General features: G+C 36.0%; 4 protein-coding genes across 6 annotated transcripts; all 4 read left to right on the top strand.

Annotated features, from left to right (window-relative positions):
* The first annotated feature begins 24,203 nt into the window (after positions 1-24,203).
* On the top strand, positions 24,204-49,369 carry LOC109008426 (probable acyl-activating enzyme 16, chloroplastic). Of its 3 annotated transcripts, XM_018988508.2 has the most exons (18): positions 24,204-24,657; positions 28,029-28,214; positions 29,879-29,993; positions 31,639-31,726; positions 40,030-40,241; positions 40,882-41,000; positions 41,610-41,759; positions 42,036-42,103; positions 42,773-42,878; positions 43,983-44,141; positions 45,170-45,223; positions 45,304-45,384; positions 46,055-46,192; positions 46,793-46,952; positions 47,180-47,259; positions 47,394-47,539; positions 48,816-48,873; positions 48,974-49,369. In XM_018988508.2, exons 1-18 carry the CDS (start codon positions 24,427-24,429, stop codon positions 49,064-49,066), a joined length of 2,244 nt encoding a protein of 747 aa, XP_018844053.2. In that variant the 5' UTR covers positions 24,204-24,426; the 3' UTR covers positions 49,067-49,369. The 3 variants fall into 3 exon arrangements, with proteins under 3 accessions (XP_018844053.2, XP_018844054.1, XP_035547816.1); XM_018988509.2 differs by lacking the exon at positions 24,204-24,657 and having other exon boundaries at positions 28,108-28,214; positions 31,634-31,726; XM_035691923.1 differs by lacking the exon at positions 24,204-24,657 and having other exon boundaries at positions 28,163-28,236; positions 31,634-31,726.
* Positions 49,370-57,244: 7,875 nt separating this feature from the next.
* LOC109008427 (pentatricopeptide repeat-containing protein At4g14050, mitochondrial) lies at positions 57,245-59,267 on the top strand. The gene has a single exon (XM_018988510.2). The coding sequence runs from the start codon at positions 57,323-57,325 to the stop codon at positions 59,153-59,155; it is 1,833 nt and encodes a 610-aa protein (XP_018844055.1). The 5' UTR covers positions 57,245-57,322; the 3' UTR covers positions 59,156-59,267.
* A 2,852-nt stretch (positions 59,268-62,119) lies between these two features.
* On the top strand, positions 62,120-67,788 carry LOC109008429 (selenium-binding protein 2-like). Its single transcript, XM_018988512.2, has 7 exons — positions 62,120-62,498; positions 64,005-64,200; positions 65,277-65,504; positions 65,801-66,032; positions 66,176-66,283; positions 66,415-66,687; positions 67,351-67,788. The coding sequence occupies exons 1-7, from the start codon at positions 62,342-62,344 to the stop codon at positions 67,630-67,632; spliced, it is 1,476 nt and encodes a 491-aa protein (XP_018844057.1). The 5' UTR covers positions 62,120-62,341; the 3' UTR covers positions 67,633-67,788.
* A 3,325-nt stretch (positions 67,789-71,113) lies between these two features.
* Positions 71,114-72,024, top strand: LOC109008430 (protein RALF-like 32). Its single transcript, XM_018988513.2, has one exon. It carries the CDS (start codon positions 71,381-71,383, stop codon positions 71,768-71,770), a length of 390 nt encoding a protein of 129 aa, XP_018844058.1. The 5' UTR covers positions 71,114-71,380; the 3' UTR covers positions 71,771-72,024.
* Positions 72,025-72,089: the final 65 nt, after the last annotated feature.

Raw genomic sequence — 72,089 nt, 5'->3', positions numbered from 1 at the left:
CTCAAGGTTCGCGCGACAATGGGCTCAAGCAAAGCACAAACCCTAGTGCTCGCTCTAGCTACACTCGACACACCGCTCAAGCCAATGTTGATTGGCTGTTCGCTCGAGGCACTCTCAACACGCCGCTCAAGCGAAGAACCCAACTTTTGACCTCTTGTGTATGAATTTCAGCAATTTTCAGAGAGAACAAAAAGAGGCAAAGTGTAAGAGCATATTGTGAGAGAGAAAACCCCTAGAGAGTGTGAGTATGGACTGTGTGAGTAGAGTTGTACTCTTGTAACTCACTGTGTGATTGTAATATCTTCTAGAATAATAAAACATCTACAGCTCTATGGACGAAGGCACGTTGCCGAATCACTTAAATTGTGTGTTGTGTGAATGTTGCTTTTATTTGTTTGCCATCGTTGGTTTAATTGATTCTTGCTTAGGAGGTACGCAAAAGAGACTCTAGTGAGTTCTCGAGTTTGGGATTGGCACTGAACATTAATAATCGGGGCAGGAGATGTAACAGGACAAGCTCCAAGAATAGAGGTAGGAGCAAGACTAGATTTGGACAGCATATCACTTGTTGGAGTTGTGGCAAGCGGGCTACATCAAGGGTTATTATTGGAATCAAGAAAGTGCTGAGAATGACATTGTGAACGCGATGGCTAAAGAAATACAAGATGCTCTAATTCTTGCAATGCACAGTCCGGTTGACGATTGAGTGTTGGATTCAGGGGCTTCGTTCCACATCACCTCACATTGAGAGATCATGTATAACTATGTTACTGGTGATTTTGAAAAGATGTTCATAGCTGATAGAGAGGCACTAGATGTAGTGGGAGTGAGTGATGCGCGCATCACACTTTCAAATAGGGGCTTGTGGGCTTTATAGCAAGTCAGACATGTTCTAAATCTGAAGAAAAACTTGATTTCTGTTGTCAAACAATAACGTTTTTTGGAAGAGTATGGAAGGCCACTAAGGGTGCGCTGGTCTTAGAGCGTGGTAAGAGATCCAACACTTTGTATTTGATATCAAGGTCTAGTGATGTGGAGGAAAATACAGGTTTGCAAAACGGCAAGGTGGGTTGCACAAATCAAATAGGGAAGCAAAAGTGAGTTAGTTTTGTTGCTCCTCACGCAAACTTGGGGAAGTAGGTTAATGTTGTAGGATTGGTTTGAGATCGGATACTCCTAGTGTAGTGGGAGTTGTGAGTCGCCCACTAGATGTGCTAACTAAGGGTGATGCACGTGGGAGACTGAATTCGAGCTCGACTTAAATGCGTCTTCTGCCTGGAAGACGAGAGCTTTGAACTACAAAGGTGATAGGGTTTGGCTAGAAGCAGTGGCTGGCATGAAGAGAACTAGTCTCCAAGTGGGAGAATGTTGGTTGGATGTGGAGCATGATTTATGAGTAGAAAAATAGCAAAACAGAGCGTTCGCTTGACTATCACTTAACCTTGGCTCGAGCGAAACTCAACCTGTGAGTTTGCTCGACAGTGGGGTTGAGCGAAGGCCAGATAGATTGTTCGCTAAAGGTTTGCGCAACAATGGGCTCGAGCGAAGCACAAACCCTAGTGCTCTCTCTAGCTGCGCTCGACAATTCTCTATAAATATGTAATGTTTTGACCTCTTGTGTATGAATTTCAAGAGTTTTCAGAGAGAACAAAGAGAGACAAAGTGTGAGAGCATATTGTGAGAGAGAAAAACTCTAGAGAGTGAGAGTTGAGATTGTGTGAGTAGAGTTGTACTCTTATAACTCACTGTGTGATTGTAATTTCCTCTGAAATAATAAAACCTCTATAGCTCTGTGGACACAGGCACGTTGCTAAAACACATAAATTGTGTTTAGTGTGATTGTTGCTTTTATTTGTTTGTCATCATTGGTTTCACAACAAAAGAGTCACCTAGAAGTCCTTCTCTCCCCTCAGATCTCAGATCCCCTTTATTGAGGCATTGGGAGTGATTGGTGAGGAATGTCAGCATTATGTCACTTCACCATCTCCCTTTCCGTGTTTCACTTCCCTTACTGAGCTCTATTCCTTTGCCTTATCTTGTCCCTTTATTCTATCTCCCTCTTGCTTCCTAATGATAGCTTTATGGTAGACTAGGCCAGGTATATTTACCCTCAACATTATGCTCGTGATTCTTAAGGTCTATTTGCTCAAGAAGAAAGTCTTGAGAATATTCGAGTCAAGCCGCAACAGAAATAGTCTGTAGAAAAATAAATTATGGGAAGTGGTCTCTCGTTTTTTGTTGTTTGTGGAAAGCAATGTAGATCTCTGAGCGCGGAGCTCGACAAGACTTGCGAATTTGTAGTAAGGGCCTTCAAGGATGGGCCCCTGGAAAGTTTGTTTGTACAAACGTTTACCTAATAATCTAAAGTTTAGATGGTTGCATGTGACCGTTTATCATTAGCAAAGATTGTGTATTTCCATGATCCTTTTTACTATTATTGGTAGTAGTGGATTTTTTGCCCATCGATGCAATTTTCCATTGATGTTTCTATTTCAATGTTGTTTAGGTTAGATTTTGTATATGGTAACCTACGCTAAGTGGTCAGGGAGCCCATCGACCCCAAAGTCCTAGGGGACAAGGTGGGAAACACATAAGGAAGTTGTTTCCTTTTCTGGGTGAGTGAGAAGATTAGCTTTGAGAGCTAGGTGGGAGATGGACTCGACTGAGCTAGGGTCAATGAGGGAAATACTAAAGGAAGTTGTTTCATTCTTTGGTCGTCGTTCGAGTGTAGATCTCAACTTTGAGAGCTAGGCAGGAGATGGACTCGACCGTGTTAAAGGGGGAGGTGGGAAACACTTAAGGAAGTTGTTTCCTTTGTCGAGTGAGCATGGAGCTCAGCTTTGAGAGCTAGGCAAGAGATGGACTAGATTGCGCTAAGGAATGAGGAGGTAAATGCTTAAGCAAATTTTGCCAAGCGAGCGTGAAGCTCGGCTTTGAGAGCTAGATGAGAGATGGACTCAATCGTGCTAGGGGCAAGAAGGGAAACACTTAAGGAAATTGTTTCCTCTTTTGGCCATTGTATGAGCATGGAGCTCGGCTTAGCTGAAGGAGATGCTCGACCGCATTGAGGGAAAACCAATGTGCTTGAGTGGGGTTAGACCCGATGGGAGATGTGCTCAACCGCGTTGAAGGAGGTTAACACGACTGCTCGAGTGTGGTTGAACCCGACGGGAGATGTTCTTGATCGCATTGCTTTCACGGGAGGTAGGGATCGACCAAACTGCTACGACAGGAGGCCGAGCTTGACCCCGCTGTTGTGACTAGAGATGGAGCTCAATTGCATTGCTTGACGAACTCAAATGCTCTGTCGCTTTGGAAAATATCCAAAATCCAAACTAGTTAGTGTAATCCAAGTCACAAGAGTTTGAGACTTTCAAACTTGAGCCAAGCGGCGGCATGTTTGGTAAGAATTGAATTTATGCAATGCTTGAGCGAGACAAGAGGTGTCGAGGCGAGGTTCAAAGGCTGAGAAGTCATTTTGTTATTTGATTTTGTCATCTGCAACACTCTTTGGAGTTGGGCCGCATCGGGTGAGTGTCAACTGGGAGCACTCGGCTGGTCAACGGGAGGTAGACTTGACCAATCTACTCTTGCGGGAGGCAGAGCTCGACCACTCTACTGTAGCAGGAGGTAGAGCTTGACCAGCAGGAGATGTACTCTACCGCCCTAAGAGGTCTTCACCAAAAACCAAATAGGTTAGTGTAAATAAAGTTTTAAATAGCAAGTTTGAGAAAAGCAAACTAGGGCTGAGTTAGCTGTTATATACAACTCTTACTTGATTGAGATTGTTCGTTGCTGAATGATTCTTAATTGGGTGAAGTTGTTAGTCTTTGAGCACTTTTATTATGATGCAGATTATCTATCTCTAGGTAGTTTTCTGATCATTCGCTCTCTTGAGGCTCATACAATTCCAAGCCAAGTAGCTAAAATCTATTTATTATTTGTTTCGACTATTGAACTGTATCGCCAAACGAGATTCACTATTCACATATTCTTAATTTTTGTTTTGCTGAATATGGCTAACGAGTTTTATGGTCACTTTTGAGGTGGGACAGATGGGTCCATGGGCCATGATTGTCAGTCAAGTCTGGTGGCACCTATAGTGGGCACCATGCCAGTGTGTGACTTTAGGTCGCAGGTTGGTGCGTTAATGCTCACCAACTTGGTGATCTGGTTGTGCATTGCATAGGTTAGTGTGAGAAGCAACATACTACAGTGCGCGACTGATTGTGGCAAGCAACATACTATGGGTGAGTACTTACTTTTGGCGAGCAACATGTTGTGGCCGAGCAACTAAGTGTGGCGAGATGCTGCCCGTTACATATGTCCTGGCGATGTGCTACTCGTCGTGGGTGGCTTGGTAAGGTAATGCCCGCCATGGGTGACCAGAAGACGTGATTAGTGCCTCTTGGCTAGCTCTGGTTGTACGTGCATGGCTCTGTTGAACTTGCCGGTGAATTCTGGGTCAAGGAACTTTGGTGTTGAGTAAATCTTGTGATGGTGGTAAGGAACGACAGTGAACAAAGCCTCCGTTGTTGGGGACCACCTTGTCAGAGACAAAAAATGCTAGTTGTACAAACTGTGGCTAGTGGTGGCGTTGCTAGGCCACAGACGCTTAGTTTCTAGACTTTCGGCAGATCTTGTGGTGAGCTTCAGCGACGATGGTTGGTGGTGGTGATACGTGGTGGCCACGCCAGTTCATGGACGCCTGTAGGCTCAAGGCTCGTCTGGGTGCAGGCACTATGCACGGCGTGCACAACGCACCACTATGATGAGGGACCGACAGAAGGCATCATTGTCCCTTGTATTGCTGCCCTATTGGGTGGCCGGCCTCAAACTGTGTTGTGCTATGTTGGTGGCAAGCATAGAGTCTGATCAATGTACTAAGTGCATGCTGCACAGGCACAATACACTTAACTGCATGGGCAAGAAACTTTCTTTGGGGCGTGAAATGTTGGGTGCGTGTGTTTTATACACAGTGCACTTAACCGTATGAGCAAGGAATGAATCTCTTGCCCATTTTTTGTAACAGCGTTATCCAAAGTAATAAGATAAAAATCATGACAGATGAAAAGGTGAGGAAAATCTTATCTGCTCATTTGGAGATGGCTTCTGCAGCCTCGAAATCCTCCTTCTCCCACTTCCAGTGTAGAGAATAAGTCAATCTCACAGACAGTGCCAACTGTTGAAGTATAAAAAATGGCCCAACAAGCCAAAACAAAGGAAATAGTCATCCCTGACCCATGAAATTGGGTCGCACCTCAATGATTCGATCTAAAGCCCACGATGGTAATTTGGGGTGTTAGTACTGTGCACATACATACACCCATACTAGTAAATAATAAATGAATACATGAGATATAAATAGGGAAGAAGACATACGGATTTACGTGGTTCGGCATACAATCTACATCCACGGATTGTTTGGAGGGCAAACCCACTATGATGAAAGGTATTTTACAGTCTCTCACGGCAAACCCTTTTAACCTAGAGAAGATAATATATCTGAAATTTCTCCTGAGAGGTTGAAGAAGAACTCTCAATGATCCAGCAGGAGTTGCCCATAAGTCATTCTTTCCCTTCAGATCTCAAATCCCCCTTTATTGAGGCATTAGGAGTGGTTTGTGAGGAATGTCTTAGTTGTGTCACTTCGTCATCTCCCTTTGCGTGTCTGACTTTCCTTCTTGAGCTTTGTTCCTTTACCTTTTCTTGTCCCATCTTTTTTTTTTTCCTCTTACTTTCTGATGATAGCTTTATGATGGATTGAGTCTAGTGAGTCTTGGAGCTGGTATATTTACCCGCAATAATTAATATAAGCAATTGATTATTTAATATCTCAAACTATTAAATATTTTTATGTTAAAATATAATTTTATTTTATAGAAATATTAATGATTTATGTATTGATCATAAAATATTTTATTATAAGTCCAGTTTGTAAATGATTTATATAGTTATTCTTATATAATATATGAAATTATATTAATTATGTCAAAATAAATATATGAGTCAGCTCAACCCATATATATGAAACGCCTTCAAATGGGTTAAGCGGGTTATGTTGAGGTTAACCTAATAAAATATAATTATTAAACAAGTTATGTGGATAATATCGTGTCACTTATTATTTGTATGAGTTGTATTAAGGTTTTAGAATTTGATCTGCTGTATTAGATGGTCATGTTTGGGTTGATTAAGATAGTCAAATATTTATGAATTGACATGACACATATACTCAAATTGCTACTCGTATTCCAGGCTATAAAAATAAACCAGAAAACCGGCTCAAACCGGTTGGTTTGGTTCGGGACCAGTTCCTCCATTTTAAAAACCGATCATAACTGGTCTAGTCTCAGTTTTATGTTTTCTAGGACCGGACCGGTTCGCATATTTATATATTTTTAATTAATTTTTAATATTATATATAATATTTATAAATTATAATTATATATGAAATAATGTTATATTATAATTTATAACATAAAATTTTAATCTTAAACATGAACATTTATTTGATCATATGTTTCAAATATAAAATATATATTAATTACATTTTATGGCTTAATAAATTTCAACATATTCATTTTGATAAATATATTAGTAATACTAATATAAATTAGTATATTAATTACTATATTATCACTAACATATAGTAATAGTACTATACCAATAGTATTACTATATCCTAATAATATTAGTGTATTACTAATATTTATATATAAGTATAAGAGATTAGATATTTAATATATATTAAAAAATAAAAAATTAGACCCAACCGGACCGAAATTGATAAAATCAAAAGTATTGGTTTAGGAGGATAACCGATACGGTATCGATCCTTGAAAATATAAAATCGGTGTATCTAAGTTCGGTCTCAAAATTTATCTAAAAATCAGACTAAACCGAAACAATTACTTCCTATTCCTATTGTAATCACTTATAAATTATGTGGACAGTTGGCATTGTTGGTGAGCAAAGTAGTCAAAACATACAATTACAAGGCAGTACCAAAATTGCCAATATTGCAAGCGGTATAAAACTCTCATGTTCTTTCAAATATTTTTTAAAAATAAAAAATATATATAGCACTTCACTAATTGTCATTTTCTTAACTATTAAAAAAATAAAAAATAAATTAACATCAACGATAATTTTAAGGAGAAAAACTCACAATACCAGATATCTATTTTCCAAACTCTATTCAATAAGATCATTCTTTTGCACGCCTGATTACCAGATCTTGTGGGGGCATGTTTAAAGAAACCGCCGTTATAATTAATCGTAATGTTGTCAAAAGGCATGCAATATATGAAAAATATTATTTTGTTCACTCAATTTATTTTTTTTATTTTGATATCTCATATATATATATATATATATATATTTTTATTTTTTTATTTAATAATTAAAGAAATAATTATTAGTATATTAATATTTTTTTAATATTTTTTAAAAATATTTTAAAATGATAAAAAAATATAAATAAATAAATTTAAAAAAATAAAAAAATTAATTTAAACTTGTGATGAATTAGAGTGATGCTACTCTACAGTTATTATGTTCACATTTTGTCGTGTTTATACGCCGTTATTATTAATTGTAAAGTTGTCAAAAGGTGTGCAATAGAGTTATTATGTTCACATTTTGTCGTTTTTATTCTCACTTCCCTCACCTGCAGTATTGTAGCACCGTTAGAATTTTGAGATAAGATAAGATGTTTTTGTATAAAAATTAAATAAAATATTATTTTTAATATTATTATTATTTAAAAATTTAAAAATATTAAATTATTTATTATATTTTATATAAAAAATTAAAAAAATTATAATAATGAGATGAGATGTGATAAAATTTTTTTTTTTAATTTAAACGGAGCCTAAATTGTATTTTTATGATTAACTTTTTCTGTTGTGCAATCTATTAATACAATTTCTTTGCCAAAAGGTATTATTGTAACCTCTCTTTGTGGCCATTTCTCAATCCACTGATCGTTTAGGTCTGTCTTTGTTTACTAATTACAATCGTTTTTTTCTTTATGATAATATTTAGAGCTGTTGTTAAAATATCTATTAACTTTTTAATTTTCACATATTACATCCATGGATTTTAAAAAACTTTCTTTGGTTCATTCCTAGTAAAACATATTGCAACATCTGCATGCATGTCATACTAATATGAGTTAAAATTACCATGTATCGGCTCTTTATTGGCTTAAAATAGGCATCTTTTTATGCCACATGAAAATTCTCCCTTTGAAAAATTATGGAGAAATGTATGAATGGATTAAAACTCAATGATACATTGTGCAAAAAATGAAACTGCTCGAAAGATTTTACGAATGTATGAAGATTAGGGCTAGTTTGAGAATACAAGTGTTATCAAGTATTCTCAATTTTTAGATATTTTCTTTTCAAATATCACTCAAATACAAAATATTTTTTAATTTTAAATTTAAATTTAAATTTTTAACCTTTGCAACTAATCATTACCTAATCATTATAACTTTTTTAAACTCACAAACAAAATACTAAAAATAATATAATTTTTCTTATGTAAAAATATCAAGTGTAAAGAGATAGACACATTAAATTCTACTACTTTTGTTGTCAGCTTGTGCAATTTTTATGATAGTATGGAATGCCTAATAAATGTTGTAAAATTCATTTCAAATGCCCATTTCTCTTTTATTTGAAGCTCCCAAATTTTTGTTCGAACTTGAGATATCTTGATCTATTTTATTATCTAACAAGAAAATACTATTTATACTTACAATTCCTACTTACATAACACGATATGTGTTAACTTAATATGCTGAAAATTATGAGTCTTGCATGTAAAATTATAAGTATATGTTGGGGTGGGCTCCAACGGAGTCAGAATGGCCACCTCCAACCTCTGGTCGGAGGTTAGAAAGTGCTTCGACTCCAACTCCGACTCCGATTGAAGTCGGAGCTCAGAGTTGATTTAATGTAAAAAGATATTATAAAATATTATTAAAAAAATAATGTAAAAAATTACTTTAAAAAAATCTAAAATACTGTAAAAAATAAGTAAAAAACTAAAATTTAAGTACAATGACTAAATCATGCACAACACAAAAATAAGTGATTTAATGTGTGCAATTTGTAAACGGTAAATTTAAATTTAAAACGACAAATGTGCAATAAATTTAAATTTACTGCACCAAAATATAAATAATGTCCTCCACAACAGTCCTAACAGTCTATGCATTTGAGTCGATGACTCGATAGTAATTTCAAATTTTCTTGCATGAAGTTTTATTGATCAGATGCACTATATCTTTTTTAGTCATTTAACTATAGACTTCTAAACGATCAGCCAAGTGATATATAACATAAAATATGACATATTATAAACTCACATCCACCTCTAATTATGACGAGTTTTGCATGATGGTAATCATGGTATTGAGTTTCTCACCAATAAAGGTGTCATCTCACTGTGTATTAGTCTCAATTATCAACAATTAGTTTGGGTTAATAGTTAGGTCTACAAAATCATATAAATTATAAATTAAATAATTAAAATATTAAAATTATGAAAATAATCATTTAAAATCATAAAATTATCTAATTCAAGCCTATACCTCTCGGTATCAACAGTATATACTCCAATAGGCGTTAAACTTAACCATTTTTTTGTGCAAACGAGGGCCTCGATGGTGGTCGGAGACAATGAATTTCGATAAGCATCCAAGACATGGCATTCAGTACTAAACGCCGACTCAAAGACAACCATAGTAATAGGAATGGCTAATACATCCCAAAATATTCGAGAAAAGACTGGAAACTTGCCAGGATTTATCTTCCACCAAGTTAATATATAGAATATTTCACTAGGTGCATTGACATCTTTTATAAAGCAACACTCAAGCTCAGATTTACACAGCATAATATTCCTTGATGCACAATTTTGATGATGTAAATGTAATTTATGTTTGGGTAGGATTAGATGAGGCTGTATTTAAATTAGAATTATGGATAAATGTACGTTTAAATAGGATTCTAGGAGTACATCCGATAAATATAAGTATTTGAATAGAGGTTATCTGATTAGGATAAGTGTTTAAATTGTAACTCTTATAAAAACTTGTTTATGTTATAAGATAAGAGTCTACAAGAGTCATATGTATGTATCGAGTCTAAGAGTCAATTAAAGAGATAAAGATGCAAGCTTTATTGAAGAAGTTGAATCTGATTTGAACTCGATGTAATCCAGAAGAAGTGATCCAGTCCGAGATGTACTCAAATAGTTAACAACGTATCTGACTGAGATTCTGGATAAACATGTCAGCAGAATCCATATCCAAATCAATGACAACTTTGCCTATTTATAGAAAAGTCGGCTGAGGGTTTAAAAAAAACATTTAAACAACACATATTCACAAGTATTTAGAGCTTGAAGATCTGGGTAGAAATTCAAGAGATCGTGCAAGAAAAAATTCTTGAGAGAATGATTTTCCAAAGAAGTTCAGTCCGTGTGATTGAGTGAGAGCATACTCCAAGGGTGAGTTGCCGTGTTCGAGTTCAATCACTAGAGATTCCAAGACAAAAATTGGAGAGTGTCAGAGGTTCTAACTACCTACTGCTGTAGAAGACAAGCGGGTCGCGTGTCTTGGGTAAACGTATCTAGTTACAAAGGTTTTGTAAACGGTTTACTTGTAATACTTTTAATCAATAAAATTGGCTTTCCTGAATTTGGTTGCCCCGTAAGGTTTTTCCTTTGAAGAACTATTCAAAGGGTTTCCCTTCGTAACCAAATTATTATGTTAATGTTTTTAATATTTTATATTGGTTACTAATCCGTGCTAATTACTTTTGTTTAGCATTAACGTGCATAAATTGGGGTACTTGAGTAATTTCAATTGGCATCAGAGCATGTTTCACTCAATCTGAGTGTGATCCATTCCCTTAGAAGATCATGGCGACACTATTTTCACCACTACAGTTCGATGGGGATAATTATGCTTACTAGAAGGTAAGAATGAAAGTGTTTCTAAAGTCACTTGATGAGAAAGTCTGGCTAACCGTGGAGTCAAGATGAACAAGGCCCACAACACCTCTAGAAGAGTGGAACAAAGAACAATAAAGTAGCTGTAATTCAAACAACAAAGGTCTAAATACCATCTTCATGGTAATTTCTCCTAATGAATTCAAGAGAATTTCCATGTATGAGATATCAAATGATACTTGGAATATTTTGGAAACCAAACATGATGGGACAAAAATTGTAAAAAATTTCAAATTACAATTGTTGACCTCAAAGTTTGAGGAGATAAAAATACTGGAAGATGAGACTTTTAATAAATTTTATGCTAAACTAAATGGCATTGTTAATTTTAGGTATAATATCGGTGAGAATATAGAGGATGCACGAGTTGTGAGAAAAATCATGAGGTCCTGCTTGAAAGGTTTCGACCACAGGTGACAACCATAGAAGAAGAAATTAAGGATTTAGACACAATTCAAGTAGAAGAACTGATAGGTTCTTTGCAAACTTATGAATCTACTCTTCCACAGTAAAAGAAAGGTAAGTCCATCGCACTCAAAACTGCTAAGGAAGAAAATCAGTCTGATAATGAAGATCTGTGTAATGATGACTTAGCTCTTGTGGCCAAAAAATTAAAAAAATCCATGTTTAATGAAAAGAATTCTGGTAAGATGAAAAAATGTAAGAATCTCACTAAAAAATAAATCTGAAAAGTGGAATAAAGACAAAACTGATTTTAAAGATAAAGTCCAATGTCATGAATACTTTGGTTTTGGACACATAAGAATGGAATGTCCAAATTTTAAAAGGAAGACAAAAGTTTTGAATACTACTCTGAGTGATGTTTCTAACTCTGAAAGTTCAGATACATTATCTGATAACGAGACTGCTTTTATTGCCTTCTCTGCCTCTGTTACTACTTGTAATGACACGAGCGAACAATATGCTGATGACAACATGGTTGTTTATGATACTGATTCTGATGTTGCCACAGAAGTCGCTAATCATGAATTAAGTGTACATGAAGTATATGAAGACTTATGTTAAGAGTTTGTGAAAATCCAAAAGGTAAATAAAAAGATGTACAAAAACCTAACCTCTATAAAGAATGAGAATCACAATTTGGTGGAGGGACTAAAAATGACCGAACTAGAAGTGATAAAACTGCGTGCACAAAAAGAGGTGCTAGAAAATAAGTTGGCGGCTTGCTAAGAAGTAAAAAAAAAAAGACTCCCACTCAAAAACTCAATGAACTACTGAAAGTACAAAGAGATAGTTCCGATCGCATAGGATTGTGATACAATACTTCCAAAGATTCACATCGTAAAGCATCCGCTGCCTCTACATCCAAAGATATCACTTTTGTAAAAGGAAGTAATGTAGAAAATGTCTCAAAAAAACCTGTGAACAAAGGCAAGTCAATAATGAATTCTCTAAGTAAATCCACTACTTGTCATTATTGTGGAATAAGTGGATACATGAGAACAAATTGCTTTAGACTTAGAAAAGAGAAAGAAAAAAGAAATAGAAATAAGTTTTTAAGCAAGGATACGAACCTAGAAATTAAAGTGGACAAATTGAGTAATCAAATAAACACTCTAGGTAAGAAACTTAGTGAACTATCTGAATTGTGTTTTCCCCTAAAAACATGAATAAAACGAATATCAAGACCAAGTGGGTAGTGAAAGAAAAGACCGTATGCCTAGTAGTACACATAACACTCAAAGCTATGGACAATAGAATGTGATATTTGGACAATGCTTGTTCTAGACATATGTCAGGAGATAAAGGGTTGTTTAAAAAGATTGAGTCCATCAGTAGAGAATCCGTAACTTTCAAAAATGGAAGTACAACAACAGTGGAAAGAAAGAGAAGTGTAGATATTTCTGGTTTACCTACTCTTCATAATGTTCTTTTTGTTAATGGCCTCAAGGCAAATCTATTAAGTATTAGTCAGTTTTGTGATGATTATCTTTCTGTGCAGCTCTCAAATGATGAATGCAAAGTCTACAATAGTGATGGAAAATAGATCTTGAAAGGCACCAGGACTGCTGACAACTGCTATGGAATTTCTCCTATATATACGATACATTGTCACAAAGTAGAGGTAGATGAAACTGAGTTGTGGCACTATCATCTAGGCCATATCAGCTATAGAAACATGCAAAAAATCTCTAAGCAAGAAGCTGTACGTGGACTACCTGAAAGTTTGAAAAACAAGAAGATTGTGTGCAGAGCCTGTTAAGAGGGAAAATAGACCAAGACACAACACAAGAAGATAGTTGATATTCTGACTTCAAGACCACTTGAGCTGTTACACTTGGATTTGATGGGTCCTACTCAGACTGAGAGTCTCGGTGGAAAGAAATCTATAATGGTCATCATGGATGACTACTCAAGATATACATGGATCATTCTGTTGAGAGACAAAAATGAAACCTTCGACCTTGCAAAGAAACTGTTCAGACGACTACAAATAGAGAAAAATTCCTCTATCTCTTGTATTTGTAGTGATAATGGGAAAGAATTTGAAAATACTAATTTCTCTTCTTTTTGTGATGAACATGGGATACATCAAGAGTTCTCAGCCCCAATCACCCCACAACAGAATATAATTGTGGAGAGAAAAAATAGAGTAATACAAGAGATGGCTCACACCATGCTGAGTTATAAAACGTTGGCGTTATACTTCTGGGGAGAAGCTGTCAACACTACTAGACACATTTTGAATTGTGTAGTCTTTCGTCCAGGCACCAAACTCACTCCCTATGAGTTATGGAAATGAAAGAAACACATGGTAAAATACTTTAAGGTGTTCAGGAGTACTTGCTACATTCTAAGAGACATATAAAATGCCAAGTAATTCGATAGCAAGAGTGATAAAGGAATATTTATTGGATACTCATCAAATAGCAAAGCTTACAGAGTATACAATCTATGGACTAAAACAATGATGGAATCAATCAACGTAGTTGTAGATGATAACTTTAAGGAAATGACCAAGAAGGAACTTGACAGCCTAATCAGGAAGGCTGAAGAAGACTTAACCGATCAAGAGGACACAAATCCAGTGGAACCTACTACACCAATCTCGGCTTCACCCCCTGAAAAAGTGCCCTTTACAAGGATCAGCCACAATCATCCAAAGAAGAACATCATTGGAAAATTGGATGAAGGTATGAGATTAAGAAAATGTGTTTTAAATCAAGTCTCATATATTTATTATTTGTCTCAAGTTGAACCTAAAAAGGTGGAAGAAGCCTTACAAGATGAAAGCTGGGTCAACGCCATGCACGAGGACTTGCACCAGTTCACTCGAAATCAAGTATGAGAGCTAGTTCCAGGATATAAAGATCACAACATAATTGGAACATAGTGGATATTCAGAAACAAGTCAGATGAACATGGAATCATTGTTCGAAACAATGCCAGACTAGTAGCACAAGGATATACCCAAGTTGAAGGAATTGATTTTGATGAGACCTTTGCACCAATAGCTCGTTTGGAATCTGTTCGCATACTGCTAGCAATTGCAAGCCATTTAAATTTTAAGTTTTATCAAATGTTTTATCAAATAGATGTTAAAAGTGCCTTTTTAAATGACATACTCAATGAAGATGTATATGTAGAACAACCAAAGGGATTTTTTAATCACTTGTTTCCCGACCATGTTTTCAAGTTGAAGAAAGCTTTTTATGGATTGAAGCAAGCACCTCGAGCATGGTATGAGAGACTAACGAAATACTTGATTGAAAATAACTTCGTAAGAGGTCAAGCTGATCGAACAATTTTTCTAAGAAAATCTGGTAAGCATTTACTTATAGCTCAAATTTATGTAGATGACATTGTATTTGGTTCCACCCTTGACAAATTCTCCCATGAATTTTCCAAAAAAATGAAAAATGAGTTTGAAATGAGTATGATTGGGGAATTAAATTTCTTCCTTGGGATTCAAATTAAACAAACTGAATAAGGGATTTTTATTTCACAATCTAAATATGCTAAAGATCTGGTTAAGAGTTTTGGCATGGAAGGGAAGACACATGCTCGCACTCCAATGAGCACCTCGGTCAAAATATGATAAGATTCTACAGCTAACAGCATTGATCCTACTCTGTATAGAAGCATGAAAGGAAGTCTTCTTTACATTACTGCTAGCAGACCTGACATTGCTTTTAGTGTAGGTGTTTGTGCACGATTTCAGGCTAATAGTAAAGAATCACACTTCACTGCAGTAAAAAGAATATTGAAATATCTGAGTGCTATTGTTGACTATGGCATATGGTATTCAAAAGATTCAAATCTAAGTCTGGTTGGCTATTCTGACGCTAACTAGGCTGGTAATGCTAACGATATAAAAAGCACATGTGCTTGTTTTTATGTCGATAGCAATCTGGTAGCATAATGAACAAGAAGTAAAACTCCATCTCTTTGTCCACTGCTTATGCTGAATACATTGTGGTTGGTAGTTGTTGCACTCAGCTTCATTGGATGAAAAAGATGCTTGAGGACTATGGGTTCTCTCAAGATACTATGACTGTCTAATGTGACAATTCAAGTGCAATTAGTATCTTGAAGAACCTTGTGCAACATTCAAGAACCATGCACATAGATATAAGACATCTCTTTTTAATGAATTTGGTTGAAACAAATGTAGTGTCTCTGGAATACGTTAATACCAAACACCAACTGGCCAATTTATTCATTGGTATGTGTGACATGTCCTAATTGTTTTTAAATAATAATAATAATAATAAAAATGGGTGTGTGTTTTGTTGATTTTTTTCAAACAATTTCATGTTGCTATCATTTTGCAAGGTACAAATTTTATGAGTACTCTAAGTCTTTGAGCTTTGTGATTCCACCAATTCATTTTGTTGGAATCGAGGTAGATCTTGTCTGGTATAAGTTTTTTTACTTTTGATCCACAACTCTTAAGGAAGACCACACAAGGATTATATTCTATGCACTGTGAGGAACTTAATCTAACCTCCTAACAATTTAGTGACAACAAGAGTATACTCATACAATGACCAAAGAAAAGGGGAGTCTATGCCTTGAATTGATTAAAACTAGTTGAACTTAGTACCAAATCGAAAAAGGTCTCCTCTTGCCATGCATTAAGGTTAATCCTTATGGAAAAGGTTGGGTGTTCAAAAGTTATTACGGAAAAAGACAAACACTCGTGCATAGGTCTAAACTCTAAAAAGTCCTTATAGAAAAAAATCGTTGTCTCAATCATTATGAAAAAATATGAGCAATACAAACTGGACATATAGAGTGAATATGGCTTTGTGTTTGGAAGGAGTTACTTTTTCATGTGTCTAGGCCCTAGCATAAAGTTTGACTTTCAAGGAAATAGGGAGTACAGAAAAGAAAGAAAAATAATAATAATATTTTGGAAAGATTTTTTCCTCACTCACACACACGAATTATTAGCAGGTCATCAATTAAGAAAAATGCTCAATTGTGAAGACTGATCAATAAGAAATACTTCTCTTAAATAAGTGGAAAAGTGTTGAGTATAACAAAACTTGGACAATGAAATTACTCAAAAAGGCACAAGTTTTGTGAATGAAAAATACATAATAAGTTTTGATTTTCTGCTTCTTTAAAATTGTTTCTCTTTTTCAAAAATTTAATAAAAAAACAAAGGAGGTATGAGTAACTGGAATGGGAGTGAGGGGTTACCTCTAAGGGCATGCTCTACGTGTTTAAAAACAAAAGGGGGGGTCCGCGTGCATGGCACGTTGCAAGTCTTAGGCAGGAAATGGAAAAAGTTGCTCTGCAACATTAACTGCACCCTGCACCTTAATCACCAGTAAATCACCAATGAGCCTCGGTTCTCTCCTCCATTCATCCTGTTCATCTTCTCCGATACACTATTAGAGAGAAAACACATCATTTTCGGTCTATGCATCTCAATAAATTTGTGTTTATCTTTAGCACAAAATCAATGTAGGTCTTCTCTTCAGAATGTATTTCTTAAGTTTTTGTTGTTTTAGGACTCTATTTAGGGTTCTCTCAGTCTCCGATTCCTTAAAAATCTCTGAAATCTTTGAAGTTTCGAAACCTAGTTGGCTTAGGACTTGAAAGTCCTTTTGAAATGATTAAATAAAGCTTTAAAAAGGACATTCGTGTAGAAGGTAACGAGCAAAGGCTGCATGTGAGTCTGTTTGGCTATTCCTAAATGTTGTTCTCGTCTACCCTGTGTTGCGTTGATCCTGTATCTAGGTCTAGATATATTCCTCGGATTGTAAAAATCGTTGAACATGTATGTGCTTTTTGGATAACCATCTAGAAACATAAGTTTGATTGGATTAATTATTTTTTGAATTATCTAGATTGTTTTGGCTTGCTCAGTCAATAGGTTGAGAGAGAAATGAATCTGGTTATTCTGTCACTTTGTGTATTTATCATGCTTAGAAAAGATTTATTTTTCAGATGAAAGACAAGTCGATTGCAAAGAAAGCAAAGTTTGATGCAAAGCACCTCCAATAAATTCCTCTAGTGAGGGAGAATCTGATTCTCATGCGAGGCCTCCGAAGAACACTCTCCAAAAATCCAAGGCAGAAGATAAAAGATATGTCCCTTCCAAATGAGTGAGGAGTACATCAAAGCCTTCTACCCAAGGATCAAAATCACCAAAGTTTATTAGTAAGGAAGCAAAAACAGTCTACAAAATTGTGTTCTCCATGAGGAATGTTTTTGGAGAACGAGAGGTAACTCTTAAGTGATGTTAATGACTCTGCTTTTGAATTCATTACTCACATATTTGCTGACAAAGAATGGGAAAAACTTACTGGGGGAACTCCTGCCCCCTATATTGACATTGTGAGAGAATTTTATGCTAACTCTGTACTGAGTGTGGACAATAATTATATTACCTCCACTGTTAGGGATGTTGACATAATCATAACTCCCAAAATTATTAGAGTTCTATGAACTCCCTAGTGTGGAAAACTCAGGTTTTCCATACAAGGGCATGGGGACTCCATCAAAAGCCCATATGAAAGAGTTGTTTGTTGGGTCCAATGCACCAACATGACCCCCAAAGATTCATAGACTCTCAATTAAGTCAATGTTACCTGAATATAGGTTCTTTGCCAAAGTTGTATTGACAAATCTTTGGCCCATCACTAGGCATACCGAGCTAACAATTGAAAAAGTTCAGTTTATGTATGCTCTAGTTAAAGGTATACCCATAGATCTTCCTTCCCATATTATTGATGTTATTTCCAAGGCCAAGGCTGACATAACAGACAAGGAAAATCTGCCATTTGGAGGACTCATCACGAAGTTATCCAGAATTGCTAAAGTTCCTTTAAAGAGCACAGAGGCGACAGTAAAGATGTACGGAAAGATCTCATCTAAAACAGTCAACAAGTCAGAAGCTGTAGTAAGTGGAAAGAAAAGAAGTCATGCTGAGGCATCCACATCTTTCCATCCTGCCCCAAGACAATCCATCGAAGTAATTGAACCGTTTCAAATATTGCAGTCAAAATTTGACTCTTTTGTGGATGAGTGGTTGGTTAGTTGTTTTGCAAGATTAAATCACATTCATCCAATATATTTTTGTCATCAATCAACCGAAGGGGAAGATTGTAAATGTAATTTATATTTGGCTAGGATTAGATAAGGCTGTGTTTAAATTAGAATTATGGATGAATGTAAGTTTAAATAGGACTCTAAGAGTACATCCGATAAATATACATATTTGAAAAGAAGTTATCGATTAGGATAAGTGTTTGAATTGTGACTCTTATCAAATCTTGCTTATATTATAAGATAAGAGTCTACAAGAGTCCTATGTATGTGTCGAGTCTAAGAGTTAGTTGAATAGATAAATATGCAAGCTTTATTTAAGAAATTGAAGTTGATCTGAACTCGATATAATCCAGAAGAAGTGATCCAGTCTGAGATGTTCTCAAATAGTTAACAACGTATTTGACTGAGATTCTGGATAAACCTGTCAGCAAAATCTTTCTTCAAATCAATGACAACATTGCCTATTTATAGAGGACTCGGCTGAGGGTTTTAAAAAATACTTGAACAACACATATTCACAAGTATTGAGAGCTTGAAGATCTGGGTAGAAATTCAAGAGATCTAGCAAGAGAAAATTCTTAAGAGAAAGATTTTCCAAAGAAGCTCAGTCTGTGGGGTTGAGTGAGAGCATACTCCAAGGAAGAGTTGCAGTATTCGAGTTCAACCATTGGAGGTTCTAGTAGGAAAGACAAAAATTGGAGTGTCAGAGGTTTTGACTAACTACTGCGGTAGAACACAAGCGGGTCGCGTGTCTTGGATAAACGTGTCTAATTACAAAAATTTTGTAAACTTGTACTATTCTCAATTGATAAAATAGGCTTTCCTGGGTTTGGTTGGCCCGTAGAGTTTTTCCTTTAAAGAGTTTTTCAAAGGATTTCCCTTCGTAACCAAATTATTATGTTAATGCTCTTAATATTTTATATTGATTACTAATTCATGTTAATTACTTTTGTTTAGCATTAATGTGCATAAATATGGGTACTTGGGTAATTTCAGATGATACTGTCGTAGCCGCAATAAATCTAAACTTTGTGCATGTATGTCATCCCAGGAAGATGTCAAGCCAGTCGAGCATGAGGAGCTACCACATTCAATTAAATACTGATCGCTACTGCTGTAATGGCTATATAAATAATCAATATCACATTTAAGCGATCTAATAAACTTATCAGTGTCCTCATCACCTTGGACGCAGACTTATATCGGGGCTCTTTGATCGCAACCACAAATAATAATATATTTATCTTCTCTGCATCCCCCAATATTTATTATATTTGTATTTAATCCTCATAGTCATTGCATTCAATAAACCCACACTATCAGCACAACTCTGTTGCAAGTGGTCATAATGCCCCAAGAGCTCCTCGAAGTACATGTTCGTAGTAGGATGTTTTTCCCAGATATCCCCATACTTATGTCATAAAATAACTTCAAATATTAAATAAAATACCTGATATTGGCCCAATCAACTATGTCCGGTGCACTGAGACCCCTTCTCCCCCAGCTGACTCCAGCAAAGCATACCTCATACCCTCATCCTCGACCTCCACCGCTCGAACGTTGTTTGGTATTTCTGTTCTACATCCAACATCATGTATGTAGAGTTCCATCGATTCAGAACGTCTAGTTACAACATATTGGTAGATGAGATCTTAAGCTATTCGACTATTGCCTTAAACTAGCGGAGCCATTGAGGGAAGCCCTCACATATCTCACAAGGTTTCAAACTTTAGTAATGGAATCATCAACCTCCTTGAACCCTTAAAAAACTATGAGGTTGATGATATAGGCACAACATTAAACATGGATAAACTAGTTCTTATGAATGATATACTTTTTTACTGTTGTGTTCTGCCTGAACCAATCATTGTCAATGTCATTCACCTTGGCATTGTTGATCGTGATACAAAGCACTTTTCTGATCCTTCAATCATTTATATAGTCATCCATCTCTTTACCAATTTATGAACCCTTGTGATCAACAATTTATTTGAAGCCAATAATACGCTTGTGCAACGTCCACTCACTGTCAATAAAGTAGGCTATGATACACATACAACCCATATTCTGTATGAAAATCCATGTATCAGTCGTAAATGACACTATTTGGCCAGTGGCTACAAACACTTCCTTCATCGCTGTCTTATCCTTGACATGCCCTTTCAAACAATGGCACATCACAATATACCATGAAGGTATGAAAAATCATGGCTCTAAAGTGTGCACAAATTTGCAAAAGTCTACCTTGTCAATTGTGGTAAAATGCATCTCATAAGTGATAATCATCTCTGCAAGAACATCCCTCAACATCTTCTCACTATATTGAGATATTGATAACTTTTTAATTTATGTGCCATCAGTGGCCGTAGAAGTCTCATAACTCAACTTCATCTGATCAGTTGCCACCAGCCTTATGTGTATCTTATACTGCTGGCAGCCCGTAAAATGTGCAATTAATACTTATGTGACTTCCTTATTTGAATGACAACTATAGATCACTGGGAACTTTGGTGAAATGTTCCAAGTCCTCGACCTTTTTTTACTAGGTCATGCTGGTGGATCGGCCTCAACATTCATCAACTCGTTCTCATCATTAAGCATATCAATATCTTCTAGATCTATTGGGACTCGACTGCTTGCACAGGAGGTAGCTACTTTAGATGGGGGTCTATGGCCCAAAGTACCTATCGGTGAAGCCAACGACTGTGCGTCATCCTCTTGTAGAGAATCGCAGTGAGATGTGTAGCATCCATAATTTGCTATGCAAATATTATGAAACAATTAACAAATAACTGTCATTTAACATATTATATAAAATATCTATGAATTAAAAACACATTGAAAAGGAAGACATATGTGTCTAGTCGTGTTTGTGATTTTAAAAATAATCACAAAAATATTAAATGTTCACTCGAGCCACATTCGAGCGAAGGCTCGAGCAAACAATCTTTGTGAGGTTTGTTCAAGTCAAACTCGAGCGAACAATCTGCGTGATGTTTGCTCAAGCCACACTCGAGTGAAGGCTGGATTGAACAATCTGTGTGAAGTTCGCTCGAGCGACACTTGAGCAAATGTTGTCTGAAACAAAAAGACCCGATTTTTTCAAAACTTAAATCCTTCAGTTCTTAAATTTAACAGCCTAAAAACCGAAACCATTGAAATGTAAACAACAAGTCATTGAAATGAACAACAAATTGTATACATTTCACAAATTTCGAACCACAATTTGACAATTAAATGATTTTGAAACCCTAAAATTCTTTAAGAAAAATTGAGTGAGTGAATAAGTGCCGAATGGCTTACAATTTGTGATGAACTCCGGAAGGTGGCTTGTGGCAGCCTTAGGTGACGGTAGATGGCGGGGGAGGTGATGTGCAGTGTGGAGAGGAAAGAGACAAATGGATTTGCAGGTGGGTGTTGTGCGAAAGTGATGGGGGAAGGAAGGGGGTCCTGCATTTTGGACCCCTTTCTTCACGAAAGGAACGACGTCGTTTAGTTACTTTAGTAGGGGGTCTTGCGTTTAGACCCTCATTTTGAGTGAAACGACTTTGTTCCTCTTGAAGTGAAAAAACGTCATTTTGATTATGTGATTTTTTTTAAAAAAATATGTCAGAGTTTTTCCGACAACGACTCCTAATTTGGAAAACTTTGACAAACTCCGACTTTGTCGGAATTAGAGCCTTGTCGGAATTTAGTCGGAGTCAAAATTTCATAGATTTTACTTACCTCTGAGTACATGCCTCATTACTTTTAAAAATAATAGCGGTGAAATAAATTCGACATCGATAAACCTACCTTACTTGAAACTACCATAATAAATTCTACAACTACCAACATTATGCTACATCCATCTACTACAAGCATTTTATTCATGTATTAATTACTGTTAAACCATCGCAACTACCTCTAACCAAATATTATGCTACCTCCGTCAACGACTAGTTATATTGTATTTTCTTAGTAGTCTTTACAATTTAAATCATCATAACTACCTCCAAGGTTAGTACATGATATCTCCTTGGTATTATAAATAGAATAATACTACTATGTCTCTTTATTTTGTTCTCTCATTTTGACTGCTTATATATTAAATTATTTTTTTTAATGATTAAGGAAGTGACGTATTAGTATTTTTTTTATTTTCTAAAAATGTTTAAATATGTTTAAAAATTATTTGAAATAAAAAGTAAAAATAAAGTGTAATTTACATTAGATGGCATGCAGAGTTAGCACCTAGAGGCGGTAGAGTTACACCACTCTTGTAGATATTGGACCAAAGTGAAGTAAATTATCCCCGCTTATCATTAAGGCAGTGGTTGTTGCAGTCAAATAGCAATATATTTTTCAATAAATTATGCAATTATGCCAAACCCATAGAGTTTATGTTTTCTCTCTTCTTTAAAAATCGACAATCCCATTTTTAAATTGGAAAAGACTTTTGGGAAAATATTATTCTTATTGATATAAATGAAAAATTATTAGGTATTTTTAGAATATAAGTTAAAGTTCTATAATAATATTCTATGCTAAGCTATTTAAATATAATATTACATTTAATAATGTGATATTTTATGGTAGAACGAGTGTATTACGTATATGTATTTCGAGACTATTTAAATTATTTAATAATAATTTTAGATTGATAAGAATAACTGAGGCTACCTAACAATGTGCTGCCTTGTCATCATGTTTAAGGGTGGCTCTCAATGCCTCGACAAGTTATGTTAGGGTTGTACAATAAGTCGTAAAATCGATTCAGACCGGCCGCTAGAGCTTGAAACCGGCCGAAATCGACATAAAACAAGTCGGCCGACAGTTGAATTTGGCCAAAACTGATGTCCAGCGATTCGATCCCGATTTGAGCTTGGACCGAACCGCTGAACCGACCGATATTTGAGATTTTTTTTTTTTAAAATTATACATATATGAAACGGCGTCGTTTCACTTAAATAAGTGAAACGATATCATTTTAAGACTTAGTGTTTGAAAAAAATATAAAGAAAACAACGTCACGATAATTTCATGCCTAAGATTTAAAATTTATAATTTTTGCCACGATAAAAGACATAACACGAAATTAATATATTAAAATTGAGGGATAAGATCTATGGTCGAATTAAGATAGTCATATACGATGCAAACTCAACTTGACACAATATAAATCTCATAAAAAAAATACAAAAAATAAAACTAAAAAATTTGTCCAAAAATGTAATAAAATAAGAGATTTGTTACTCATCATTCTTACACATCATATATTATATATATATTTTTAATTTTTTTTTATTTTATTATTTTTAAACTAATTAAATTCTTGTATTCATCATCTATATATCGTATATTTAATAAATAAAAAATAAAAAAATAATATATAATATGTGAAGATAATTAATAAAATTTTTCTTAGAAATATGACCCGAGAATTATATTTTGTACGTGTGAAATGGAGGATTGCATGTATCATAAAAACAAAAAAAAAAAGATAATCCGGACATCCTCGTCCGCAATTAAAAAAAAAAAAAAAATGAAAGACAGAAAATCCAAAGGAAAAAATTGAGAGCAATAATTAAGGGGTTTAGGCGATCAACAGTAAGAACAAAATTTTCATATTCAAATCAAATCAAATCATTGAGCTTATCGCTTTTACAGTTTGCACGCACGTACGACAGTTTGGTTGTAATTTTGTCCTGTTTCCATTTCTGTACTCTTTTTGACTTTTCGCTTCACATACTCTTTCGTTTCGGATCGGACGGGACTCGGCGGATGCTCCAACGACATCCCGTTACATTTCTTCACACTCTCCAAGCTATTTCACCACCTCGCTTATCTCGCAACTCTTCTTATGTCTCTCTCTTTCTGTACCTGTAGATGATGACCATGTCTGGAGATCTTATGATTATGAACCCTCTTTACTCTGTTTCCTCTACAACTTTTGCTTCTTCTTCTGCGAACCTAATGACAACGATTCCTTTAACCTCAATGCTCTTCTCTTGCAAACACACCAGAACCAAAATCGTTCAGAGGACATGTGGGAAATGGGGTGGAGGTCGAGTCCGAGACTCTGTCAATCGTCATGTGCGGATTTTTTGCCAATCCAAGGTATTTCTTGAACACCCTTTATAGCATCCAGTGTATTCTTATTTATTATATTTTTTATATGGCATTTCTCATGTTCAAATTATTTGTTTTTACATTCGCTTTTCCATGGTTCATGTTGTTTTCCTTTCGAAGCTTATACCCTACTTCCCAAGTAACATACTAAAAAACAGAGATTTGATCCGGGGAGCTGTGAATTTCAAACAGGATGGAGGTCAAAACTACTGCACACTACTCTTTTGAAGAAAAGTGCTGCTTTCCTCACAAATAGAAATTTATATGCCAGTTACGGGTATACTTGGATCTTGATAATACCTATTGATAGAGGGAAAATTCTAGAAGACTTGTATTATCTGAAAAACTGTACAAATGAATGAAATACAGGAAATATATAAAGGAATACAACTAAAGGGGCATAGTAACTAAGGTGCATGTGATTACATGCGATGATTATATTAAAATTAATATCATATACATTTGCAATAGCCCCCCTTAAGCTGGAGTGTGTAGGTTGAAGACACCCAGCTTGCCAAGAAGAAAATGAAACCTGTCTGATGACAAAGGTTTAGTGAAAAAATCAGCCAATTGATGTGCAGAAGAAACATGAAGAGTCACTTTGGCTGATGTGCAGAAGAAACATGAAGAGTCACTACAGCTTTATCTTGAACCATATCTCTGACTAAATAACAGTCTATCTCAATATGCTTAGTTCTTTCATGGAAAACTGGGTTAGTAGCAATGTGAAGTGCTGCTTGACTATCACAATACAACACTGGAAGAGAAGAAAATGAAATGCAAAAATCAGCAAACAAAGAGATAAGCTATTTGATTTCACAACAAGTAGAAGCCATGGAACGATACTCAGCTTCAACAGAGTATCTGGAAACAGTAACTTGCTTATTTGATTTCCAGGAAATCAAAGAATTTCCAATGAAAAGGTAGAAGCCAGTAACAGATCTTCAGGAATTAGGACAAGTGGCCTAGGCTGAATCACAGAAGCCTCTCAGATGCAAGGAAGAAGAACTGGGAAAGAACAATCCTTGGCCTGCAGTAGCTTTAACATATCTGACTACTTTAACAACTACATCATAATGGGACTGCCTAGGCTGATCCAAAAATTGACTCAAAGTGTTAACAGAATAATATAAATTAGGTTGAGTAAGTGTCAAATAAAGAAGACAACCTATTAACCTTCTATAAAAAGCTGGATCATCCAGCAAAGTCAGAAAGCCTTAGATTCTGATCCATTAGACAATTAGTAGGTTTGGCAGCTAATAGACCATCATCAGAACAAAAACTCTGTGCAGTCATTTTTGCGTACTCTTTACACATTCCACTAATGTGATTGGTTGTATCATTTTTTTAATATAAAATAACTACTTAGGCTAATCTCATCAATGGAGTGCGCAAAAGTGACTGTATGAAGCATAACTCTTATCAGAAACAATTTCAAGAGCATATTTTCTTTGAGAAAAGCAGACCTCGCAACTTCAAGCCCCAAAAAATATCTCAAAACAACAAGATCTTTCAGCTTAAAATGTAAATGCAAGAAAGCTTTAAGATCAAAAACAGTTTGAGAGTTATTGGAAGCAATAACAATGTCATCCACATAGACTAGCAATGCTAGAAAAGAATGAGTAGTCAGACTTTGATTGACTAAAACGATAAGTAACCAAAGTTGAAGATTTAGAGAACCATTGTCGAGAGGCCTGTTTTAGCCCATATAGAGACTTGAGCTTACAAACCCGAGAATCACTAGGCTTTGAGAAACTAGGAGGAAGTTTCAACTTCCTCATCTAAATTCCCATGAAGGAATGCATTGTTGACATCCAATTGATGTAACTCCCAATTATGTATAGCAGCTAAGGCAAGAAAGCAACGAACAATGGTTAGTTTTGAAACAGGGGAAAAAGTATCAAAGTAATCAATTCCCTCTTTTTGAGTATACCCCTTTGCAACCAACTGAGCTTTATACCTTTCCAAAGTGCCATCAGATTTCAACTTGCACTTATAATCTCATTTACAGCCAATAGGCTACTTGCCAGGAGGTAAATTAGTTAAGGTCCAAGTTTTATTAGCTTCAAAAGCACTGATTTTAGTTGCCATTGCATCCCTCCAATGAGGATATGTGATGGCTTGATGAAAGTATTTAGGTTCATATAGAGAATCAACTGATGAACAGAAATGTTGATATGAATGAGAGAACTTTGAATAGGACAGATATGAAGAAATGGGATAAGAAATACCTGAATGTGAAGAACCATCAACCAGAGGAGTAGTAACTTTGTTATTAGATATCAAGGAACAATGATAATGCTGCAAGTAAGCAGGTGGTCTCGTATTTATTGTGGATTTTTTAGTAGGATTTGATGGTGATGGATGAGGAGATGATGAAGATTGAGATATGTCAAGAGTAGCAGGTAATAGATTATGTATAGGTGAGTAAATGAGAATGTTTGGAAGAGGAGTGGGCAATACAAGGTTTAAAGATAAAGAAGGAATCTGAGTTTCAGATGACCGATGAAGAATAAAAGAATCTGTTTGAAATGGAAAAATAGTTTCATGAAAAATGAAATCACGAGAGATGATGATTTTATGAGTATGGAGGTTATAGAGTTTATAACCTTTAATGCCTGCAGGGTATCCTAGGAAGACACAAGCTTGAGCTCGAGCAGAGAATTTGTTATAAGAAGGATTGCCAAGAAAAGAAGCATAACAAAGATAGCCAAAAATCCTAAGATGATTGTATTGTGGTTTAGCAGAAAATAGAATTTCATAAGGTGATTTGTTTGAGAGTACTGGTGTGGGAATTCTGTTTATAAGATAAACAATAGTGAGTATGCAATCAATCCAAAAATGCAAGGGAATGTTAGATTGAAAACGAAGGGCTCAAGCAACATTTAATATATGTTGATGTTTTCTTTCAACAATAACATTTTGCTGAGGAGTATAAACACAAATGTGTTGATGTATAACTCCTTTCTTAGCAAAAAATGATTTCATATCAAATTCCAATGCATTGTCAGTACGGATGGATTTAATTTTGGTATTAAACTGAGTTTCAACAAAGACAAAAAAATATTGTTTTGATACCATGCGAAGTGTAGAGACATGGTTTGAACTTAGGACCTTTGCTTTGATACCATGTGAAATCATCACTATTTTAAAGTTTAAGCTAATGGGAAGAGGTAGATTTTATATTATATCTTAACAATTGTTATGTTGCAAAAGACATTGTTGTTCTTGTGAGCTTGAGAAAACATGGAATAATTTAGCTTGTTAGATAGGTAACTTGGCTGCAATTTTGTAATACAAACTTAGAAACATGGTTAGGGAGAGCTGACAATTATTTGTGTCAAATTCTTCTGTTAAAGACAGGGGAATTGCAGATAAGAAGGTACTGTCCTTTCCTGGAAAGATCACTAATGTCCGGCAATGGTGCTTGTGATGAGTGGAAAACTGTTCCTGACATCTGGCGGTCTTCAGCAGATAAATATGGTGATCGCGTAGCAGTGGTGGATCCATACCACTCTCCACCTTCACAAATGACATATAAACAGGTCAAATCCCCTTTTTTTATTGGTAAGTTACACACTGATATATCCAATGGGCATTAAACAAAGTCTCATCCTCCACTGGAGACAGTGTCATTTGAGATAGAGTTCATTGGCAGACAGGTCAAATCTTTTCAATATTTCTCAGTATTTGTTCCTATCACATCCATCTCATTGTCTCTATTTCCAAGATTTGCACATCCATAAATCTGTAATTGTTGCTCCCATGGTTTTTAGATAACTTACGATCTTTAGACAAATATGATTGTGTTGTGCTTTGCCATGGGTAGAAGAAGATATCGACTCTCCCCATTTGTAAATTCTATGTACCAGACATGGACATATTTTTCTTTGTGTGCTTTATGGGAAAAATACTCAAATCTTTTCCCTCTAAAGCAGATGATGACCATATTTAAACTCTTATCTTCTTAAGATGAATCCGCATATCTTAGTTTACTGATGAGTAGGTCAACCTAGTCATCTCTCCCTTGGCATAATTACTTGCACCGCCTTTCTTTGTTCTAAATGCACTCCCCTCTCATGAATGGACTCTAGAATCAGATGAACTACCTGAACAACCTTCCTTACTACCTTAGGTGGTTGGCTATGCATAGTCTGATGTTATATATGACTAGGATATTAGAATCATCAAGAATTTAAGGTAAATTATCATCATTTAAACCACAAATGATGTCGGACCTATTTCGGCAGTCTGTTGACATGTACTTTTGGTGGGCTTAGATTTATAAATTTGTGCCTCTAAGGTTAAGAAAATTCAGGAGAAAGGACTAGGGTTCAAAGATTGACTAGGGCTTTGACATGATGGATATATGGGGAAGAACTTTGTCTCCGAAAAAAAAGGTTTCTGGGAAAATCTGGATAGCTGTTGTGTTTTGGTATTAATGGTTTGTTTAGCATAGTACAAGTGCATACCAAAAAAAAAAAAAAAAAAAAAAAAAAAAAAAAAAACATGCTATTAACACTACTCTGCATTCAGTTGCCAATGTATGAATTATTTCCATCAAGTGAAACTTATTTTTATGGACTCGTTGACTTTTAAGATACTAGGACCAATACTTCTAACTTGACTAGGAAACAAATTCCAAGTAACACCCAATAGAAGAGTCTTAATACAATTAGAAATTCTAGAACAAGGCAAACCATCAAATGTAATCTAGAAGCTAAACCCAGAAATGAATTATACTAAAACATTTGTTGAACTTTCTGAACCGCTTGTGCCTGTTCAAGTGCACATAATTCATAGATAATGACTGAAATCAAATGATACTCTGACCACAGACTCTGACCTGACTGTATATAAGATTCATCGCAATCCGATATGGTATATGAGCCAAAAAAAGTATTATGTTGTCAAAACGGAAAATTACAGCAACTTGACTCTTTGTCAATGGTTGCATCAACAAGATAATAGTATCCATTAAAGCTTTGGTTTGGGAAAAAAGAGGCCAAACTATCTAAATTGAGATGCTGGGTGCTCGCTTTCCACTTTCATGCTGGATATAGAGATAAACCTGCTAGAGTGAGAAAATTGGGGCATACTGTTAAACCTGGATTGATGCTTTCCACTTAAGTTAAATTCCGTAAAAAATTCCTTCCTCTTGGGTATTTTTCTTTCTTTTGAAATATTTTTTCCCTCTTTGGCATTGCAGCTGGAGAATGAGATTTTGAACTTCTCTGAAGGCCTTAGAGTTATTGGAGTAAACCCTGATGAAAAGCTAGCACTTTTTGCTGATAATTCATGCCGGTGGCTTGTTGCAGATCAGGGTAAGTGCCAGTTTATCTTATCTTTGACTTTATTGCCTAGACACTATGCGATCCCTGCATCTGAAAATGAGTTTTTTCTTTGAACTCAAAAGGGCTCATTTTTTAGGAAGAAAGAAAGTATATGAAACCTCCTAGTATGGTCCTTCTAAATTTATTGGTAATTGATATATGATGTTGGAAACTACAGAAGGGAGTATTTATTATGTAGTAAGTGGTATGGTGTAATGTAGAAGGAAATTTAGATATTCATTTATGTACTCTTTTGACTTTGCCTCCAAAGAAGAGTTCCTTTTTTCCCCCTATTGTTTTTGTTTTTTAAACCAACTTGTGCCTGCTGAATCCTTCCTTGTCCACTATGCCTTATCTGCCTTTCCTTTTATATTTTTAAAACTTAAGGGGACACCTCAGATGGTGTTTGCTACTTGAATTGATTGAAACACCTTTCTTACTTCCTCACCTTGTAAATTCTTATTTCCCCCTTTTATATGTTTCCCCATCAACTCCGCAGATGCTGCTTCATTTTTCTCCACAGTCCTGCTGAAAAGCTTTCACATGGATAGTAGGACTTACCCTTATGGCTCAAACATTGTGCACTTTTCATTTAAACATCAAGGTTAATAAATTCGAGAGGTGAACAATGATAAGAATATTTCTGTAAAAGATCCAAACACCAAAAAACTTCTTTTTAATTTGAATGCCATTTTTTGAAATAGGCTAGGTATGATGTGTCTGATACATATGGATGCATAATATAAGTTCTTGTATCTTGTAGAAAATTTTCCATCTTTGGGATATCTTTCCAAATCTTTCTCACTAAGCTATTTGTTATGTATGATAGTACAACTTGTAATATAATAACAGAGCATAACACGTGATCTTGTATGCTCTTATCCTTTAAGTTTATTTTTTATTTCACATATTCTCTATGTGCAACAATTACCACGAGCAAACACATTAATGAAGAATGTTGATAGTTTATGGTGATTAATTGGCTTTGCTTGAGTTTCCATGCCTAGTCATGTGCTTATGGTGAATATGGTTGCCATTTCTACTAGAATTGTTTTATTAGTGATTGCTCGCCGTCATGATATGGGAATTTGGTACCTGAAAACACTGATACCAAGCAGTATGTATTTGCCTTTTCTTTTTACTAGCCCAAATATCTGCATCTTTTTTGGTATAATAATGTGCAACTTCTATTGCACACATTAATTGCACTATGCATCCAGTGTTCCATGGCAGTTCTGTGGCTAGCCTCAAGGTTAGGTGGTTATAAAGCACCTTGAGGAGACAAAACTGGAAATTGGCTTAAGGCTTTTTTTCTTTAGATCATTGTATGATTGCCAGCTTGTTGAAGTTTTTCATGGTCACTCCTCTCTATGTGCAACAATTACTGCCAGCAAACACATATTCTCTATGTGCAACAATTACTGCAAGCAAATGCAATAATAGGTTGATAGTTTCCTATTCTCTGTCTCTCTCCTCATGTGTTTATGGGTATATAAAGGATAGTTTTCGAATGTTGTAAACTTAATCAAATACAAAACAAAATAAAAATCTTTATTGCATATTTTCAGTAATTGTATTCACTGGTAGTTAGATTTCTGTATTTTTAAACTCACTTTCATGCTTTATTTTAGTCTAGGTATAATGGCCACCGGGGCAATCAATGTGGTAAGGGGTTCAAGGTCATCAGTTGAAGAGCTATTGCATATATACAATCACTCTGAAAGGTTCGGTAAGCAGTTTTATTTCAGTCAGTGTTCTGCTTATTCAACTAAGCTTGCCAATATCAATATGCATAAATTGGATAATATAAGCTTCTTCTGAGTATGAAATTTTCTGTTTGCTGTCAGACCCGGAAATTACAGTCTTTCTTTAGAACTACCCATTTGTAATCTTTCTGTCATACTATTTTTGACATTCCAATTTTCAAGAATTGTTTCATTGTGCCCTTGTTGTCTAGGTCACCCATTAAATGTGCTGAAAGTTGCAACAGATGAACAGTCTGGGCCAATGTAATTTGTGAAATGACTGTATTAAGCTCCCTTGCAAGTGTTCTAATCTCAGCCTAGAGTCTCTCTTCTTGATCCCGTGTTCCATTTTGCAATTACGACACAAACGGTAGCACAACCACCTAGTGAGCAAACTGTCTTTGAGTCACCCAACAATCCTCATGCAACCAAGACCAAAACTTGAACTCACACAACCCCAACAATGAACTTTTAGCCTCGGTCAGCAATTTAAGCCCAAAACCATAAATTCATCCCAATGTGTGGCCAATGTAACAAACACACACACACATATATATAGGCAATTATTGTAGTCCGGGATTGAATTTTGAAATGATCAGACACAAAGTCGATTCCGATTGACTAACTTCTCCAATTGGATTAGATACAATTCACTTAACTGTTATTTGACTCTTGAAGGGCTCATTTTGACACTTAGAATATCTTAGAATTCTATGAATAATAGTGAAATGGTTTGATTTAAGATGTTTTATTGGGTTTTGGGAAAGGAGAGAGATAAAGTTGAATAAAAATATTATAAAATTAAAAAATGGTTTGAATATAATTTTTTAATATTACTTTTGTTTTGAAATTTGAAAAATTTGTACTGTTTTTTGTGTTTTGTTTGGAAGTTTGGGAAATTTGTATTGGATTTTGTGTTTAGATAATGATTAGGTAATGATTAGATGAAAAAGTTGAAAATTTGAAATTGAAAAGTGTTTTGTGTTTGAGTGATGTTTGGGAAGAAAATTATGAGAAGTTTTGAAAATATCTGAGAATATCTCATTACCCAAAGAAATAAACTTAGGAGTTTTGAGCAAAAGTATGTTTTCTCTCGGTGGAGAATTCCCATTATATAAAGAATACAAGCTGATCTTCAGCTCTTAAAAATAGCTAAACTACCATATACAGATTTGTCTAAAGATAACCTATAGCTATCCTACAACTAGTATATCCTAATTATGGAAAGAATAAAAGATTTACAAACATAGAAGATTGTTGTCAAAGATGTACATGACTTTAATTGGCCAGCTAATTCCTTTGACATCCCCCCTCAAATTGATGCTGGTAAATCTACAAGCATCAATTTGCTAACAAGGAAATTATGGCGCTGGCGTGTCATGGATTTGATAAAGATATCTGCAATTTGTAGAGTAGTGGAGATATGTGGGAGGGTGATAACCTGGTGGTCATAGGCCTCTTGAATGGAGTGGCAGTCAACCTCTATGTGCTTCATGCGTTCATGGTAGACAGCATTGGCAGCAATTTGGATGGCACTAGTGTTGTCAGCATGTAGTGGAGTAGGTTGAACTTGGGAGAAACCAAGCTTTGTGAGGAGACCACGCAACCAAATGATCTCGGAGCATGCAACAGACATAGCGCGGTACTCTGCCTCAGTTGATGACTTGGAGACATAGGTTGCATTTGAATGTTGAACTGAGTTGAGTTGATTTGAGTTTTTTAAGAATAGTAGTGAGTTGAGATAGTTGAGTGAGTTTTGTGGGACCTACTTAAAATGAGTTTTAAGTGTGTTTGGATGTTAAGATGAGTTTATTTATATTTATGAGAAGTTGTAAAATTATTGGGTCCCACAATTAATTATTACTGTTCATATGATAGTTTTGTCTCCACTTACCGGTACCAAACCTGCAAGGAAAATGAAAGAAATGAAAGAAAAAAAAAAGGACTAGAGTTGTGATGACCGAATTTTTCTTAGCCCCACAAAAACAAAAATGCTGGTGGGAAATGAGAGGTTTTTTTGTTGGAAAACGAGAAATGACAAAAATTTTATATGGAGGGAATAGATATGTCAGGTGGGTCCAGTCAAAGGCAGAAATTTGAAAAGCCGTGGGCCCAACTACTAATTTCACGTTTAAATTGCGTTGGGAAGATATGCACTTGTGTTTGGACGTTGAACTCGGTCTAAAAATGAAGTGAATTGGACTGAGTTGTGCATCCAAACGAAGCCATAGTCTTGCTTCTTGCATTTCCAAGAGATAAGAGCATCACCAAGAAACAAACACCATCCGGTAGTAGATTTCCTGGTGTCTGGGCAGCCGGCTCGATCAGCATCACTGTAGGCTTGTTGCTGGAGTGAAAAACCAGTTGGAAAAAGTAAGCCACGACTAGGTGTGCCAAGGATGTATCGAATGATACGTTAGACTACGGATAGGTGGAGATGCCGTGGGGCTTGCATGAACTTGCTGGAAAACATAAGAGATATCCGGTCGGGTGATGGTTAGATAGATAAGACTACCAACTAGCTTCCAATAGAAAGTAGGATCCTCAAGAAGCTCCCCTTTGTCACGTCGATACTTCACATTAAGTTCCACGGTAGTGTCAACAGAAGTAGTGTTTGTGAGTCCGGCTAATTGAACTAGATCCTAAATTTATTTGTTTTGATTCAAGAAGATACCTTGAGGTCGATGATGCACCTCTAACCCCAAGAAGTAGGTGAGCTGGCCAAGGTTTTTCATGTGGAAATTAGAATGCAACAATTTCTGAATCTCAGAGATGGCCTCCATATCGGAACCAGTGACAACGATGTCGTCCACATAAACAAGGAGAACAACTATGCCCTTAGATGTCCTCTGTAGAAAAAGAGAGGAGTCATACTGACTCTGAGTGAAGGAAAAGCCAAGGAGAGTGGATCGAAACTTTTCAAACCATACTCTTGGTGCCTGCTTCAAACCATACAAAGAGCGTTTTAGTTTGAAAACATCATTAGGTGAGGAAGTAGGCATACTTGAGGGAAGTTTCATGTAAACTTCCTCCTTGAGATCACCGTGTAGGGATGCGTTCTTAACATCCATTTGATGTAAAGGCCATGATTGAGATGCAGCAAGATTTATTATGGTTCTCACGGTGGGCATCTTGGCTATTGGTGCGAAGGTTTCATCATAGTCTAGGCCATACTCTTGTTTGTTGCCAAGAACCACCAAGTGAGTCTTGTGATGGTCTATGGATCCATCGGATTGAAGCTTGATAGAAAACACCAACTTACTGTCAAGGGGTTTCACGGATGGGGGACATGGAACAACATCCCAGGTCTGGTTTTCTTCAAGTGCGAGAAGTTCTATTTCAATAGCTTTCCGTGAACACTCATGCTCCATTGCCTGTTTATAAGATGAGGGAATAGGAGTAGAAGACAAGGTGGCTGCCAAGGATAAAGGAGGGGTGAAACCAAACCTATCTGGGGGTCTACGAACCCGAGTACTGTGTTTGAGAGGAGTAGGTGCAGTTGCTGGAACAGGATCAGCAGTTGGGGAATGAGGTTGAGAGGTCTCGGGAGGTGCGGAAGCTATTTTGATGTGGCAGAGGAGCGTCGCTAATACACTAGGAGAGGCTTAGAAGGTTCTGGATCTGCAAAAGAGTTAATAAACAAGGAAAAAACAGAAAATGAAGGAGAAAGGGGATCGTGGTGAGTGGAGAAAAAATATTGGTTTTCTAGAAAGATCACATTTCTAGAAATCCGAATATGACGCAGATTTTGATCATAGCAAAGAAAACCTTTCTAGTGTACAAAATATCATAGAAAGGCACATTGGACTGACTGAGCTGTGAGTTTTGTGCATTTGTGTGCAGGAAGATGAACATAGCACACACAACCAAAGGTACGAAGGTTAGAATAATTTGGAGCGTGACCAAATAACCGAGTGTAAGGAGAGACGTGGTTCAATGAGGGAGAAGGCAATCTGTTGATGAGGTGGACAACAGTGGAGAGAGCTTCACACCAGAACCGAGAGGGCACTGATGACTCTAAAAGAAGTGTGCGGACAACATCGAGAAGGTGACGGTTCCTTCTTTCAGCCACCCCATTTTGTTTGGGGGTTGAAGGACAAGACCGTTGAGAGATTACGCCATTAGTTTGCAGAAATTCCTTAAACAAATGAGACATGTACTCATCTCCATTGTCAGAGCCAAGGATTTTGATATTGACAGAAAATTGAGTCTGAATATGAGCATGAAAGAGCTTGAAAACAGAAAATACTTCATCTTTAGAGTGCAGGAAATAAATCCATGTGAAACGACTATAGTCGTCAATAAAAGTGACGAAGTGCTTGTAATTAGCATGAGAAGTAACAGGTGCTATACCCCACACATCACTATGTATCATATCAAAAGGTTGGACTACTTTTGGTGTGTGAGTGGGAAATGACACAGTTTTACTTTTTCCAAGTTGACAAGAATTGCAATAAAATTGAACAGCACTAAGAGATGGTGACTCTTTATTCCCAAGTAAACCAGAATTTAGCAAATCATGAAGTACATTACAGTTTGGATGTCCGAGAAGTTTATGCCATGCTCGGTAATCAACATGAGCAGAATTACAAGTGACAAAGGGCAAAGAGAAACATGGATACAAAGGAAATTGGAGAGGGAAAAGATGTCCTACTTTAGGCCCCTCGCGATCATCTTCCCTGATTGTTGATCCTGCACAACACAATCTGATTTAGAGAATTCCACTTTACGATCATTGTCAACCAACTGACCGGCAGAGACGAGATTAGTGGTAAGACCAGGAGAGACAAAGACATCGTTTAGAGAAGGAGAAACATCACTGGTGGCTGTGATAGGTGAATGGTTACCATCAGCAGTATGAATCTTGAGATTTTCAGAATATTTGTTTATATTGGTAAGGAAATGAGCATTGTTTGTCATATGATGGGAAGCCTCGGAATCAAAGTACCAAGGAAGTGATGTAGAGAAGGGTTTATCTAAGAGTCCTAAAGCAGATAATGCAGAAATGATCATTTGTTGAATCATTTCAGGGGTCATGGGTTGAACAGGAGTAGGAGCACTTTGTGTCAGAGGTGTTGTATCCACATAACTACCAGTACTAGAAGAGCCAACTGAGGTAGTATATGCTGTTTCATATCTCTTGGGGGGTAGGGTAGGGCATTCCTTGATAATATGGCCATCCTTTTTGCAGTAGTTGCAGAATTTTTTGGGACCATGTGAAGCGAAATGGCCAAATCCTTTGCAACAAAAGCACTGAACAATGCTCATATCTCTGCCTCTTTTTTTTGTTTTGTTTTTTGTTTTACTCATATCCCTTCCTCTTGGCTTGCCTTGTGTTGCATAAGCCTCGGGAATAGAGGTGGATCTATGTTGTTCCATGGTGGTTTGAGTGAGAAGGCACTGCTCCTCATGAAACAAATCATTGAGGCATGCATCCAAGGAGGGGACAGGTTCTCGGTTCATAAGATTAGACCTGGTGCCTTCAAATTTAGATCTCAATTCATAAGAAATTGATCCCTCTTAGTAGTTTCATGGATAGATTGAACAGAACTAAGACCTTCGGGAGGTAAGGTAGCATAGACTATATTAGTATATTCAACCCAAAGATTCATGAAGCTAAAGTAAAAATCAGAGATAGAGAGACTGTCCTGTTGGAGATTGGCCAAGTCATGTTCAAGCTGGAACCGACGAGCAGTGTTGTGCTGACTATAGAGCTTCTTCAGGTAAGTCCACATCTCGGCTGTAGTCTTGAAGGGTTGAGTGTTCAAGATGATGTTGGATTTGACAGATCCTAGAATCCACGCCATTATTTGAGCATCCTTGACCTCCCACTTGGCATGCTGATCCTTGTCTTTTTTTTTTATCAGGAGCAGGGTTGCTGCCATCAACATGGCCCAATAGATCCTTGCCTTTGACAAATATCTTGAAGTGGAATGCCCAGGCTGAGTAGTTTTCGCCATTAAAATGAACCAAGAAGGCATCAGACTTATTTGAAGACATGAGGCCGAGAGAACTTGATCAAGAATACCGAGAATAAGGGACTGAACTAGGGTTGAGTTGGATTAGAGACAAGTGAAAATTCAGAGTTGTGGCTCTGATGCCATGATAAACTTAGAGAGCTTTGAGCAAAAGTATGTTTTCTCTCGGTGGAGAATTCCCATTATATATGAAGAATACAAGCTGATCTTCAGCCCTTAAAAACAGCTAAACTACCATATACAGATCTGTCTAAAGATAGCCTACAACTAGCATACAGCTAGTATATCCTAATTAAGGAAAGAATAAAAGATTTACAAACATAGAAGATAGCTGTCAAAGCTGTACAAGGCAGAAAATCTGCTGACTTTAAATGGCCAGCTAATTCCTTTGACACAAACAAGGACTAAGTATCTGAAAGCTGAGGAATCTTACACCTCTGACACTGGTAAAGAATAGTCAAATAAAGTCTATTGATCATCAAACTCTATTCATTTCTCCGCATCAGACATGATGGATAGCCAACGGGAGCTCGATTGAAATCCGGCTTGCCTTCATTGCTGGTGTGAAGAGGACCAAATCAAATTAGTGAATGCTCATTCGTCATATCGCCTTCAACTCTAGCTGATCCTCAGCAGTGAGTTCGTCATTGCCAATTGCCACACATTCAACCTATTATACGAGTATTGTGCCACTAGTTGTGAGCCAAGTTGATTGAGTAAACTACACTTGAGGAGCTCAGGTGTGTGGTAGGTGAGCACACAGGGGTCCTCCTCTGACTGTGTTGCTCCACAATCTGGTTGCTTCTGCAACAATGTAACTGCCACTGCTATGCGGCAAGTAAGAGATTGATTTATTTGTGGTAATCAAGTCGTTGAGGGAGAACAGTGTAAATGGGGTAGGAGATGTTACATATAGGCAGGCTGACAAATGCCAAGGAAGCAGCGTGGCCAAAGAAACTGGTGGATTTAGGATGGTACATCCTCTAAAATATTTCATCTAAAATACCGATCAAAAAAAAGAAACTGGTGGATTTAGAAGAGCAACTTGAGCTGGAGGAAGTGGAGATGAGAATGGTTACCTCTACCTCTAGCATTTTAACATTCTTTAATAATTATCACAGATACCATTTCTGGAGTTAAGAAAAAGGATATCCATAGACATAGCACTATACACACCAACTTTTGAAAAGAAATTTTGTACTATAACCAAACTGGAGTTCTGAAAGGCATACAATTTTCTCATTTTTCAGTAATGACTAACCAAGCAACATTGGAAACATACACCAGCTTTCTTCATAAATGCAAGCGTATATAACAGAGAAAGCTTGAATTTGAATTTTCTGCTATAGTCTATATTACTAGAGTAGTATGGTAATTTTGTAAGGCCTAAGGGGTGCTCTGGACATTGCACGATGATTGACAAGGATATTCTGGATATTTCATAAGGCTCAGTGTGATTCAGTAATTACATTTGGGTTGGATACTATGGACATTTTGCAAGGCCGAACTGGGATACTTAAGATATTTCATTAGGCTTATAATGTGTTGATCACTTGGCTAGCTTGGTTAGCCTTGGTGGCACTTGTCACTTGTTTTGCAATATCCTTCAATAATTCTTTCAAACTGGCGTTCCAATATAGTTGCCTAGTTGGTGGATAGTTTGGTGGAAGGATTACAAATGGCAAAGTAGGTGCAGAGGATTGCATAGAGATATATTTTGGATTAGCTAAGTGTCGTTTTTCCTTTCTTCTATTTGCTTATCATATTTTATACAGTTGATGCCTGCACAACCACACATGCAAATAAATATACAACAAGTATTATTTTTTTATGAGTTTGTAGCTCATAGGACAAGTTTGACTCCCTCGTTTTGTCCATTTCACTACTTAACGAGCATTTGGGCAACTATTTAGTCTCTGCTGGGATATTCAGCAGTACCATTCTAACCTGACAACTTATTTGATTCTGAAAAAAGTTTTACCTACCATTTCACCGTGTGGAATTAATAGTTTTCAGTCAATATGTTTTGTGGGAGTAATAAGTTTTTATTTTTATTCTTCCATTTCCATTTTATTTCTAGCATGAGGGAGGGAGGCTACTGGTGCCCACAGTGCATGTGTGGATATCAGAAACCTCAGAAGAGGTGCTTAGCACATAGAAGCCACTAAAATCTATGCACACATTCAAGTTGTCTGCTATGACTTGTTCTTGAGAGTTGGTTAGTTATATTCCTGGTCTTCATTATTTACAGCTCTAAGACAGATTATTGATTTTTTTTTATTTCGATTGTTGTAATTATTACAGTGTTGCACTTGTTTTGGATAGTCCTGAAATGTTCGATCAAATTACCGAAACATTCTGTTCCAAGGCTGCTATGAGATTCGTCATTCTGCTTTGGGGAGAGAAGTCATCCATGGCTTGTAAAGGAGTAGAGGGGTTGCCCTTTTTTACTTACAAGGAAATTATAGATTTGGGACGAGACAATCGCAGGTCTTTGTTTGATTCTCATGCTGCTAGTAAGTCAATCAACTGAGTTCTAACAAAATTTTCCTATTTGTTTTACTTGCAGACACTTCTTGTTGTTGTTGCTACACATACTAAAGCCTTGTCTGTCGATATTCTCTTGTCACTTTGTTTCCCATGGCCAGAATTGAACAAATGAATCTTAGGATGTTGCTAACCAAAAGGAATTTCTAGTTTAAATAAATAAACTAGAATGAGTTTATGGTTACGTATGTGGAAAGTTTTTCAATAATGTAAAAGAAAAGATGGTTAGTTAAGAAAAATTAAAAATTAAAAAGTGTGTAATCTGAACAAAGTGTGTGAATCAAATTTGTCCCCAAAATATCCTCCTAATTTTCCTGTTTTGAAAATTTTTCATTGAGATTTTATCAGTTAGAACAAGAAATATATATGTGCCATTAGCTGGGGTTGTTGGTATTATAGGTATAGTGTTCAAGAATTTGCATTAACTCTAATGGTTAAAGCTGGAATGTCTAGACCGTAAAAGCCTCAAGCAGGACTAAGCCAGAAGTAGGATACATTTTCAGCTTAAATAACATCCTAAATTTCCACAGAGAACGATGGGAGAGTAAACATGTTAGCTCCGTAGGGTATCAACAATTTGTTTTCCTGAAACCACTATTCTGGTTGCAGGACAGGACTTTTTATATGAAGCCATAAACTCTGATGATATTGCTACGCTTGTATACACAAGTGGAACCACCGGCAATCCGAAAGGTGTTATGCTCACTCATCGGAATCTGCTGCACCAGGTATGAGGGCTTACTTTTGGCTGACTCTTTTCTGGTTGTCTTACTTTAGCAAACCAAACAATAGTTATTGACTTCGTGTATCGACTTACTATTTTCTTATGTATGTAGTTTTCTCTGAAATTAGTGATATGAATAGTAAATGTAGTGAACTAGTGTGGTTAATTGAGCTACATTATTACAATTCTGACCCGTTGGATTGGTTATTGGGATTGTACAAGGCTTCAAAGCCAACGTCAGATTAGAAACCAGTGAACAGTATGGGCTGAACTTCTTAAATCATTAAGTGGATTCAACTTTACTTGTTCTTGGAGGTCTAGTCGTAAATCATTTTTTATGGCTTGACAGTGTTTTTGCATTGTTGGTGCGTGCTTGTATCTGTGTAAAGATGGTTGTTTAATTAGACAGTCCTATCATCAACTTTTACTTTTGATCTAGCTTCCATTGGATTTGGGCAAGCTATTATGTTGAAATTAGTTTGCTTGAAGCTCTTTTAATAATTTGTGCTTAACCTTCCTTGCTTTCATGTTGTTGCTTGTTACCGTTGAAGACAATAGTTGACTTGGTAATTAACTTATTCTTGATGCTATTTCTTGCCTATTGTTTTTCCAGATAAAAAATTTGTGGGATGTTGTACCTGCTGAAGTCGGTGATCGATTTCTAAGCATGCTTCCACCTTGGCATGCATATGAACGGTCTTGTGAGTATTTTATCTTCACATATGGAATTGAACAAGTATACACGACTGTAAGAAACTTGAAGGTATTCTTCTTCTGATTTCTTTTAATCTTCCATGCACGTTTAAACGTGACTAGCTTTTGTTACTCAATGTTCTTGGGATGTTTTTTTTTTGCTTGGGTTCTTGTAATGTTTTTGAATGACTTTAATAATTTGTTCTTTTTAAGATATTCTTTCCTATCTCAGTTTGCAAGAGTGGACAAAACTATATACTTTAGCCATTTCAGAATTTGGCTTTAAACTTGATATGTTACATTGCAATGCGCCAACTTGTTTATTTATTTATTTTTTCTTCGATAGGATGATTTGCGGCATTATCAACCAAACTATGTGATTTCTGTTCCATTAGTATATGAGACACTCTACAGGTATGTTCTTTTTCAGGAGTAGTTACATTGATTCGATGCAGTGTTTTAATATTGTGATTTATATTCCTCGAGTTCATGGACGTTACTTATAAAAAAAAAAAATATTCCTCGAGTTCATGGACGTTACTTATAAAAAAAAAAAATATTCCTCGAGTTCATGGACGTTTAGTAGAAGTATATTCCAAAGTATCAAATGACCAAGGGAAAATACTAGCCCTGTGTTTGAAGAAGATGAGAAGTACTAGGTCTACAAAGAGAACTACAATAAGGAAGTTTAGAAATTGATGTGGCTAGATGTGATATGTTAGATCTACTTTGTAATAAAAGGAGTTCTAATATCTGAAGTATCAAATGTAATCGCGTCAGTTTGTAAAGCAATTTTTAAGTCTTCTTCGAAGACCGAGTATTTCTGTTAGAAGATATTCTTCTTCTTCTTATGCTCTTAGTTCACTTCCCTTTATGATGAGGATCTTGATACAGTTTGAGGGACTTCAAAATTGATGAGAGATGATGAAATAACTCTTTCAAAATGCTATATTGCCTTTTTTCTTTTTTGCCCAATAATGGAATCATGAATACCCTGCTCGGTCATCTTGTATAATCTAGCCTTTTCGTGGGTAAATCATTTACTTTTAGAGTGTTCCTTTTATTAATTTGTTCTTTTTGCAGTGGGATCCAAAAGCAAATTTCTAGTAGCTCCCCTGCACGTAAGCTTATTGCCCTTGCATTTATAAGAGTCAGCTTGACATACATGGAATTGAAGAGAATTTATGAGGTTTGATAATTTTGTATTATGCTTGTGAGCCATCAGTTATCCGTCATTTTCTATGTTTGGAATATCTGTCATTCAAAAGCAATATATGTCATTTCCCTGTGTACTTGGGCAATGCCTATTTACTTGAGTCAATAAAGTTTTATTTTACCTATAAAATAAAAGTTCTATGTCTGGAAGGTTTCTTGCTTTGTTTTGAAAGTTCTCTAGTTGATGCCATGGTGTTAGAGACACATACTGTTTCAATAAAAAAACATGTAAGCAGCAGATGCTGGTCTGACCATAAGCTGCCACTATTTTATGGGTTAAGAGCTCTTTGTGAAGCTGGGATTGAGGAACTAAATAATTTATAATTGAATTCTTCACTTATAGACTGCTTCAATCCACTTACTTCCCCAACTTAATGACTGTTTCTTTTATAAAAATATAATTCTTAGTAAAATATTATATAACTGAAAATCCTCTCACTGACTCCTTGTTTCCAACACTATGCTGATGGCACTTTAGTAAGTTCTCTATATTTGAACTTTAATGAATTTCATTTGTGTTCATCGACCAATTTTGCCTTGTTACAGAAGTCCAACAATTAATAAACATATTTCTATGCTGATGGCACTTTAGTAAGTCCTCTCTATTTGAATATTTTTGAATTTCATGTGTCCATTGACCAATTTTGCCTTCTTGTTACAGAAGTCCAACAATTAATAAAAATATTTTGGAGAGCCACCATACCAAAAGTTACAAGCCGTTAGGAAGTGGAAAAACGTGTATATCAAGCACAGCACACACTAACCTACCATGTGGAGGCCTGCGCAATGTAACTATCAGTTAATTCAGTAGCCAATAAAACCTACCATATTGCCCTCATGAAAGTGGTTGTCAACCACTAGTTAATGGGTGCCATGTTGTAGATCAAAATATCATGGAACAGTTTTAATCAATGCATTTGAACTTTCATGCTTTTACCTGCCCCATCACTTTTTTTTACCTATTCTTTAAATCAAACTGGATAAAATATAGTTCATTCTCTCTTAATTTTTCTCATTTCGTTTGGTTTATATTCCATCCCATCACTTCATTTCTTGAATGGTTTCAATTTGGTTCAAGGGAAAATGTCTAACGAGGAATCAAATGCAACCTTCGTATCTTGTTTCAATGTTGGACTGGGTATGGGCAAGATTTATCGCAGCAATATTATGGCCGGTGCATCTGTTGGCAAAGAAAATTGTTTATGGTAAAATACACTCTGCTATCGGAATATCAAAGGTATTGTTTTGTTTAATTGTATTTTTGCCTCAGAAAGACTTAGTTTTTGGTGGAATAGGAACATTGTCCGTTCTTCTTTGTTCTGTTGTGTTTGGAAAAAAAACAAACATTCAAACTTTCCTAGACAAGTTGGTACTCTAACAAAATGGTTTGAGCTGTTGACGTTTTCTTCTCTCAAAGAATTTCTTTTCATGTCATCCAATTGTCTCTGTCTCTCTGTTCTCTATTTAAGTTGGTAAACTTCTTAGAAAGCTTTTTGTTAGTGTATTTGAGGATTAGGTCCCATATTGAGTGATATTCCAAAACTGGGTCCAAACCCATAGTTTTAAGCTTTGCTCCCAAGTAGTGCCCTGACAAATATTATGAAGGTTTCACTTTGAGAAATTTCAAGTATTTATCTACTAAAGTTGTGGTGTGATAAACTTGTATGAGAGTCATTGGTTTTCTGATTGGATGAGTGCCTTGGTCTCGATATGTTACTTTGTTGAAAGTGGGTGGCTTTTGGAGTGATTTACATTCGGTGGTACTGCTTTTGGTGAAATCATAGAACACACATTTTACTCTCGACTCTGGACTCGTGCAAGAGGGAATTAGGTCAATGTAATAGAGGCCTACATGCAAATGAGATATTTTTCATGAGTGCCCATGTAAGTGTAAAATCCACAATGACTGGAATGATTAGCTGCTATAAGATAATCAAACTCATAGATTTAAACTTTTGGATTAAGGGATGTCCAGCATGTTACATTAAAGTCTCACTTGGAGACTTTCAGGGGTTTATCTCTCCAAAAAATGTTATTTAGGGCTTTTGTTGGCAGAAGAGAAAGTTCTTTTTATTACATATTTACTGTAAGAAGCTGTTTTTATTATTTTTCCATTTTTGTAAATCTCTTTGATTCTGGGAAAAGGTACTCTATTTCTTTTATCATATCTAAATGAGATTCCATTCCCTTAAAGTTAGAAATTATACTGTAGATTTGTGAGAAGGAAAATTACTAAGGCAAAAGCTATCCCTGGCAATGCTGCAGGCTGGCGTAAGTGGAGGCGGTAGTTTGCCTTTGCATGTCGATAAGTTTTTTGAGGTTAGAACATTATGTGTATTTACCTTGCCACACAGGATTTCTAGTTCTTGTCTCTAATATTAGTGTAATATTGCATATAGGCAATTGGCGTGAAAGTGCAAAACGGGTATGGTTTAACGGAGTCTTCTCCTGTTGTTGCTGCACGACGACCTACTTGCAATGTAAGAAGCACATCTTTTTTTGATAAGTAAGAAGCACATCTTAATTTCAAAATGTAGAACACTTGTGTGATACTTAGACCTGCAAAGTCTGTATTAGGAGAAAATAGAATAGAAGGTTTCAGACTTTGATAGGATGCCATACAAGTGACTTGCAAAGCCAAATATTCCAGCTATAACTGCGTCACTTGATAACACCAAGATTGTCTCAATCTGCTGGGAAAAGTTGTACTATTTAGCTTGCTTGCAATTATTTCATTTTGGCTGTGCACAGTTATAATAGGAACATTTGTGAACTAGTCTGCTCTGCTGCACTCTTAAATGATGGTGGAAGGAGTGAAGATCAACAGAAATGCATAGATCCACCAAGTTCGACATCATTTAAACATGAATAAATTGTAACGAGGAAGCATCCTGTAGTTATATTATTTATCTTTCAAGTCTTTAAATCTATTCCATCTGGTTAAAATAATTTTTACTCGAGGTGTACATTTAATCGTTCTCTAATATTACAATTCTAGCCTTATCTTAGATAAGTCCTTCTAACATACCCTTTTCAGTTCTATTCCAGTATTCTTGTTTTATTATTCACTATGCGGTTTATTGTAAGTGCATCTACTCCTATATAGATTGGTACATCACATGATGATATCACAGAAATAATCTTTTGAAGGTTCTTGGTTCCGTTGGGCATCCAATTCGACATACAGAATTCAAAATTGTAGATTCTGAAACCAATGAAGCTCTTCCACCTGGTTCAAAGGGAATTGTTAAAGTTAGGGGGCCACCAGTGATGAAAGGTTACTACAAGGTAGGTGTTATTTTCTTTCAATTAAAATGAAAACTTATTTCTTTGATGTTTCTGTGGGAAATATAGGGAATTATTAAAATAAGATAGAGATAATGGTTATGGTACACTTCCAAAGCTGTTTTAGGGTAATCATAGTTTCCATGGCTTCAAAACACAGAAGGCAGGTGATTACATGAAATTTTGCATTAATTATTTAGTGTTAATAATTTGTGGATATCAGAAAAAAAAAAAAAAAAAAAATTAAAAGCTTATTTTGTCTCTTACAAATCTAAATGCTTTATTTATGGAAGTGGTTTACCACTAAGGACCTTTGAAAGCCCATCATTAAGGTGCTATTAAGGAAACCTTCCAACCAGGAATCTTGTATGTTATTTGATTTCAAATGCTCTTTCTACAAGACATTAAATAACATTTTAGGTTGATTTGATTTTTCAGTTTAAGAACCCACATTTTCATTGCAGGTAATCTTCCAGACTTTTTCTTGAGGGAGCTAGTATTAAATCTCTGAACACAACTACCTTTAGTCTTACTGGTTTAATATCAACTCTTGATAACTGCCTCATCTTTATGATTATGTTAAGTGATACTTTTCTGTTAAAGAATCCATCAGCCACACAGCAAGCATTAGATGAGGATGGTTGGCTAAGCACTGGTGATATAGGTTGGATTGCTCCTCACCATTCCACTGGGCGTAGTCGTCACTGTGGAGGTGTGGTTGTTCTTGAAGGGCGTGCCAAGGATACCATAGTTCTCTCTACTGGTATGCTAAATATTGTCTTAACACTGACTGCGGATCTTTCTTGCTAACAAGTAGTTGTTCTCATTCTGTGGCATTATTTAACTAGTTATCATTTTGTGGCATTATTTAAATAGTTCTCTCTACTGGTATGCTAACTAGACACACACACACACACACACACACACATATATATCTGCTTGCCACCATTCTGTGGCATTTTTTAACTTAATTTGTTTGGAGAAAAATAGGTGAAAACATTGAACCGGGGGAGCTTGAAGAAGCTGCTCTCAGAAGTAGTCTAATTCAACAAATAGTTGTTATCGGCCAGGTGAAACTTTCAGAATTATATTCCAAATTTTCCTTACTGCTTTTGGGCTTACTCTCTTGAGTTGTTCCCGTATATCCTGCCACATGGAGCCGTCATGGCAATTTTAGTTATTGAGTGGCTTTCACAAATTACAGGATCAACGACGTCTTGGAGCTATAATTGTTCCAAACAGAGAAGAGGTTCTATTGGCAGCGAAAGAACTGTCTATTGTTGAGGGCAATGCCTCTGACCTTACTAAGGAAAAAATGACCAGCCTTTTATATAAAGAATTGAGAACATGGTAAGGCTTCAACCCCAACTATTTTGAACAATATCAAAGAGGGATTGCTTGCCTATAGAAGTCTCATTCTATATGTTTTTCTTACTAGCCTCTGACCTGTAGGGCAAAGATTGGGAGATGGGGGTGGGGGAATTTATTTTCCTCTGCCTTGTCTTTCTGAGATACAAATTATGGACAATTATTTAGACACAGAGATAGGTTGAATTGTTAGACTGCTGGAGCATCTAATTTGTTCTGGATTCCTAAAGTTAATATAACTATGATAAAGTCTTTACTATTTTGTCTTCACTGTGATAGGCATGTTTATCAAAAGATTAGTGATGTGGCACTTCCTTTCTAAATGAGTTTTCAGGGAAATACCATTTCATGTCTTTTCCCAACTCCTCTGTCTGAGCATATAGGGTACAAGTTCAATAGCAGTAGAAATATACGTGACGGGTTTGTATAACTTGACGACTAAGCGAAATTAAACAGCAATCATCTTTGGTAATTTTAATTAATAACATAAATTGAGGAGAATATCGCCCATTCAGTAAGTGGGTAAGTACGTGAAGAACATAAAGGGTATTATGTGACCGTAGTAGAGCTATAAATTTGAAGGGGAAACTTTATAGGACTGCTATTAGACTAACTGTGTTTCACATATCATATTAAGCTTGGGGTTTTAATAAGCTAAAATGCACTGAATAAGCAGAGAATGCTAAGAAGAAGAGGTGAAAATTCTAGGAAAGATACGGCAAAAAATCATTGGTCAAAAGGTTAGGAAAGATGAGGGGAAGTCACTTAAAGTGGTTTGGACTTTTGCAATGAAGAGAGAAAATTTGATATAATTCAAGTTGGAGTGGGGAGTGGTTGAAAGCTGCCTAAAACGGCTTGGGTAAACGTAGTAAAAAAGATATAATACTAGAGAGATGAAAGTCCAAACGGAAGTGTCATTTTGGATGGCAGAAAAGTAGATATTTGGGCATTTGGCTAGGCTGAAATCTATGGGGGGAAAAAAAGGCCAACCCCAATTTAATTGGGATTAATTCTGGTTGGGTTGAGTTGAGTGTCTGACTGCATTCCTTGAATTTTCTTCAAGCTTACTTTTGATTCTTTGATTATGAATGTTGAATCTCGGTTTTTGCATGACCATGCATGTTGAAATTATGTCTTTCTCATTTGCATTTAGGTGTGAAAATAGTATTAGGAAATTAAAAAAAAAAAAAGAGTAATATATTCCAGTCTAAAAGTTTTCATAGGTTTTATTATTCTGTTCTTTTCCTTTTTCATGCAGGACTTCGGAGTGTTCATTTCAAATAGGACCAATCCTTGTTGTTGATGAGCCCTTTACTGTAAGATGTTCTTGCTCACATTCATTGCCTAAATGGCATTAGGATTTCCATTTAAACTATAAAAATATGATATTCAGCTAATCATACCCTTCAATTACAGATTGATAGCGGATTAATGACTCCGACCATGAAAATTCGAAGGGATAAGGTTATGGCTCAGTTTAGGGAGGAAATTGACAATCTCTACAAGTAAAATTCCCTCTGGATTTATGTACCTAAACGTGATAAACTGTATAAACCGTATATCAAGCCCTTGAGACACAACCATCTCAAAACTCCCTGCTGCCTGTTTCGTAAGGTTTCCTGCCATGATTTCTATATCTATGCACAATTAACTACATGCAGTATAGTTCATTGTCGAATCATTGATAATAATTTGCAATGGTTTTGGACGTGCATATGTAGGTGCATGCATAAACTCATGCACTTCAACATTGTAATAACAACAGCTCAGCTCTATGCTTGTTACCTTTCAAGTTGTTGCCTGTAATTCATCTATTTTCGTTCATCTCAACGGTTGAGTTGAATCTTAATAAGGAGTCAGTACATGTTTCACTGCTCCACTTAATTTCTAACTATGTAAACTAAGCATGTTTGATTATATGACATGTGATAGAAGGGTACCTATTAATTTTTCGTAAACTAAAGAGAGAACTGGTAGGGTAAGAGTTGGACTTTTCTCATAACAAAATTACTTACATGACATTCAACTTAATTTAAGAAGAATTAGTTATAGGTTTCCAAAAGAAAAAAACTTGGATAAAATGTTCTAGTTAATGTGTAGTTTTGTTTTTGCTTTTGTTTTTAAAGCTAATGTGTAGTTTTTATAACCTTAGGATTTCGGATGGATCAACGATTAGTAAACATGAATAGGAGGATTTGCTTATGTTGATTAGGATCTCTAAACATCGAACATACTTGATATGTTTATCTCTCTCACATTTAAGATCATAACAGATTGGATAATAACTTTAGAGCATCTAGATACAGACGACAATAATGTAAGAACATTCTTAATGTATCTTGATACGGATAGAGTTCACTTTATGTATTTATCTTTCTTAGTTGAGAGTCTCGAGTTGGGATAAGAATTTGGAAACAACATTGTTACTATATATCGTTTCTTGGAAAGGGAAGAATGAGAGAAAATGAGACAATTTTTTGGTGGTTTGATATTATGATCCCTACATCCATCACTGAAAGGCTATGCATTTTGCTCTTATTTCTTTGTTTGTTTACGGTACAAATGACTTCTATTTATAGGAGAATTGGGATAGATGAAGACAATACAAATATAGAGATAATATCAATTTAGGGGGATAAATGATTTTTGTTATAATCAAATCATTCTAAAATCAAATCAAATATTCAGATCTATTACACATTAACATCATCTTCAAACTCAAAATGAATGCTATGCATCATCTACTATTTATTTCAATACTTCACACCTATAATTTTTTTATAGAGTGGAATGGTAAATAGTGATTGATAAGAAGAATTTTTTTTAATTGAAAAGCGTGACTATGACTGTCACAGTAGTTGGTGGTTGGAACATCAAGTATGGAGCTTTGGTCAGACCGTTTGGTTTTGTTGTTGTGGCTGGAAATAGTTGAGAACTGAGCCAGGACAATGGACCAAAATTATTAAAGAGCTAACAATAAACCATAAAGAGTGGGCAACAGTGGCATAGACACGCATAAATTATAAAGACTAATGTTAAATATAATTATAAGTTGTGCAAGTGTTACTATTAAAAAATTAATTTTTTATGAGTTCTATATTTACTCATTTTTTTCAAAAAGAATGAGCAATGCTTACGTACTCTATGACTACGAACATCATATTTTCAATACAAAATGCCAACAAAAAATGGGTTTGGAACTTTCAACTATGCTCACAACAAACATGACCATAAACTTTAAGGATATATGAAAAGGGTTTGGCTTCCCTCCTGTAACTCAACAACATGACATCTCCAGTTATTAAAACTACAGCTTTACAAAATGATGCCCTTTTATCAATCAACACCGCCAAAATGAGATCCTGTATCTTTAACATCTTGTGCATATCCAACAATAATCTTATTCCAAAGTTTAATAATTGAAAGTGGATAACATTTTAGTCCAAATATCAAGTGTGAAAATTTAAATTTTAAAAGTCTCTCTCTCGTCTCCAGAAGGCGATAGAGAAGAAGCTAGTTAGTCTTTTGTTATTCTCCAGGGAATAAGGGGAAGGTGGGGCCAGTCATTACGGTGGCTAGAGTAGTCGATGATGGAGGAGATAGAGGTGGAGTGGGAGTGTTTGAGATTGAATGAAGAAGAAGTAAACCCGATTGAAGTGGAGTTTGGAAACATGGATAAATTACGAAGGAAAGGGGAAAGAAGTTTGGTAGGAAGGATCTGTTCTGATCGAGCCATTGGGAAAGGGGTGGTGAAGAAGACGATGGAGAAAATCTGGCATGTAAACGAGAGCATGTAGTTTACGGATATTGGAGTGAATTGCTTTGTGGTGACGTTTGCAAACCAGGGAGACAGAGATAGAGTTTTAGCCGGCTACCCATGGCTGTTGACAGTTATCTTTTTGCTCTAAAGGTGTTCGATGGAAGTACACAGGCTCACTTGCTTGATTTCTCTAAGGAATGCTTGTGGATCTAGATGTATAACTTACCCTTGGGAAGGATTAGTTGTAAAATTGGAGAATTAATTGGCAAGTCAATTGGGAGAGTATTGGAAGTGGAGGGACAGAAGGATGAGTTGGCTTGGGGTCGAATCTTGAGGATGAAGGTGGAATGTGACTTAACAAAAACTTTAGCTCGAGGAAGGACTGTCAACTATGAAGGGAAGCAGATTTGGATCCTCTTCAAATATGAAAAGTTACCAAAGATCTGTTTTTGTTGTGGTTGTATAGTGCACCCCAAACAGGGTTGCTTAGGTGGAGATCTAGTGGGCCTATAGGGAGATGGAGGATCAAGGCAGTTGGGTCTTGGCTGAGGGCTCTGGCAGGCAATCGTAGTAGAACTGATAGGCCGGCAAAATTCTCAGGGAAGGAATGGAAGTCCACTACTGTTGAACATGAGGTAAATGGAGGAGATGATATAGAGGGATGCTTGGTGGTGGGGGTGAAGGAAAGGGTGAAAGGGAGCAAGGAAGGGGGAAGTGCAGTAGAAGTGGAAAAAGGCATGACTCAGTGGCCCGAGAGAAGTAAGGAAAATGAAGATGGGGAGGGTAGAAAAGAGAAAAAAGTAGTTGGTATTCTAGTACCAATCAAAGGAAGTTTGCAGGAAGTTCTAAAAGAAGCAATCTCACCAATCAGCACTAGTGAGATTTCCTCAGGGAGTTAGTAGAAAGGTGATGAAGCAAAGAAAGGAAAAACCAGCAGCTGGAATAGGAGGGCACGTGGAACTAAAGCTTGTGGTGAGTCCCAAGTTTCTAGTATGTCTTTGAAAAGAAATGCAATGAGTAGTATAGAGGAGGTAGGGAACATGGAGGGAAGGGAAAAAAGAAATTAAAAAGGAGTGGTTTTAGTGAAGGATGTGATGGAAGATGTCATGGTGGAGGCTGCTTGACAATGATTGCCTTATGTTGGAATTGCCGAGAGCTTGGAAACCCTCGAATAGTTCAAGACCTTAGCCTTCTGATTAAGGATAAGAAGCCCATTTTGGTTTTTCTGATGGAAACCAAGGTGAAAGCTAGAAGGGTGGAGGGTTTAAAGAAAAAGTTGGGGATGGAGGGTTATTTTGTGGTTGATCCACTTGGGAGAAGAGGTGGTCTGGCCATATTTTGGGAGGGTAGTATTGGAGTGGAGGTTGTCAACTTTTCACAGTGGCATATTAATGCAAAAGTGAATGATGACAATGCAAAAGAATGGATGTTCACTAGTTTTTATGGGCACCTTGAGGCAACTAGGAGGAGGTATTCTTGGGAGCTATTGTTGAGACTCAAACCTAGGAAGGGAATGACTTGTTGTGTTGCAAGGGACTTTAATAAAATATTGGCTCAAGGTGAAAAAAGATGGGGCCAGTTGAGACCTGAGGGTCAAATGATGATGTTCGTGAGGCACTTGAAGCAAATAGCCTGTTTGATGTGGGTTGTGTAAGGAATTCTTTTACATGGAGCAATGGTCATGATGATCATACTTTCACAAAGGAGAGGATTGACAGGTATGTTGCAAATAAAGAATGGAGAGAGAGGTTCCAAACAGCAGTTGTGGAAGGACTTGTTGCAAGGAGTTCTGGCCATAAACCTGTTCTAATGACTGCTAAAAAAGAAGGTAAAGGGATGAGGAAAAGAAAGTTTGTCTTTAAGTTTGAAGCAAGCTGGTTAAATGAAAAGGAATGTGAGTTGATGGTGAAAAAAGTTTGGGCAAGGAAGCAGCTAACACATGAACCTCTCAAGGAAATTCAGAATCTGTTAAATAGATGTAGTGGGGAATTAGTAAATGGTTTTAGAAGGAAGGATAGGGAGATGTGAGCAAATATTGAGCAGCTGTCACATAAGATAAAAGAGCTACAAGAGGTGGAGGGGTCTCAAGTGACAACATAATTAAAAACTCTTAAGAAATAAGTGGGGAAGCTGTTGGAGCAAGAAGACATTAGTTGGAGGCAGAGGGTAAAAAGAAATTGGTACATCCTGGAAGATAAGAATACAAAATTCTTCCATACTTACTGCCAACCAAAGGAAGAGGAAGAATCAAATACTCTGGGTGATGGATGCCCAATCAAATGTGAGGGTGGAAGATGAGAGATTGTTGATGCTTTCAAGAGGCACTTTGTTGAGGTATACAATTCTAAATCCCCTTCTAAAGAAATTATTGAGAAGTGTATCAGCTCTATTGGTACAAAAGTCACAAGTGCTATGACAGTGGAACTGGAGAAGAGTTTTAGCAGGGAGGAAGTGGAGGCAACTTTGAAAGAGATAGGCCCTCATAAATCCACTGGACCAAATGGTTACACTACATGTTTTATCAGAGTTTTTGGAGAATTATAGGTGGAGATATTAGTGAGGTAGCTTTGTATTTTTTGAATGGTGGGAAGATGGAAGCCTCATTGAACTTCACATATATAGCTTTGATTCCAAAGCTAACTGACCCAAAAAAGGTTGGGGATTTTAGGCCAATAACCTTGTGCAAGAAATTGCACAAGCTTATTGCTAAGACCTTGGCAAAAAGATTGAAAAAGGTGCTAAATGAGGTGGTTTTACAGAACCAAAGTGCTTTCATCCCGAGTAGACTAATAATTGATAATATAGTAGCAACTTATGAGGCTCTAAATTCCATGAAAACAAGACTTAAAGGTAAAATGGGATCCATGCTGTGAAGCTAGACATTTCTAAAGCCTATGACAGAGTTGAGTGGCCCTACCTAGAAGTAGTTATGGTGAAGCTAAGTTTTGGCAGTAGATGGATCAAATTGATTATGGCTTGCATCACTATGGTTTCATATGCTGTTTTGATAAATGGACAGTCTGGGGAAGTGATTAGAGGTCTAAGGCAGGGAGATCCCCTTTCTCCCTACCTTTTTCTATTATGTGTTGAGGAACTTAGTAATCTAATAAATGAGGCAGAAAAGAAAAGGGTGATAAGAGGTGTGACAGTGGCAAGAGGAGGTGTAAAGCTTACATATCTCCTCTTTGCAGATGACTGCATCATTTTCGGGAGGGCAAACTGGGAGGAATGGTTGAAAATTAGAAGCATTCTGTAGTTGTATGAAAAAGCCTCATGGCAGTGCCTTAATAAACAGAAAACCACTATAATGTTTTAGCTCGAATGGAAGGAAGGGAGAATGGGGAAGAATTATAGATGATTTGGGAGCTAGAGTGCAGAACAGTTTTGAAAAATACTTGAGATTACCTGCAATGGTTTGTAGGTCCAAGTATAACACTTTTAGAGGAATAAAATATAAGGTGTGGTTAAGAATAAACATATGGAGGGATCATTTTGTATCTCTTGCTGAGAAAGAGGTCTTGTTGAAAGCTGTGATCCAGACGATACCAACATCATATGAGTGTCTTTGCACTTCCTAAAAACTTTGTAAGGAATTGGCAACTGAGATGGCCAAGTTTTGGTGGAGTTTTAAACAAAATAATAAGAAAATAAGGTGGATGAGTTGTGATAGGATGGGGGCTTCAAAGAAGTGTGGGGGCTTTGGATTTAAAGAGCTAGAGAGCTTCAACAAAGCTCTTCTAGTTAAGCAATGCTGGAGGGTGTTGATAAATATTGAATCCATAGCAGCAAGGGTCCTACATGACAAGTATTATAAGCAGTCCAGTGTGTTGGAAGAAAAATTGGGAAATGGTCCATCATTAATTTGGAGGAGTATGTGGGGAGTAGTAGAATTGCTAAAGGAGGGCCTAGTGTGGAGGGTGGGCAATGCTAAGAGTATAAAAGTCTGGGGTGATAGGTGGATACCAAAGCCATCCTCTTATAAAGTTTGATCTTCTTTTAAAAAATTCTCAGTTGAAGATAGGGAGTAAAAGTTAATTGATGAGAGTAAATGAGTGTGGAAGGAGGAAGTAGTCAAGAAGGTTTTCAATGAAGAAGAAGCTAGGATTATTTGTGGTTTGCCTGTTAGTAAAACAGGTTGGCTTGATAAGCATATATGGGCACCTTCAAGAAGTGGGATTTTCAGCGTGAGATCTGCATACCACTTCGAAATGCAGAGAAGAAAGCAAATACAAGGAGAGTCATCTAATGCAGTTAATGGAAAGGAAGGGTGGTGTAATATTTGGAGATTAAAAGTCTCAGGGGTGATAAAGATGTTGATATGGAAAGCTCTCAATAACTATCTGCCAACTAGAAGAAATTTGTTTAGGAGAAAGGTGGTAGAAAAACCCCAATGTCCAATTTGCAACCAAGAGGAGGAAACCATCTATCATGTACTTTGGAGTTGTGCTGCAGTAGTGGTTATCTGGGCAAAAGGTAGTAGTCTAGTGCATAAATGGTCCTCAGAGGAAGTGGATTTTGAGAGTGTATGGAGGAAGATGGCACAGAGATTGAGTGAAGAGGAGTTAGAACTAGCTGCTACAGTTTTGAGGAACTTATGGTTGAGAAGAAATAGATTTATCTTTGAAAAGCAAACCACTAGTCCTGATACCATCTTCAAACAAGCTATGTCGACTCTTGCAGAATTCAAGGAAGCTAACTATGTTGGAGGTCAGTGAGTAACCACAACAATAGAGAGTTGGTGAGATGGAGTAAGCCTAGAGATGGTGTTTCAAAAGTTAATTGGGATGTTGCCTTTGTTATAAAGAACAAGAAGATGGGAGCAGGGGTTGTTATTGGAGATAAGCTTGGTAAAAGCCCTAAAATTGTGTGAAGAAGTGCAGGTGGGCAGAGCTGAGTTCGAAGGGGATGCTCTGAGTGTGGTAAATACCGTAATTAGACAAGATGATAATTGGGAATTATAAGGCCAGATCATAGAGGATAAAAGAGGAATGCTAAAGAACAGACCTCATTGGATTGTGTCTCGTTTGTTTTCACAGTTCATCTCAACTCATCTAATTATTACAAATTTTCTAAATTTTCACATAAAATATAATAAACAATTCAACTTTTTCAAATCCCAAAACAAAAATAATATTAAAAAAATATATTCTAACAATATTTTATTTGACCTTTTACTTTCATTACAACTCATCTCATCTCATCTCAAAAAACAAACGAGACAGTCATATGTATAAAAAAGCAAACAAGGATGCTGATTTTTTAGCTAAGTTTGCTTTATGTGGAGACGTTTGTATTTGCACCTCATCTCAGCTCATTTCAACTCATCTCACTACTATTTATTACTATTCAGTAACTTTAACTCACAAATCTCACTATTATTCACAACTCATCTCATTACTATTCACAATCCATCTCAAGTCATCTCAAGTCATCTTATATATAGATGAAAAATTATTTGGATGGAAGATGGCCCTTAGGGTCTCATAGTCTGATTTTACAGGATAAATGTGTAATAGATATTTCTTGATTGAATATAGATACATGTTTGTTAAAAAATAAAAAATGTATATATATATATATATTTATAAAGTGTGGAGCGCAAATATTAATTGTAAAATATATAGTATATAAAATGTTTTAAAAAAACTAATTATACATGGTCACAAAGTTGCACCCTAAACGACAAAATGCTTGAATTTAGGTCATCCTAAAATTATCAATAGCACACAATTATTATTATTTTAAATTATTTTATTACTATTCATAAATAATTTATTATTATTCTTAAATTATTTCACTTTTATATATAAATAATATGAGATTCTTAACCTCAAAACAGCCTTACGGTTTTGGCTAGGTTATACTGTTGCTAGCAAATAGTTTAAATAGTTTAAGCTCTTGAGGGTAATTGGTCCTTTATTACAACAGTGACTCCCACCAGCTTTGCCGATCAGACATAATAAGACAGCGTCCCAACAAAAAATAAGGCCCAAAGGCGCTAATGAATGCTTATCTCCTACTATCTCCAGCAGCTTCAGCTTTGCGTCAGGCGCCAGAGTCCACTGACTGCCAAAACCCTCCATGCTCAAATCTTCAAAACTGGTCTATACCAATGTGGTCCTCTGCCCAACACCCTCGTAGACGTGTACGGCAAATGTGGTCTCGTTCCAGATGCCAATCGTGTGTTCGACGAAATGCCCCACAGAGATCGTGTCTCTTGGGCCTCAATCCTCACTGCTTACAATCTGGCCAATCTCCCTCACTTAACTCTCTCCATGTTCCCCACCATGCTCAAGCATGATGGCTTAGAACCTGACCATTTTGTGCTTGCAAGCCTCGTAAAGGCATGCTCTAGATTGTGTGCTCTCTGGCAGGGTAAACAGGTGCATGCCCGCTTTGTGTTATCGCCGTTTTGGGATGATGATGTTGTCAAGTCATCGTTGGTTGATATGTATGCAAAATGTGGATTACCCGACAGTGCGCGTGCAGTTTTTGATTCAATTTCTTCGAAGAATTCAGTTTCTTGTACTGCCATGATTTCCGGGTATGCCCGAAGTGGGAGGAAATCGGATGCTATTGGGCTGTTCAAGAGTGTACCACCCAGGAATTTGTTTTCTTGGACGGCTTTGATTGCTGGGTTGGTACAGAGTGGGAATGCGACTGATGCATTTTATTTGTTTATTGAAATGCGAAGAGAAGAGATTGATATAGTTGATCCATTAGTTCTTTCTAGCATCGTTGGTGCTAGCGCTAATCTAACAGTGCTGGAGCTTGGTAAGCAGATTCATGGCCTAGTTATTGCTCTTGGTTACGAGTCTTGCATATTTATAAGCAACGCACTTCTGGATATGTATGCCAAATGTAGTGATATTCTGGCTGCAAAGGATATTTTTGGATGGATGCAACGAAGAGATGTCGTTTCTTGGACTTCGATAATTGTTGGGGTGGCGCAGCATGGGCAGGCAGAGGAGGCGTTGACTTTATATAAGGAGATGATTTCAGCAAGTGTAAAACCAAATGAAGTGACCTTTGTTGCATTGATTTATGCTTGTAGCCATGTTGGGTTAGTTGGTAAAGGCCGTCAACTATTCAAATCCATGAGTGAGGATTATGGAATTAGTCCTTCTCTGCAGCACTACACATGCTTCTTGGATCTTCTTAGTCGGTCTGGGCACCTTGATGAGGCTGAGAAATTAATCAGTGAGATGCCATTTAGGCCTGATGAACCTACTTGGGCGGCTTTACTTAGTGCCTGCAAGCATCATAATAATATCAAAATGGGAATTAGGGTTGCTGATCATTTATTAAGTTTAGAGCCAGAAGATCCATCAACATATATACTGTTATCTAATATTTATGCTAGTGCTGCAATGTGGAAAAATGTGTCAAAGGTGAGAAAGTTGATGATGGTGATGGAAGTTAAAAAGCAACCGGGATATAGCTACATTGAATTTGGGAAGGAAAACCAAGTGTTTTATGCTGGGGAGACCTCTCATCCCATGAAGGATGAGATTTTTGGTTTTCTCAAGGAGTTGGATGCAGAGATGAGGAAAAGAGGTTATGTTCCTGATACTAGTTCTGTTTTACATGACATGGAACAGCAAGAAAAGGAAAGACAACTATTTTGGCATAGTGAGAGGTTAGCTGTGGCTTACGGATTGCTTAGGGCTGTTTCCGGGACAGTTATTCGGGTAGTAAAAAATCTTCGCATTTGTGGAGATTGCCACACAGTTTTGAAATTCACAAGTACCATTATGAAGAGGGAAATTGTTGTCCGAGATGCCAATAGATATCATCATTTTAAGAATGGGAACTGTTCATGCAATGATTTTTGGTGATTTTGTGGCTCTGGGTTGGAATCTTCCCATGCTTCTTCATGTTTCTGCATTTGACTTAAAATAGATTCAATGTTTGACTTTGGGGGATGTTTAAATTCCCCAGTCAGGTTCGTATTTCAAGTGCATTATATTAATTGTTCATTCTGTGAAATGTCAAGGCTATTGAAAACACGTTCATAATCAGATTGTGTCAGGCATAAACAGTTCCAATCATCAATCGCATGCTAATGCAGATTGTCATCTTTTCATGAACTATCCATGAACAGGTATCACCAATTTGGTCCTTGGACTAATTTCGAGCAGCGATGCAATATGTGGCATGATTCGTGAATTCAATACGAACATGAAATAAAATTAGTGAGTTTGAGTTTGATATAAATGAATTATGGTCAAAACATGTTGATCTGTTAAGACCCAATTAATAAATAGGTTAATAACGGGTCAATCTACTTAACCCGAAATTAATCTGCAATAACTCATTTAAATTTTATTTTAAAATTACAATTATATTATTGTCGAATTGTCATATTGATATTTCTAAATATACTTATATTTTTATTATTGGTATTGTAATTCTGGATTTATGCTCATATTTGTTATTGTTGTATTTGTAATATTGATTTTATTATAGGTTAAAATATGGAAAATATTGATATTTTTTTGTTAATAGGTAGTCTTATTGTGTTTTTTAGGTAGTGGATACTAATAAATATAAATTTTAATTATTATGTGAAGTTATATTAATCAGGTTAAATGAGTTATGCCGGTTATTTCAACTCATTTTCATGAAATATGTTGAAATGAGTCGTGTTGTGTCGATCTATTTCTAATTAATATTTAAAAGGGTCAAATGGCTGACACGACACGATTTGTTATTTAAATAAGTTGTGTTAGGGTTTGAAAGTCTAACTTATTTTTACACAGTTAAATTTTTTATTATATTTTACGTAAAAATTTAGACAAATTGTAATACTTATACGAGATAAAATAAATTGAAATGAACTGTAAAAACTAACATACAAGGTTTTACAAACTAACTTCCTCTTTACTCTACGAAACTCTAAACTCAGTTATTTTACCGTCTAGTGTTTAGACATAAAATATTGTAAACTTATTATAGATGACGTGCCAGCGACAAGCACCTAACTCCAGCTCAAACACATTCACACAAATCGGCTGAAATACCAAAAAACAAAAAACAACGGCAAAATCCAAAGAATCACAAATCTTTCAGACCCATACACACAAGTCGGCTGAAATCCCATAAACAATGGCAAAGTCCAAAGAACAACAAGTACCTTTGGGGACAATAAAATCAGAAAGCTTATAAAAAATAATGAGAGATATGGAAACCACCATTGGCAAGGCCCACCTGCCGCATTGGATAGAACGTTTTGTTTCATATCTCTTTTTATAATTTATATAAATATAATTATTGAAACGAGAACGATAATGGCCGGAGAGCCTTGTCAGGAATGGGACAACATTACTTTTTATGCATAATAATTTCGTTTATTTTAATTTTAATTTATTTTTTTAGCTTATATATCTCATAATAATTTCGGCATGCATCATTGCATCCCAGCTTGTATTTTGTTTTGTTTTTTTTTTTTTAAAAATAATAGCAAAAAGTAATGAAAATAAATGGGTGGTGCAATTTGTTTTTTGTTTTTATCACTTTTTTGTAAATATTTTTTTAATATCCTTAATTATTAAGAAAACATTAAAAAAAATATACAATTTCAGTAATAATTACTTTTGTAATCACTAAGAAAAGTAAAATAAAATAAAATAAAAATATTCAAACGGTAACTTTGAATAATAACATTGAGGGAGTTAAGTAGCATTTTCTAAATAGAAAATAAAGGATTAAGATATTATAAAATACAAAAACTCATAGTGCAGTTATTTTTACGTGCTCTTTATACATTCTATTAATATGATTGATTACAATATAATATATAAAAAATATATAAAAATAATTATATACAGCAGAATTCAAAAAATATTTACTTGCAATGCGGCATAATCAGCACTAAATGTCAACGAAGCTTACAATAATAATCGTCAGCTTTTAACGAGAGATTGGAATGGACTATTTTTATGCATATTTTATTATCTCGAGTTACGTATAAAATTTCAAGTATTGTATTATAAATATAAAATCTCGAGGCAATTTCCACCTCAATTGCTGATTAATAAAATATAGAATACTTTTCTAATTTTATTTTTTTTAAAAAAAAGATAGGGATACCTATCATTTTTATTATTTTTTTGCATAAAATAATTATAAAATTATTCTCTTGCCCTCGAAAACAACTACAAACCATTACAGCCATGCGCCATTACTGTTACAATCACTCGGATTCTCTGTTTTAATTAAAAGATTAATATTAGGAAAAATTTTAAGACCTATTAGTAGTTCTGTATAAGATTGTATAAATTATTTTAAAAGATAGTCTGTGAGGCTTGCACGATATAAGATTATATAAATTATTTTTTTATTATGATATATCTGTCAAATCTTTCATTATTTAACTTTGGCCTAAAGTTGTCATTTATTTTTTTATTTTTAATTTGAAACATGATTGTTATTTATTCTCTCGTTAGATTTTCATTTAATTTTTTATAGTTAGATCTAGTAAATTGTAACTTAAAAGAATAATTTGATAATTTGAATCATCTATTTTTTTTCTCATCGTCTCATTATTTTATGATGTAATATTAGATGATTAAAAATTATTTATTATATTTTATTTATAAATTTATTATTTAACGTAATACGATAATAAAAAAGATTATGAATATATTTGTTTCTTTGATGAAATTTGAGGGACTAGAAAAATTAATTTTACGCTTGGAAAGAAGTTATCCAAATTGAAGTTTGGCCCACAAAGACGTAGAAATTGATAGATATAAAGAGGGATAAGATATCTATATCAGAAAAAGGCAAAATTCTGGAAACAACCCACCCCACCGGGACAAAAAAGGTAGCCACGTACAGGAAAGCAAATATGGTGTTGACAGGCAAGCCCAGGACATAACTGTCGGTTTACATGTTTCAGCTCCATCAGTATCATCGGCTACACTTCTTCCTCTGCTTTGCTCCTAAACTCTATAAAACTCTGCTTGCTTCATTTCTGACACACGCACACGAAGAAAGAGGAGAGAAGGAAAGAGAGAAATATGGCGACGGATGTGGCGGTGTTGGAACATGGAGTGCTGGAGGAGAAGGATGCGGGCGCGAGCGCTTGTTGCCATGCAGGGCCTGGGTACGCCACCCCGGTGGAGGCCATGTCTGGTCCCAGAGAAACTCTGATCTATGTCACTTGCGTTTACACTGGTACTTCATCTTCATCTTCTTTTTCTTCTTAATTTGATTGATTTTGACCATGTGGCTGACGGGAGTTTCTCACCCGAGCACGTTCTTTCTTTTTCTGTGTATTTTTTTTTAGGTGAAGGAATAATAGTATTTGCTTAATTTAAAAGCTTAAATCCAATTTGAGTACCATATTGTTGTTTTCTATATCTTGGAGCTTTCACAACAAAATTTTATGATTTAATCAACTCTCACTTGTAGATCCTTTCAACTGTTATTGGCATGGAAGTTAGTCTACTTACTGCTCTCTTGGTTCGATTCAATCATTCAGGTCTCCTATTTTGAGATGATTTTGTTTTTGATAAGTAAATGCTTTGAGATGATACCATCGTTTTCGAATTAGTTTTCTCTGTTAATTATTTCTCTATCGGCTGTAAGAGAGTGATCACTTAGTCCAACTTTACTGCTCAACACATAGCCAGATGGGCTGCTTCCCTGACTGGAAGCATTCCCATTCATTCCATCCCACCCCAAATCCTTGATCCGAATTTTGTTTTTAAGCCACCGTAGTATGTACTTCTTTTCATTATTCCTGTAATATTTGCTCATAACAAAAAAAAAAAAAAAAAAAAAGAAGAAGAAGAAAGAAAGATGACAAATTGAAATATAAGAATGTAAGACGATAAGCAGCGTGAGAAGATAAGAGTGCAGTGTGATCGTCCAACAGCATTTGAACTTTGAACTCCTGCAGCTGTTGTTGTTGAAGAGGACTCTGCTGCTGAAATGGATTGAACCTTAACAAGATGAACCCAAACTGTTAATTTGAAGCTTTCCTGCTTCTTTGCTTCTTATAATCCAAGAAATCTAGCTTATTATCATTTGGATGGATGACCAGAGTAAAACCTTCTTTTGTATCTCCATGATTTTAGCATCTTAGCCATTTGTATTTCTATGGCGTCATCCTCTGATTTGCCTCCAAGTTTTCACTCTGTTATGAAGATGACAAATGCATTAAATGGTGGATAATTCTCCCTTTAAACAATTATCTTTTGTGGCCTTGTAAGATTTTGATGGCAGGTGCACGCTTCTTTCGCGTTGGAAGGGTCAAATCCTCTTATAAAATACTTATAAAAAAAAATGCTTTTAGTTGTCACATCAATTTCATTTCTTATGTATTTATCCTTTTTAATTGTTTCATTTTATTGATATAGAAGAAAATAAAATCAGGTTTCCTGTTGAGATTCAAAACTTGACTTCTCCTTCTCTTTGTTTGTTAGTTTTCTGGTTCTTCAACTCCTGAAAGTCTGTTGGCAAATTAGTGAATCTTTGTAGTTATGGGTAAGAGGATTTAGGTAATCTGCAATTTTATTATTTAAAATGAGTTGTGGCCGATACTAGCCCCGATATTTTTGGAGTCCTTATTCTTTCTGTAGACTATTTATTTGCCAGTTCTAGAGTCATTTGGAATTACTTGTCTTAATTTGACATATGGTAACAAGTTTAAAATTCAATGGTTCAATGTGTATACAGGAACTGGAAGAGAGAAGCCGGATTACCTGGCCACGGTTGATGTAGATCCAAGCTCTCCTACTTATTCAAAAGTTATCAACAGGTTGCCTGTGCCTTATGTAGGTGATGAGCTACATCATTCAGGGTGGAATGCATGCAGTTCTTGCCATGGAGATCCATCAGCAGATCGACGTTTTCTGATCCTACCTTCACTGGTGTAAGAAGCTAAATTTTATCTTGGGTCAATGACTCTTTTCATGCACAAACATATCGATATGCATAGATATATTTTAGTAGTATTACGTAAATGTGTGTATGCCCGTCTATTATTTGGTTTAGAAATGAAATTTACTGATGAATATAAAAGGAGCAGACAATTTGGCCAGCAGAAAATGGTAGAGAAAGAATGTGGGCAAGACCTCTAAAGCCTACTTTATTGAAGCATGCAAAAAAATTATAAAAAAAAGTCTGTGATAATGCTGGTAAGCTACCAGTCCAGCTGCCGGCTAATTCTTATTAAATTGATTCTGAAAATTTGGTATCGGAATGCATATCCGGTTCATATTAGTATAACATTACTCAAATTTGTGAACTGTAATGTTTTGAAATGCTGCTCAATCAGTCCGAAGGCCCTCTCTCCCTGGAAAGTCGTGGATGAGTTTGGAAAGATGTACATATCTATAAATGTGGGTGTGCATGTTTTGCTTCATTTAATTCTGAGATTTAGCCATAGTCAAGCAGCTAGGCAGTATTTTAATCACATGTATCATCTCATGCTTAGCTTTGATCCGGTTCTTGTAGGTCACTTTTGCATAATGTCGTACTTATATTGCTTAATATGATAATGTGTGTGTAGTAATCGTGCGATGGCATCTTTATTTAATAATCTAATATTGGTACTTAAAATTTTCTTTATTGCACGAATAGTATCACCTTCTTGAACTTCACAATATATGTGGACTTGAAAATTATGGCTCAAGTTTAAGAGTTATTCACTGTCTTCTTCTGTCACATTTTCACATTATTTAGACTTTAGAGATGCAATATGTGGTTGCACTTTATGTTTTGGATTATCACCACAAAAGGAACACGAGTAAGCCCCCATTTTCCTGAATATATAATGTGGTAATGAAATTCTATGGTCTTAAGTTTCGATTTCTTCTTATGGGACTTTTTTCTTGTATCTCCAATGGATCCGTGCCTTAAGAAGCCATGGAAGCATTTTAGAATAACTTCATTACCACAAGAGGCCTAATGACATGATCCCAAAGTTCTGACTACTAGTATTTTCAGATCGGGTCGCATATATGTGATTGACACCAAAACCAATCCAAAAGCTCCAGCATTGCATAAAGTTGTTGAGCCTGAAGATATCATTCAGAAGACCGGTTTAGCTTATCCGCACACATCCCATTGCCTTGCTTCTGGAGACATAATGGTTTCATGTCTTGGAGATAAAGATGGAAATGCTGCAGGGAATGGCTTTCTTCTCCTTGACTCTGAATTCAATGTGAAAGGAAGGTAGTGTTATCTTTTGTTGAACTCATAATTGAAAAATTAAGGATGCTAGCCTTTGAAAATATTGCGTCTAATCTACAAATCTGTTTTGGTTCGAGTCCATAAATTAATTAATGTAAACTATCTGTTGAGATGTAAGACAACATTGATGATTCACAAATACCACTGGGAACCTTTATGAAGAATCCATTGACAAGGCAATGGTTCAATAACATATTTAATTGGTGGCAATGTAAATGTAGCATGTTTTTGGCAGATTTGATTCTAATATAACCCTTACCTCCCCTGGCATCTATCAGGTGGGAGAAACCTGGGCATTCTCCGCTGTTTGGCTATGATTTCTGGTACCAACCACGGCACAACACAATGATTAGCTCATCATGGGGTGCCCCTGCTGCTTTCACAAAAGGTTTCAACCTTCAACATGTTTCTGATGGCTTGTATGGGAGGCATCTGTATGTGTATAGCTGGCCTGGGGGCGAACTGAGACAAACATTGGATCTTGGCAATACAGGGCTCATACCTTTGGAGGTATGTAGACAATCTACAGCATTGTCTCCTCTATATAGAATATGGCCAATGTTATTTTTGTTAATTTAGTTTTATGTTAGTTCTGTTACTATCAAATTGTATGATTCCAGACCTATTTTCTGTCAATCTAACTCATTTTGCAGTTAAGGTTCTTGCATGATCCTTCAAAAGATACAGGATATGTTGGGTGTGCACTGACTAGTAACATGGTGCGATTTTTCAAGACCGAAAATGGCTCATGGAGCCATGAGGTATGCACATAAGATATCTATGTGTATATCAAGTATTATGCCCATGTGTGTGTGTTCATCTTGATTTTTGCTCCCTATTGTCTTTTTTCTAGAGGCATCATGACATTTGGTACCCTGATCAATGTTTGCAGGTTGCAATATCAGTGAAGCCACTGAAGGTTCAAAACTGGATTCTTCCAGAAATGCCGGGGCTTATTACTGATTTTCTGATCTCTCTTGATGATCGCTTTCTGTACTTTGTGAACTGGCTTCATGGGGACGTGAGGCAGTATAACATTGAGGACCCAAAGACACCTATATTGACAGGACAAGTATGGGTTGGGGGACTCTTACAAAAGGGCAGCCCCGTAGTGGCTGAGTTTGAAGATGGTAAAACATGGCAGTCTGACGTTCCGGAGATCAAGGTTTGTACAATCTCAATTCTATTGTTAGAACTCTTTCTGAGCGAGCTCATTGCTATGTAATTGATAATTGATTGGTTGCTTTCATTGCAACTTCTTCAACCGTAGTCTTGGTTTGCAATCATGTGTATGAGAATGTTAGATTGCCTTTGGAAATTTCCCGCACTAAAAGTATTTCATGCATAGATGTATTTGAGAATCTGTCTGGTTCTTTCTGTTTCTGGTTGACGTTATGATTTTGTAACCAAACTTCAATCTATCGGTTTACTAATATATTCATTATTTGGTGACTAACAACCCTGAACATTTAGTGACTGAGACACCCAGACAATTAATACCTTGAATGTGTTTGAACCATGTGCGTGATTGGGTAGACAGTATATATGATTTGCTTCATTCGTCACTTGAGCTACCTTTATCCCATAGAGTCATATGCCTGGTTGAACTTGATTACTTTTAACTGTTACGCCACACAAAATTTAACTAACTGTTTTTGAATTATACCGTCTAATGTCTTATGATTACTTAAGTGAGTGTACTTAGGAATTATATGGTTGAGGTGCATTTTTCTTCGAGCTGTTCTCTCAGTCACTACTCTGACAGTACATTTTGCTGCATTAGAACCCTTAACTCGCCGTATTATTTTCATTGTACTTTTCCTTTAAGGGACATCGGTTGAGAGGAGGACCTCAAATGATCCAGTTGAGTCTAGATGGGAAACGGCTCTATGTCACCAACTCGCTCTTTAGCACATGGGATCGTCAATTTTATCCTGAACTTGTGGAGAAAGGATCGCATATGTTACAGATTGATGTCAACACGGAGAAAGGTGGCCTGGCAGTAAATCCCGAATTTTACGTGGATTTTGCAGCCGAACCTGATGGTCCTTCACTAGCCCACGAGATGAGATATCCTGGCGGTGACTGCACTTCAGATATATGGACTTAGAGTAATTTGAATGAATCTTGTGGAATATGATCAGTCCAACTTTAAGTCGACTGAATAATGTTTTTACTTTCAATCAGTACATCATCTGGACATCATCTGCTGTGAAGAAACCTGAATAATAACATCAATGGATATTTCTTCTCTTTTTATTTCTCCTAGTCTGTCACTTCTATTATTCATATAACTCTTAATGCAAAAGTGTTTACAAGCTTACTGAATTTGATAGATAACATCAATGGCAGCAGAACTCGAACATCTAAAATTGTATAGGGCATTACCAAGTTCAGAAGGATAAGGCAATCCTATAATCAAATCAACACATGTATAGTGAAGATCTTTGGCAGCCCTCACTTGCAGCGCAGATTCGACGTACCGGTTCAAGGCACTTTGCATAAGCTCCATCGACATCATCATTGGATTTGGTTGTATTAGCAACAAGGGTGTTGAGAACATTTGACACAACTTGAGATTGACTTTCGGAACAGTTTATTAATATACCCCCAAAACCTCTTGTGCCCTCTTGGGAAGTAGAATTCAGACACTCAAACTCAATGCATGATTCAGGTTCCAGTGTTTTGTTGCATACTTCTCTAATTTAAATCTTCATATCCATTAGCCGATATTGGGCATGGTTTTAGCATTGGGCTAAGGAAGAAAAACAAAAGAAGCGGTCATATCATTGAAGTGGAGACTATCATGGGATTATGAGAATGAAAAATACCTCTTAGAGAATATCTATGAAGAGTGAAATTTATGGAGCAGCTTCAGCCTTAAATAGAGAGCATGGATGTTGCTTGTCAAGGGTTTGTATAATGACGTCTTTCGTGCCTTTTTTCGCATCTTTTGGCATCCTTAATATCTCAACTACATCTCATGAATTGAAGGGAACATAATTAATTGAAGTATTTCATCATGTAAATTGTAGGAAATCTCAATCCCGCACTTCTATTTCTATAGATTCACAATATCTAGAACTCTTTCGAATTTAATAAAACGAAATCTATGATATTTTATGGTTTTAAGAAACCTTCAAAGCTTCATGCTATTGCCAGGCAAAGTTAGATTGAGATCATTCTCTTCAATTTGTAGGTGCAAATTCAAAGGAGAAAACAAGAAGATGTGAGGCTCGCACTCTATTCAATGTTGAGTAATGTTAAATGTAGTTCTAGGGTGTATAAGTTCCGCGCACTATTTTAAAAAAAAGTAGGATCTACTATTAAAACAAATATTTTTTTTTTGTGGGTCTTAGATTTATCCACCTTTTTGGGACCCATAGGTAATCATGTGGACTCTAGTGCAACGTATCTTTATCTAAATTTGATCATCTGGAGATGTTTGGATAGTGAATTGAGATGAGATGAGTTGAGATAAAAATTAAAAGTTGAATAAAATATTGTTAGAATATTATTATTGTTTTGGGATTTGAAAAAATTGATTATTTATTATATTTTGTGTGAAAATTTAAAAAAGTTGTAATGATTAGATGAGATGAGTTTGAGGATTTCTTAATCCAAACCGGGCATTCTAATAGATATTTTTTTAAAAAAAAAAAAAAAAACCTCTCATTCATTCATAGAAATCATTCATTAGGAGACATATCAGCAAAAATCAAACTTGAAATGAAATCAGGACATTCTTCTACCCAACATATAAAATTATCTAATTTTAAAGCAAGTTTTGCCAGCTTATGAGCAATCTCATTGCCCTCTCTGCGAACAAAGTTGATCTTCCAGTGTAGCAGCTCCCTTAGGCTCTTCTTCACATCTTCCACTATCTGACCATACCAAGTCCAACACTCTGCTTCACCCTTCACTGCATTGATGATTACTAAGGCATCACCTTCAAAGACCACCCTTCTAAATCCCATTTCTATGCAAATTTCAACTATTCTTCTCATAGCAAGGGCTTCATCAGGCTTCTTCCACTTTTTTATGGTAGACACTGGCCTCCCACCACTTGAAGTGACTTCCTTCATCTGCACTGCATCTCTGAAATCAGCTAGGGATTGTAAATCCCCTTGAATAACCTGTGAAGGACCAATGAACAGATTTCAAAGACATATTTATTACGTCTATGCCAAATGCCTTTGAAAATGACAGCCATCTCCTCCAATAAACCAGAATTTAGCTTCAAACAAAGCTTATCCCATAGACTTATAAAATCCTCTGCCATGACACTCCACTCCTGCACACCACTTTCCTTCTCAGCCCATACATCATTCACAGCTGTGCATTGCCATAGAGCATGTAAAATTGTCTCACATTCTGACTTGCATATCCTGCAATTATCACTGTTTCCAACTTTCCTCTTATAAAACAAAGCTTTTGTAGGAAGAGAGTTCGTACATGTCTTCCATAATAGATAATTGATAATTCAGCCACACGTGGGTTGTCTAATTTATCACTTATGGGGTCCGTTCCTCTTTTTCCAATTATTTTTATTTGTCAGATAATTTTATTATTTTATAATGTTTATCGTCAATTTGGTGTAATTAGGTAATTCAATATAAATCTATAGGGAGAATGTTTTGGATGATTCTTTGGATGGCCTTAAGATTTTGTATGATGTAATTTGTTAGATGTAGAGAGGGATGTAAATTGATATTTAATATGCAATTTATTTATTTTTTAATAAGTTGGGGTCTAATTTGAAAATGCTATTTAGCTGATATTCACAGGAGAAACTGCAAATTGACCATTCAATCAACATGTTCTCTATTTTCTTGATTGAATTGGATACTCTAATGCAGAGAGATAGAGACATCATTAAAGATTTACATGAGATTCATATTATCCGAAAATCTTATGTAGATAATATTAAAATAGGGTTTTGCTGCACAGTTTCTTACACCACACACCACACAGTACCACACATGTTTTAATTTTTATTTTTAATTCTACTCCTAATAAACTAATCGAGTTCTTTTACTCATCATTCTTACACTACATATTTATTAAAGAAAAAAATTAAAATAGATATATGATGTAAAAATAATGAGTAGAATTTTCATTAAAATATGACATAAAGTCCATATAATGTATTTATCGTTTCTCTATAATTGAGCCATTTAGTTTGATAGGACATTCTAGATGTCAATGACATTCTTTGCAAGTTGGAAGGAGTTATTATAATGAAAAATGATAAATACACGTCACTTTGTACAACATATTACACAATTATGTTTTAAAATGAATGGTAGTTTAGTAAAATATTGTATACAAGTAACATCACTTTATAAAGATACATTCGCTTTAAAACATGTTTTGTGAAATATGTTATGAAATGTGTTGTGTGGTTATATTGCTCTATTAGTAATAATTATTAGTTTTTATTTTTATTTTTTTGGTTTAAATGAGGAAGTAGCCACATACGCAATCTGTCGTTTAGTTCAAAATAATTCACCAAACAGAGACATAAGATCACGGGCTCAACTCTGATTTTGAGCAAGTGGTGTGGCCTTTCTGCCTGATGATGGCGCCCACGGATGTTCCAAAACACCATTCATCACCACATATTGCTGAAACGACACCAGCATCAAAACAAAACACTGTCCTGACCTCTGTGCATGCAGGATTATAGTGATGGACGATTTACATATAGTACTCAGTCATCCTCAATAATGCAACATTGATCATATTTTTCATTTGATGAGCAACTGGTTGTGCACAAAAAGAATGAAAGCTGCCTCCAGGAGAATCCCTTTCCTTGTTTCTTGTGGTGAGAGGAAGATTACAACTGATATTCGTTGATGGGAAACTTGTTCATGCGCACAAAAAGAATGAAAGCAACCGCCTTGTTTCTTTTGCTTGCACCACTGTTACTGGTTCTTGGCTCGTTTTATGCAGTTGCTGCTGGAGATAACAACAATGACGATGAGCATGGACGATGCACTGGTTCGATTTTAGAATGTGGGGTCGAAATGGCTGATCATGAAGAGTTAATGGAGAAGGAATATTCAAGCACAAACACAAGGTTTGTTGCAGCACAGATCAAATACATAATTCCAGATGTTTTCAGGGCCGATCAGCCTGCCTGTGGCAAAGTAACAAGAGGTGATTCCTACAGGAAAAGTTGCCTGCCTCCACCTTCCAACCCTCAGAACAGAGGCTGCTCCAGCTACTACAGGTGCAGGAGGTGACCTACTTGGTTTTTTCTCTTTATAATTTGTCTTGTAGTTTTCATTCGAGCCATTATATTTGCAAGTTGGTGTGGATGATATATTCTTCACACCGTTGACACAACATGATTTAATTTATAAAAAATTAAATTAAATTAAATTAAATCATGTTATGTCAATGGTATAGATCAGTATATCTTATACATTGACTTGTAAGTAGAAAAACAATTTGCATATCAATTCCTCTTCACATGAATCCAATCCTTGGCAATTCTTAATAAGTTTTTATTTTTTATTATTATTTTTTTTAAGATAAAAAAAAAATGAAAATAAAGAAATG

This window comes from Juglans regia, chromosome 7 (genome assembly GCF_001411555.2).
Source record: "Juglans regia cultivar Chandler chromosome 7, Walnut 2.0, whole genome shotgun sequence".
Lineage (NCBI taxonomy): Eukaryota > Viridiplantae > Streptophyta > Magnoliopsida > Fagales > Juglandaceae > Juglans > Juglans regia.
Note: the sequence above shows the minus strand (reverse complement) of the source record. Positions and strands in the feature narration are given on the sequence as shown.

Coding starts and splice junctions, on each gene's coding strand:
- LOC109008430 (XM_018988513.2), top strand. CDS start 71,381: ATGGGAAACTTGTTCATGCGCACAAAAAGAATGAAAGCAACCGCCTTG.
- LOC109008427 (XM_018988510.2), top strand. CDS start 57,323: ATGCTTATCTCCTACTATCTCCAGCAGCTTCAGCTTTGCGTCAGGCGC.
- LOC109008429 (XM_018988512.2), top strand. CDS start 62,342: ATGGCGACGGATGTGGCGGTGTTGGAACATGGAGTGCTGGAGGAGAAG. Junction 64,201..65,276: donor CTGATCCTACCTTCACTGGT/GTAAGAAGCTAA, acceptor TAGTATTTTCAG/ATCGGGTCGCATATATGTGA. Junction 66,284..66,414: donor ATGGCTCATGGAGCCATGAG/GTATGCACATAA, acceptor CAATGTTTGCAG/GTTGCAATATCAGTGAAGCC.
- LOC109008426 (XM_018988508.2), top strand. CDS start 24,427: ATGATGACCATGTCTGGAGATCTTATGATTATGAACCCTCTTTACTCT. Junction 41,760..42,035: donor CGACTGTAAGAAACTTGAAG/GTATTCTTCTTC, acceptor TTTCTTCGATAG/GATGATTTGCGGCATTATCA. Junction 42,104..42,772: donor GTATATGAGACACTCTACAG/GTATGTTCTTTT, acceptor TTCTTTTTGCAG/TGGGATCCAAAAGCAAATTT.